This window comes from Centroberyx gerrardi, chromosome 3 (assembly GCF_048128805.1).
Source record: "Centroberyx gerrardi isolate f3 chromosome 3, fCenGer3.hap1.cur.20231027, whole genome shotgun sequence".
Lineage (NCBI taxonomy): Eukaryota > Metazoa > Chordata > Actinopteri > Beryciformes > Berycidae > Centroberyx > Centroberyx gerrardi.
Genome location: NC_135999.1, coordinates 1093543 through 1151638, shown reverse-complemented (window position 1 = coordinate 1151638; position 58096 = coordinate 1093543). Strand labels below are relative to the sequence as shown.

The following is a 58096-nucleotide window of genomic DNA, read 5'->3' as shown; positions in this document are numbered from 1 at the left end:
ATCTTAATATGTCTGTTGGATAGAGCTGCTAGAAAGAGCAAACACACGTACACACACACACACACACACACACACACACACACACACACACACACACACACACAATGACACACACATACATACACATACACAAATACACACACACACAGGCTGATAAACTGTTTACCCAGAAGGCCAGAGAACAAGAGTCTGACACTTTTAGTCTCAGCTATAGTCGTTTTCTTCTTCTTCTTCTTCTTCTTCTTCTTCTTCTTCTTCTTCTTCTTCTTCTTCTTCTTCTTCTTCTTCTTCTGTTGATTTATGTGTTGATGTTTCCAGCTGTAGTGTTTTCATAATGATGTTTTGATGTTTGTGATAAATGTAATAACTGGTCAAAATATAATAAAATCTCTGAATGGATTGGAAATGTCAGAACTCAGAAAACACATTTTCTGCTGCTGCTTTTGAATGTGGAGTTTGTTGTTTATATTTTGTAACCAGACCTTTAACAGACACATGAATTAATTTTAGACTTTTTAAACGTCACTCATCCTGTTCTCGTGTTCCTTCATGATGTTTTTATACTGCTAGTGTGAAATCTGCTATTTCAATACAATCTAGTTTGACAAATTCCTGGACAGTGTAATAAGATTATTACATTATTACATTAGCTGGTGAATATTACTTCAACATATTTTTAACTGATGATATAAGACTGACTCATACTGTAATCAATTGTAACAATTATAAGAACGTAATAACATGAGTTATTATATATTAGTCAATATTATCATCAATATTATCACATCAATTAAAATGTTACATCCCTTATGAAGTAATAATAACTTGTTAATGTAATAATCTAATGTTGTAATCGCCCCATTAAGAAGATATTTTATCACATTACCACATTAACTGAAAATTGAATATAAAAGGTATTTGAGCCTTTATTTCTGGAAATGGTTTAAATACCTGGTTATAATGACAGGTTTGAGGTGATCAGTGACAGAACCTGCAGAGTCTTGCTGGTCCAGCTGTTAGACTGTCCTGTAGGCAGAAGGTCTCAGGTTCAAGTCCTGCAGCTTCGCCTCAGTGTTTTTTTTTTATTGTGCAAACAGTTAACAGTACAAAGAAGTCAAAGACATAAACAAAACTACAAAAGTTTAAAAGGTATGCTGGTATGTTGTGTTTATGTTATGTATGTTTACCTATGTATGTATATGCTAGTGAAAGTGGTAGTGAGTGTCAGGATAGGCATGTGTATGTGTGTGTGTGTATTGTGTAAGTGTGGGGGGGGGATGCAAGGGTGCACCCGTCCGAGGCGACCCCCAGGCCCTTAGGAGGGAGCATGCCCATCATGGGTCTACTACTTTTGTTCCCAGCTCCACCTGCTTACATCTTTTATGTTCTATATGGGGATAGTTTCTCTGATAGTTTCTCATAATTATGAGATGCTAAGTCATATTTTTGAGCTACTATCTCATAATAAATCATAATAAATCTCATATTTCTGACCTACACCAGCCACTTTATTAGGTACACCTGTCTCATAGCAGCTGCTCATGTGTTGCTGCAGCCCATTATCATAAGGGCCACAACTCGTGTGTTCAGATGCTCTTCTGCACTCTACTGTTGTAAAGACTGTTATTGGAGCATGTGTGGCCTTTCTGTTAGCTTGAACCAGTCTGTCCATTCTCCTCTGACCTCTGACCTCTCTCATTAACAAACTGTTTTCAGCCACAGAACTGCGGCTCACTGGATGTTTTTGGTTTATCACCGTTCTCTCTAAACTCTAGAGACTGTAGTGCATGAAAATCCCAAGAGGGCAGCTGTTTCTGAGATGCTGAACTACCAGTCTGGCACCAACAATCGCACCAATCAGTCAAAGTTGCTTAGATCAGCATCTCGCCCATTCTAATGTTTGGTCAAACAAAAAACTAAACCACTTCACCAGGTGGCGGAAACGGGTTTCCATATCCATCCGTTTTAGCCGCGCATTCAAAAGCGTGAAAACAAGAACAAAGCCTCAAAATTCACAAGCAGAAATTGAAACACATCATTGATATGGGTAAATAAGCCTATATGTAGGCTATATCAACAGAAAGGTAATTGAATACTCCACTATAAGGTATTTAAAAAACATGACAGGCTCTTCAATCATCGTGAATTTACTGCATGGTATACCTGGAATGCGCTATTACGCACTAATCTCACATTTCCTATAGCCGACCTTACAGTGTTATAGGCCTATAGTATTAGATATTAGGAAATAACCAGTATGGATAACATTTGTTAAAAGTCAAAGATGTATACATTTATAATGAGCTCTGTCCATTAAATCCGTTTGGGAACGTTTTACGCACGCACGTTCTCTCCTCTCCTCTATTCCTCCGACCCAGACAACACACACACACTCACTGGATTTCTCTGAAGCGGCTCCTTGGCATGGTTTGTCTGAAAAAAGTGTTTCTGATTAGTAGCTGTCGATATTCATGTCTGGATAGTCCATGGAAATACAGGAGCGCAATATTGAATGCTTTCAGTTTATCCACAGACAGGCTGCCCCGAGCAGACAGAGTAGACATGTGCAGGAGCTCTGTTCGCCTCATCAGACTGTTGATCTATGGCAGTAATCATATGATATGTGTGAAATTACTTTACGTGGAGTTTTGATGGCGCGGACTTGATCAATGTTAAAAGGAGGAGAAAGAGAGAAAGAGACTTCCATCTGTCTGTCAGCGCCCTGCAGCCCGGTGTGCTGCTGTAAACTGGAGGTATGCTGCAGGAAGAAAATTGCAAAAAATGTATTTACAATCCTAGTTTTTTATTCTGAAAACACGGGCATTTAAAGCCCAAATATTTTGAAAAAGTCATGGAGGAATGAGACCACAGTATTTCCAGTGTTTCAGAAATGGAAATCTCAACGCCAGTCCATGCCCTGTCTAGTGTTAATAGAAAAAATACACCAAAATACTGGTATTAAAATGGTTAAAAAGCCTATGCAATGGGTTTTACATGGCGCGTTTACGCGCGCTCTCCCCAAAGAATAGACTTGAAGCGTAAAAAGACGCTGCGGGTCACAGTGACGCGCGTGGGTCGGAGCTGGAACGCGCGCCTGTACGCGGCCGGTGGAGACAGCAGATTGATTAAAACCGGAGTTTTTGTTCTGAGAGACGGACGACTAAAAAACGCGGCTGAGTCGCGTCCGGTAAGTTTGACAGAGTGCATCTGATACAACTCCATCTACGTTTGACAAAGTGCAGCTAAACCTGACAAGTTCATCTATCTGACTGACAAAGTAGATCTACGAATGACAAAGGCGGCTGAGGATGTCCTAAAATGGCCACCGTACACTTGGTCAGTAAGGCTTTAAGTTACACTTCCCACCTGGGAACATAGCAGCAATATTGCTCTTGCCGCCACTTGACACTTCTATTTCCTGATGAGACAGGAATAAAATCAAACTAGCGTTTGTGCTCTGCCCTGTTGATTTACATTAACTCCCCCCCTCTCTCTCTCTCTCTCTCTCTCTCTCTCTCTCTCTCTCTCTCTCTCTCTCTCTCTCTCTCTCTCTCTCTCTCTCTCTCACACATCTACTTTCACTTTCACTTATCGGCGTGGCGCAGCAGGTTATTTCCACCATGGAAAGGTATTGTACAAACACTTTTCATTACAGTTTATAGTGTTTTATTCTTCAACCTGTTAATTCTTACTGTTGACTGATTTAACTGTAATAAGACGATCATACAGAAGAAGCCTCTGTTTGTGATCAGGAGGGTGAAACTCTGTTTCGGTTGGAAACATAAAACACTTTGCGACAGTTTGTGAACACATCAGTGTTTGAGTGTTAACGTTAACGTCCTGAACATGTAAATTAGTTGTAATGTTTTGAATCTGTTTTAATCAGAGCAGGAAGGCTCTTTACTTCACTGTAGATGATGAGGTTAAATTTCACCATTTGATAGACGCATCATAAAACTACTTCCTGATTCTCTGCCACAGACTTCAGATGGGACTTTGATTCTGATGTTATTTTATATCAGCTGTTTGTTCAAGTTTATTCAGGTCAGAACCTGTATTTATCAAAATCATATTGATATGTGATCTGATCACTTTATATTTCAGTAAAAGCAGGACCGATGAAATACATGCTGCTTAATGCACTTCATAGACTTTCACTGAATTCTAACATGTTTCTACTGCAACACATACTTTTAAAGGCATATTCCGCTACAGCATCTATACTTTTTGATTCTTTAATGGTATACTCCACTAAAGCACTATTACTAGTACTACCACTACTCATATTTTTAAAGGTGTACTGCACTGAAACACTATTTTGAACTACAAGTAATTCTTTTAAGGTATATTCTGCTAGAACTCTGTTACTGCTACACTGTTTTTAAGATGCAGAAGCATGAGGAGAGAGGAGAAATCCAATGGGAAGAGGTCAACTTTCTTCTTCTTCTTCCTATTATTGTTATTATTATTATTATTACTATTTTGGTGTGCTGATACTTGTTGTGTTCAGACCTAGCTGGTAGTTTCTGGGTATCCACCTGCTGCTGTGGCTGCTTCACTAAAAAGTGAATTTCCTGCCTTAGTGTTCTTCTTCTCTGTCTACCAGGATCCAGCAGGAGAGACCAGACTCTCCTCAACCCAGCTGTGTGTCCATGAAGAGCGACCAGTCAAAGGGTCGCCTTATTAATTTTAAAGATGAACACCATTCTTCTGAAAAGACGTAAGTTGTTATTAGCATTAAAATGTTCCTGTATTCATGTTTTAACTATTACTTATTTAGAGAAGGTTTGCTGAGTATGCATGATCTTTTTCAGCATCACTCTTCTTCACATACAGTAATATATTCACACCTGGGAGCTGCCCAGTATAACCAGTCTGTTACTGTTAGACACTGGGAGCTGCCCAGTATAACCAGTCTGTTACTGTTAGACACTGGGAGCTGCCCAGTATAACCACAGTCTTCTACTGTTGGACACTAAGAACTCCACTGGATCAATTTGTGGCTTCAGTTTCTTGTATAAAGGATCTTTGGAGGAAGTTGTGGAGGGAGGAAAGAGTGTTTCTCATTTTCTGACCGGTCTATGGCTCGTCCTATTACCTTCAAACATGGACACCACTCTATTGATAACAGGTAAAAAACATGTAAGCTGATGCTAAAAACAGATGGGTTTGTTGTTATCAGACTCTCAGTTATGAGATGTAAAATTGAGGCCCGTCTCACGATGCGAGAGTAGTGTGTTTGCGCGCTAACTTTGGGTTTTGGCTTCTCGGTCTCACGAAGGTGGTTCACTTTTGACCGGGGTAGATCACCATGGTAACTGATGCTGCAGGCTAACCTGCTCCGGAGCAGGTTCAGTTCAGGCTATCAGATCAAAACGTATGAAAGGCCTCCTGACCAATCAGCTCTCTGGAAACAGGGAGTCACCATTCCTACAGGATCCCGATATGGACAAATATACTGCATTCAAATGAAAATGACAAGTAATAAAAAATAATTGTTGCTTCTATTGAATTAACCGACAGTTGAAGTGCTTACAGACCAGTAGAATCACTTTACTTTCCATGATAGTTTATTATATCAGAGATATAGCAGGTAGGCTACTTAATTGACCATATTATTAAAGAATGAAAGTTACTGTTGCATATTAATTGTGCTGAATTTTTTTTCATTGGATTCCCGACAGTGTTTGGTTCAATGTAGGCGTTGCATTCATATTCCATTACCGCAGCCCTGAAGAACATGAGGCCGACTTTATGAATAGAAAATCTTTTTACAGCCTCAATGTGTCCACAAAATATCTTTATCAATGGAAAGTTTGCCCACTGTGTCCTAATGACAGGGCAGTTCCTCCAGTAATCCTCAGAAACAATGTTACTTTTCACTATTATGTTTTGTAATGCTGACATTTATTCATTATAAGACTTTGTTCTTCTTGAGAGAAGAACCCACTGTTCTTTACTTCACTGTAGATGATGAGGTTAAATTTCACCATTTGATAGACGCATCATAAAACTACTTCCTGATTCTCTGCCACAGACTTCAGATTGGACTTTGATCCTGATGTTATTTTATATCAGCTGTTTGTTCAAGTTTATTCAGGTCAGAACCTGTATTTATCAAAATCATATTGATATGTGATCTGATCACTTTATATTTCAGTAAAAGCAGGACCGATGAAATACATGCTGCTTAATGCACTTCATAGACTTTCACTGAATTCTAGCATGTTTCTACTACAACACATACTTTTAAAGGCATATTCCGCTAAAGCATCTATACTTTTTGATTCTTTAATGGTATACTCCACTAAAGCACTATTACTAGTACTACCACTACTCATATTTTTAAAGGTGTACTGCACTGAAACACTATTTTGAACTACAAGTAATACTTTTAAGGTATATTCTGCTAGAACTCTGTTACTGCTACACTGTTTTTAAGATACTTTTATTGCTACATATTGATCTATGGAGTTGAATGTAGAAGAGTCAAAAGTGAAATCTGGTGGTCAAATTGTAAACAACTTTAAAAAAGCAACTCAGCTAAAAAATTCAGTTGATGAACCTGTCATGCTGAAGCAAGCACACTTAAAAAAAATATTCATAAAATTTAAACTCCTCTAGTTATTATTATTCTTTCACTCACTTTTTAGGACATACATGCAGTATCGGTGAAGCTAGCAACGCCATTTAAACTCTCAAATGTTCACCATATTACATTTACAATTAGCTCTATTTTAGGTATTTCACTGACACTTTTATCCAGAGCAACTTCCTACACTTATGAGTGTATCAGTAGAATAAGCTTCAGTTACCCAAAATTAAAAAGGTCATTGCCGCGGTGACCTTACAGGTAGAAGGTAGAAATGTAAAACTAGTGATGAAAGCAGATGGGTTTGTTGTCATCAGACTGTCAGTCATGAGATATAAAATTGGTCTGGCCCTTCATGCTGTTAGACAGTAAACACTCCTGTGTGATGATGAGGAGCTTTGATCCTCTGTGTTTTCCAATGTTCCCACAACACCCCGATGTTTTGTATTGTATGTCAATATAACACACAGTGAGTTAGCTGGAGCAGCTTCATATCAGCCTTCTCCAAAACAGCTGGATGGAAACCATTTCTTCAGAGTTCCAAAAAGGTAAAAAAATTACCATAAAATTACTCCAAACAGAAGAATCCAAGTGTTGTGAAGTCGAGCGGTCCAGTATTCGCCTCATTATCTCCCAGATTATCTCTTTTTCTGCATTATATCTTGTTATGCACTGCGCCAGCTGTCACAACAGTAGCAAGCAGATGCTGCCTTCAAATGCTGGCGGGAATATTGTATTTATGTGCTTGAACGACCCAATAAAGTGATAAATACAAATGGAAAAGTTGAATTTTAAATGATACCCAAGATAGGACATTCTAACTCTGTTTAACTTTTAGGTGCCACACATATACAACAACCTTTAGCCAATAAACTTTGCAGCACAAGGTAGCTTTGTACCACTTGGTTTCTAAAATAGTCAATAAAAAGCAACTTTTGTTTCAGAGTCCATTTTGTTATTTCTGTCTAAAAAGTATTTTAATACACGACAAATGGTATTTATGACTGTAAAACTCACAAGTACGAGCTGACGAGGAGCACCTGAAGGCAGCAGGACTCTCTGCAGGGCACCAGAGCTCTGAGACTGAAGATAATCTAGGAGATAATGAGGTGAATATTGGACTTTTGGACCCACAGTGCAGTTTGGATTCAGAACTCTTGGATTCTGCTGTTTGAAGTCATTTTCTGTCATTTTTTACTTTTTTGGACTCTAAAGAAACGCTCTCCATTCACTCCAGTTGTTTTGCAGAAGGCTGATATGAAGCTGTGCCAGCTAACTCACTGTGTGTTATATTGACATACAAACTTCAGCAGTGTTTCAACTGACATGAGGGGAGGAGATGATGACAACAATTTCATTTGTGGGTGAATTATTCCTTTAAGTGTCCATAACTGTAGAACCATGAAACATTTGAATCCTGTGCTGTGAATGAGCGAATTCAAATAAAGTATTTAAAATGTGTGTGTGTGTGATAATATGACCTATTATGACCTATGACCTAATATTTGATGTTTTGTTTTTTCCCAGAGTGCACCAGGAGAGGTCAGAGGTTCCCAGTGGTCAGTCTGCCCAGGAGCATCAAACAGACCTGGACTCCATATTTAAGGTGTGTAAATGAACAACAACACCTTTTACTTCACCAACAAGTGAAATGCAAAACAAACATTTAGTCTCCATGCTGCACTCTTTAGACCAGCGGGCTTTCAGTCTATGATGGATCTGATGTTATGTTCCATGATTTTAGTAAGAAAGTTTAATTTATATATTATTCTGTTCCAGCTGCTGGAGGAGAACATCGTCACCTTTGTGAAGAACGAGCTGAAAAGGATCCAGAGGGCTCTGAGTCCAGATTACCCAGAATGCTTAGAGAGGCAGAGGGAGGATGAGGAGGTGGACGGTGAGGAGGAAGAGCAGAGGAGGAGCAGAAAGGATTTCCTGAAGATCACACTGCAGTTCCTGAGGAGAATGAAGCAGGAGGAGCTGGCTGACTCTCTACAGAGCAGTAAGAGGCTTTTAACAGGTTTAACATGATGGAGAGGGGAGATGGTGGAAAATGGGAGATGGATTTCCAAACTCTGCTGTAAATCTAAACATTTGCCAAACAAGATCTATTCAGTTCAAGATTGAAAGATAAATGAGCAAAATCCCTCTGGATAATCTGGTAAAATGATTAATTTGTTAATGTGAGTGTAATACGCTGAACACAGTGGTGCACACTGGGAAAAACAAACAGCACCACACCAGTTGTCTTTCACACTGAGCTGCACACACAGTCAGGACCTGTTTCTCCACTCACCAGTGATGAGCTGAAGAGATGCCATGGAGTGGAGATATATATACATTTACCAGGAAATGTTCACATTTCTCATGTTTACTGAAACATCTGCTCATTGATGTTATTTGATCTTTGTTCTTTCAGAAACTCTTGCTGCCATCTGCCAACGTGAACTCAAATCCAGTCTGGAGGAGAAGTTTCAGTGTTTGTTTGAGGGGATTGTTAAAGCAGGAAACCCAACACTTCTGAATCAGATCTACACAGAGCTTTACATCACAGAGGGAGGGAGTGGAGAGGTCAATGATGAACATGAGGTCAGACAGATTGAAGCAGCATCCAGGAAATCAGCGAGACCAGAAACAACAATTAAATGTGAAGACATCTTTAAACCCTTACCTGGAAGAGATAAACCAACCAGAACATTGATGACAAAGGGAGTGGCTGGCATTGGGAAAACAGTCTTAACACAGAAGTTCACTCTGGACTGGGCTGAAGACAAAGCCAACCAGGATATACAGTTCACATTTCCATTCACTTTCCGAGAGCTGAATCTGCTGAAAGGGAAAAAGTACAGCTTGGTGGAACTTCTTCATCACTTCTTTACTGAGACCAGAGAAGCAGGAATCTGCAGGTTTGACAAGTTCCAGGTTGTGTTCATCTTTGACGGTCTGGATGAGTGTCGACTTCCTCTAGACTTCCAGAACAACGAGATCCTGACTGATGTTACAGAGTCGACCTCAGTGGACGTGCTGCTGACAAACCTCATCAAGGGGAAACTGCTTCCCTCTGCTCGCCTCTGGATAACCACACGACCTGCAGCGGCCAATCAGATCCCTCCTGAGTGCGTTGACATGGTGACAGAGGTGAGAGGCTTCACTGACCCACAGAAGGAGGAGTACTTCAGGAAGAGATTCAGAGATGAGGAGCAGGCCAGCAGAATCATCTCCCACATCAAGACTTCACGAAGCCTCCACATCATGTGCCACATCCCAGTCTTCTGCTGGATCACTGCTACAGTTCTGGACCATGTGTTGAAAACCAGGAAGAGAGGAGACCTGCCCAAGACCCTGACTGAGATGTACATCAACTTCCTGGTGGTTCAGTCCAAAGTGGGGAACATCAAGTATCATGGGAGAGCTGAGACAGATCCACTCTGGACTACAGAGAGCAGGAAGATGATTCTCTCTCTGGGAAAACTGGCTTTTGAGCAGCTGGAGAAAGGCAACCTGATCTTCTATGAAGCCGACCTGACAGAGTGTGGCATTGATATCAGAGCAGCCTCAGTGTACTCAGGAGTGTTCACACAGATCTTTAAAGAGGAGCGTGGGCTGAACCAGGACCAGGTCTTCTGCTTTGTCCATCTGAGCATTCAGGAGTTTCTGGCTGCTGTTCATGTCATCGTCTCATTCATCGACTCTGGTGTCAATCTGCTGTCAGAACCACAATCAACATCCTGGTGGTCTACACTATTAAGAGACAAATCTCAGGTAAAACACCTCTACCAGAGTGCTGTGGACAAGGCCTTACAGAGTCCAAATGGACACCTGGACTTGTTCCTCCGCTTCCTCCTGGGTCTTTCACTGCAGACCAATCAGACTCTCCTACGAGGCCTGCTGACACAGACAGGAAGTAGCTCACAGACCAATCAGAAAACAGTCCAGTACATCAAGAAGAAGATCAGGGAGAATCCGAGAGAAGCATCAATCTGTTCCACTGTCTGAATGAGCTGAATGACCGTTCTCTAGTGGAGGAGATCCAACAGCACCTGAGATCAGGAAGTCTCTCCACAGACAGACTCTCCCCTGCTCAGTGGTCGGCTCTGGTCTTCATCTTACTGTCATCAGAAGAAGAGCTGGACGTGTTTGACCTGAAGAAATACTCTGCTTCAGAGGAGGCTCTTCTGAGGCTGCTGCCAGTGGTCAAAGCCTCCAATAAATCTGTGTAAGTGCATAGAAAACTGGATAGATTCAATATATGATGTGATATCTTACACAGGAGAGAGAAAATTAATATTTTAAAGTCTTGTTTGTCTTCATCACTAATTCTCCTTCAGGCTGAGCGGCTGTCAGCTGTCAGAGAGAAGCTGTGAAGCTCTGGCCTCAGTTCTCAGCTCCCAGTCCTCTAGTCTGAGAGAGCTGGACCTGAGTAACAACGACCTGCAGGATTCAGGACTGAAGCTGCTCTCTGCTGGACTGGAGAGTCCACACTGTAGACTGGAGACTCTCAGGTCAGGATCACTGTTACTGTTCAACAGACCATTTAAATTCTGCTTTACATGCACATTAATGTCAGAGAAAATACCTGATCTCTCATTTTCCTGCTGATTTTTGAAACCAGCTGAGAAACCAACATTCAGCTCTACTTTCTATCCTCTGTGAGAATATTTCATTATTTCCTCTCCTCACTGCCTCTGTTGTTGAAACAGAAAATAAATTCTGTCACAAATTGAGTCGAGAACTGAAATGAAAACACAAACGTTGGGTCAAATGTTAATATTGGAGACAATTACAGTTTCTGCATTATCATAATTAATTTCAGAGCAGTGTACTAATGAGAAAATCCAACATGTAACTCTTTTTAAACAAGGAGTTTACACTGAGAGCTGGGATCTCTTTCTCAGAAAACCTGTACAAAATCATGAAGAGTAAACAATCAAACTATTAGTGCTGGGTGATATGGATGAAAATGTTATCACGATTAAAATTTTCATATCAGGTGATAGAGTTTTATCACAATATGTAAAATCACTGTTTCTGTCAAGTTTAAAGCGTAATTTTTTCTCCTGAATAAAAGTTGAATAGATGAGAATGTCAACTTTCATTTAAAACACTTCTTTATTGCTAGAATAAAACTAAATAAAACTAAAAATGAAACTAAAAATAAATAAAAATTAATTCATTAATAAAAGATACAACAAGCGAAAGTGAAAATGTCAGACTTATTTTTCAACACTATAAGCCTTATATAATCTTTAAATAATAACAAAACAAAGCTGTGAAAGCCCGTTCTTCCGGTTCTTCCAGTATGACCTGAACGCAGCAGAAACCCAGCAGCCAGCACAGTGATGTAAAAGTGAACTGAGTGGACCGAAGTGCAGAGACAGAAACTCAAGACAAAGAATAAACTGAAAAGAGTCTTTACTTCCAAAATGCTGTTGAACAAAACAGCAAAACAAAAATCCACCTTTTCTTGGTATCTCAGGTCAAACAACTGGAGAACTCCAAGACTGAGCAAAGAGCAACTGAGGGAAGCAACTTAAATATCAAACCAAGACACAGGACAGAGGACAGGTGAACACAGTAAACTAATGAAACACAGGTGGGAACAGTTGAACCATAATTATTGGCAGCAAGCGGTCCGGGTCATGAACAGTTCAGTGGAGCCATCTAGTGGTGAACCGGGGCTGTGACAAGTAAACAGGGAAGAGAGTGAGCAGCGCTAAGAAAGCGTCAAATGGACTATTATAACTGAAATGTCATGATAAGTGTTCAGTCACAACTATCTGAAGACGTTTAACTGCAGTGAGAGTGTTACTGTGTTTTAATCACTTTTTGGGTTCAACTGTTGGAGAGTGTGTTTGCTGTGTGTGTGTGTGTGTGTGTGTGTGTGTGTGTGTGTGTGTGTGTGTGTGTGTTGTACAGCAGCGCTCCTGTTTAACTGAAGCTAGGCTACATAAAACTCTATAGTGAAAGAAGTGATAAAATGTTGAACTCAATCGCCATGACGACAAAAACTAGGAAAACAAGGTCCAGGTTGAAAATAACTGGAATTATACAGAGGAACTCTGCTGTGGTCGTTAGTGAAAGTTATGAAGCTGCTTTTATTTTGAAATCAAGGAAAATTTGATAATTATCAATATTGTTTTATCACCCAACAAACTATGCATCACTGGAAGAAAATGCTATAATATGTATCTGTTTGCTGCTTGTGTGCGTGTGTGTGTGTGTGTGTGTGTGTGTGTGTGTGTGTGTGTGTGTGTGTGTGTGTGCAGGCTGGCAGGCTGTCTGCTCACAGAGGAAGGCTGTGCTTCTCTGGCCTCAGCTCTGAGCTCCAACCCCTCCCATCTGAGAGAGCTGGACCTGAGCTACAATCATCCAGGAGCCTCAGGAGTGAAGCTGCTCTCTGCTGGACTGGAGGATCCACACTGGAGACTGGACTCTCTCAGGTCTGGAGAGGCAACGTCTGCTAGAAGGCTGAGAGTCACACACATTTTCTCTGTCACACTGAGAAGATGAGGAATACTGTTTCATGTTTAATGGAGGATATGAGTGGAAATCCTTCATATTGAAGGTTATTAAATGTCCATGTTTCCATCATCAAAGAGAATCTGCTGGTCTGACTTTGTTTATTCCCCAGTGTGGACCATGGTGGAGAGCAGAGGCTGAAACCAGGTGTGAGGAAGTGTAAGTGTGTATTTAGTTTGATTCATGAAAACAAAGCAACACACATTCAACTACTGCGATAGAAAGTCCATCTACACCACAGTATGTGACGTCCATTCATTCAGATCCTACTGAGAATCAGGATGATGGCTGACATCATGTGTTATAATTAAACTGGTTAGAAATTATCATTAAAGTTGCTAATAATAAATCAACAATAAATAAAGAGAGCAGGTGTATTAGATGAGAAGCTGCTGCTGTATTGAGTCTTGTTCTCTCATCAGATGCCTGTGAACTCACTCTGGACCCAAACACAGCACACAGAAAGCTCTTCCTGTCTGAAGACAACAGAAAGGTGACGAGGGTGAGAGAGGAGCAGCCATATCCTGATCACCCAGAGAGATTTGACATCTATCCTCAGCTGCTGTGTAGAAATGGTCTGACTGGTCGCTGTTACTGGGAGGTCGAGTGGGAAGGAACGGTTGATATAGGAGTGACTTACAGAGGAATCAGAAGGAGAGGAGAGGGTGATGACTGCAGTCTTGGAGGGAATGAAAAGTCCTGGAGTCTGTCCTGCTCTGATGATGGTTACTCTGTCTGTCACAATAACAGAGAAACATTCATACCTTCCCCCTCCTCCTCTGTCTCTAACAGAGTAGCAGTGTATCTGGACTGGTCTGCTGGCTCTCTGTCCTTCTACAGAGTTTCCTCTGACTCACTGATCCACATCCACACCTTCCACTCCACATTCACTGAACCACTCTATCCTGGGTTTGAGTTGTGGTTCAGGTCTGGTTCCTCAGTGTCTCTTGTCAGATAGAGGAGGGAGAGAGAAACACTCACACTGCTGACTAAAGACAGCTGCTGAGATGATAGTTCACTGTACAGGATCACACACACACACACACACACACACACACACACACACACACACACACACAGATACATACACATCTTAAAGTGAGAATATGAACATATGTATTTTCATTTACTGCTCATTTAGTTGTAAACAAACACAAACTGAAGTTGTTGTGTTTTTAAGAAAATTCTTTGGGCATTTTTACCGTTATTTGACAGTTGAAAGTAAAGACTGACAGGAAAGATAAGGAGAGAGAGGAGGATAACATGTGACAGGTCGGAGTCAAACCCAGAACGTCACATTTACATGGTACGCACCTTAGACCACTGAGCCACCAGGACACCCAGAACAGAGTTTTAACTTCACATGGACAAGAACAGACATTTTGTTTGGAAAATGAAATGAAAGAGATATTTAACTAGACAGAATCAAGTTATTGTTTTTCATCTGAGAGTCAGTTATTGATGATTGACAAGTTAAAATAATTTCCCTTTGAATCTTTGTTTTATTTGATCAATCTCTTCTCCAAGCTGAACATCCATCTTGTTTTCTACAGGAATAAAGCTTAAAGCAAGCAGAGTTTGTCAACTTTAATTTGTATAATTTGTGTAAATTAAATTTGTATTTCATTTGTTCACTTACATCTTAATGTGACAATAATAATGCTCATTTAAATGTGATTATTGCCCTGAAATAAACCAATATCTTGTTCTGTTGCTTTATAAGTTGTGAGTCATTTCATCTCAAAATTAAGGAAAATGTCAAATCGTCTCTCAAGAGTGACATCATTTTTTGGCCCAAATAAGGTATTCTGGCCACGCCCCCTTTCAGTCTTAGGTGAGAATGAATAGAGCTGTAAAATGATGATAATGTATTTACATACAGGCATTAATATTTAATTTTTCTGCTTTCCAAGGTTCTTCTATTCTGCATTTCTTTCTTCTTACTATATATTTTATCCATTTTAAGACCAGAACAATTTGTAAATGGGATCCAAAAATCCATTTAATTTTAGTCTTAGGTGAAAAAAAAATGGATCCAGATAAAATCTGAGTGAAACACTTGACAGGAAAAGAGACTGAACCAAGATGTCAGAGACTCAGATTCACATGTTTATGTTTAGAATTCTGAAAAGGAAAAAAAACATTCGATTTTTAATACAGGTGCAAGAAAATTCTTGTCCAACTTTCTTTTATTTAACCTATTTAACCGGTTTATTCACAATGAGATTAAAAATGTATTTCTGTTAAACGAGACGTGATCAAGAAAGCAGCATCATGACAAACATAAAAGTCGCAGACAAACAACATACAAAAATATAAGAAAGCAAAACAGCCTACAACCAAAGTCACATTAATAAGCCGGCTGTAAACACGTTTTCTATCTCAGGAAAGTAGTTCTGTAGCACAGAAAATAGTCCCCGGCGTAATGAAGAATTTGTTCCCATTGAAAGTGCATTAAAATCACATTTAAAAGAAAATATAAAAGATAAAAACAAATAAATATTCCAGTGCAGATGAGTGATGCCCTAAATTTCTTAAAAAGCCCTGGTGAACAGAAAAGTTTTAAGCTGATTTAAAAGATTGTAAAGTGGAGGCAGACCTCAGATGTTCTGGAAGTTTGTTCCAGGCATGAGGAGCATAAAGACTAAAAGCTGCTTCTCCATGCTTTGTTCTGACCCTGGAACAGTAAGCAGACCAGGACCTGAAGACCTGAGGGGTCTGAGGGGTTCATAACATTGAAGGAGATCAGAAATGTATTTTGGTCCTAAACCATGAAGTGCTTTATAAACATGCAACATAATTTTAAACTCAATTCTTTGGCACACAGGAAGCCAATGCAGTGATCTCAGCACTGGACTGATGTGGTCCATGTTCTTAGTCCTGGTCTGAACCCTGACAGCAGCGTTCTGGATGAGCTGCAGTTCTCTAAGAGCTTTTTTAGAGAGACTTGTGAAGACACTGTTACAATAGTCAAGCATCGTCTAGCATCCTGCATTGCGATTCTCTCGAACTCCACTAGGAAGCTTCAATAGGCGTTCTCGGCAGTGAGTTTGGTCAGTAGCTCTCTGGGGCTCCGAGTCGTCTCCTCTCTCTGTGCTGTGTGCTGGCACAAGGACTGGATGGCGGCGTGAAGGTCTGCTTGGCTCTTCAAAAGGGCGGCAATGGCACCTTCCATTTTACTCTGTGTAGCGTCTATCACTTCTCCCACTCAGCTGTTGATCAGAATGCCTGCTTTTTCCACCATATGTGGCACTTGGCTCTGGAGAAGAGATGCTGAGATGCTGGGCTCTCTACCTCTGTCACACCTGGACCCTCTACCTCTGTCACACCTGGGCTCTCTACCTCTGTCACACCTGGACCCTCTACCTCTGTCACACCTGGGCTCTCTACCTCTGTCACACCTGGACCCTCTACCTCTGTCACACCTGGACCCTCTACCTCTGTCACACCTGGGCTCTCTACCTCTGTCACACCTGGACCCTCTACCTCTGTCACACCTGGACCCTCTACCTCTGTCACACCTGGGCTCTCTACCTCTGTCACACCTGGACCCTCTACCTCTGTCACACCTGGGCTCTCTACCTCTGTCACACCTGGACCCTCTACCTCTGTCACACCTGGACCCTCTACCTCTGTCACACCTGGGCTCTCTACCTCTGTCACACCTGGACCCTCTACCTCTGTCACACCTGGACCCTCTACCTCTGTCACACCCGGGCTCTCTACCTCTGTCACACCCGGACCCTCTACCTCAGTCACACCTGGACCCTCTACCTCTGTCACACCCGGGCTCTCTACCTCTGTCACACCCGGACCCTCTACCTCAGTCACACCTGGACCCTCTACCTCAGTCACACCTGGGCCCTCTACCTCTGTCACACCTGGGCCCTCTACCTCTGTCACACCTGGGCCCTCTACCTCTGTCACACCTGGGCTCTCTACCTCTGTCACACCTGGTGGGAAAGTATTGGACCTCCCACACTCTGCCCAGTTGTCTCCTGTGTGGGAATGGTTTCTGTCCCTGATGCTGAAACACAGTGGATCGGTCTCTCTGGCCTGGGGCTCCACAGTTCCTCCACCAGAAACTGGGTTATGTGACAACAGCAGGGACTGGACACACCATTCACCTGTTTGTCATGTGAAAAGTTTAGCTAACGGATCAGTCTAGGCAAGTAAATTAATGTTAAGGTTAGGTTTTGGTGAAGGTTAGGGTTAGGTTTAGGCAACTAAAACAGTTTGGTTAAGGTTAGGTTGAGATGGTTATATAAATGAAAATTTCCCTCCCAGTAAACTTGTTTTGAGTTGGGAATTGAACCCGGGGAATTGAAATCATAAGCTATTATGGTCCTTATGTTTGTTTATTTTTTTATTTCTGTGGGAAAGTCAGAGCAGATGTATCAGTAACTAGCTTTATAACCCTAACCCTATGGTCTAGAAAAATGTAAGGCTCTGATATAAATACATAAATAGGACTATAGCTGAGACCCCTACACTTTTCACTCAGGAAATATGAGCTGTATAGAAAATATGACAGCACAGTTAATTCTGGGAACATCACTTAATATTGATTGCATAAATCTTAACTTTTCATGATTTCAATTGTCTTTTGTAGACTTATTTTATGGATTCCTATGAAGGGAGATTCAGTTATCACCTAGCTATCTGCTAGATAAAGTCTAACATTTAGACACGTCTGCCTCAAATGTAAAGGAGAAAATCAAATTAAATGTAAATGATGAAAGTAGTTTGATAGAAAGTGTTTGGTAGTACTCTGGTTCTTCCTCCTTGGGTTCAACTGAAGTCAAAGAGCAGTAACTTCATGAGTAATGAAACTAAGAGAAATTACATTGCATCTCCTGCCCAACAATGTAAAATTATACCCCTAAATGCAATTCAATGATATATAGTCAATTTTTGTATTTAGGATGATGAGCCAGTCAGATGTTTTTTTATATGGAAAACTAAACCTGGTCATGGGATTTGACTTTTAAAACACACAATAAACCAGTTTGAGTTTGTGAGACAGAAATGTGTCGACAAAGTCTTGATTTAAACCCAAGAATTAAATATTTTTAACGAAGTGACGCTGAGACTGTTGGTTAATGATTAATCTCTCTCTCTCTCTCTCCCTCTCTCTCTCTCACAGTATCAGTTCAGTAGTCTACTTTCTCTTACCAGTGTGGCAGCCAGGGCTCGAGCTTAAGGACCTCCCGTCGTCCCGGGGCCGATACAAATAGGATCGGGGAGGATGTAAATTAATTTTGGGACGAATTTGGGACGAGAGTTGAAAAAAAAAAAACTGCTAACGTTACGTTACGTTACAATGAACGGCGATGAAAATGAAACTGACTGCACGTTTTGTGTAGCACACACAGTTCTTATTAAACCTTCTTGACAACATACACACACACACACACGCACACAAACGTTACTAAGTAGCGTTATCTAGACCCGCGAAATCCTGTCAGACGCCTGTCACCGCCGGTATTGACTGTCAGAGTGATACACAATGGCAATGGCGTCCCGTAGTGGGATACTGCAATTTTTTAACGTTAACGTTACATCAAGAAAGCAAACATCAGGAAAACGCACAGCAGAGCCAGACCCTGAACCGCCAGCCTCTGACCTCACGACAGCCGCAGCTGCAACGGGGAATTCAACCCAAGTCAATGAGGTAGGCAGCGTTAAGCTTGCTAGTATTAATGTAATGTAATGTAACGGACATGACAAAGCTAAACTCACGAAGCTAACTAGCAACTTACGATATGAACAAGCAACTTACGATACGAGAAAAATGGCTGAGGCTGAGGGAGACTTTTTGTTGAATTGGAGGAAATGTTTAATGATGAAACGGAAAATGAAGCGGATAAAGGCAGGATTGGCCCGGTCGGCAAAGGGGCTGAACGGAGGGAGTGGCGGCCGGCGGGAGGTGACAGGCAAGCTGGTAGCCACTGAGGCGGTAAGGAAGAGCTCTGAGGGGAGGAGACTCCTTTTGATTACCGACATCCTAGATCAGGCCCACAGAGAGAGAGTGTGAAGTGCCATGAAGTGATCCATATGATTACTTTTTATCTATGATTACACCAAACGTAAGATTTTAAATTCAGGACGGCCCACAGTCATTTCGGGACGGCTTAGATTGTATTTCGGGACGGTTCCGGGAGGATGGTGAAAAAAGTTAGTTAAGAGCCCTGGTGGCAGCAGTTTATTTCCACCATGGAAAGGTATTGTACAAACTCTTTACATTACAGTTTATAGTGTTTTATTCTTCAACCTGTTAATTCTTACTGTTGACTGATTTAACTGTAATAAGACGATCATACAGAAGAAGCCTCTGTTTGTGATCAGGAGGGTGAAACTCTGTTTCGGTTGGAAACATAAAACACTTTGCGACAGTTTGTGAACACATCAGTGTTTGAGTGTTAACGTTAACGTCCTGAACATGTAAATTAGTTGTAATGTTTTGAATCTGTTTTAATCAGAGCAGGAAGGCTCTTTAGTTCACTGTAGATGATGAGGTTAAATTTCACCATTTGATAGACGCATCATAAAACTACTTCCTGATTCTCTGCCATAGACTTCAGATTGGACTTTGATCCTGATGTTATTTTATATGGCTGTTTGTTCATGTTATTCAGGTCAAGACCTGTATTTATCAAAATGATATTGATACGTAATCTGATCATCTTTCCATCCAGTTAATAAAAGCAGGAGTGATGAAATACATGCTGCTTAATGCACTTCATAGACTTTCACTGTATTCTAACATGTTTCTACTACAACACATACTTTTAAAGGTTTATTCCACTAAAACACTGCTGCTCCTACTACTGCTTTGTAAACATTTAAAGGAACATTCCACTTAAACACCACTTACTTTTAATGGTATACTCCACTAAAGCACTATTACTAGTACTACCACTACTCATATTTTTAAAGGTGTACTGCACTGAAACACTATTTCGACTACAAGTCATACTTTAAGGTATATTCTGCTAGAACTCTGTCACTACTACACTGTTTTTAAGATACTTCTACTGCTACATATTGATCTATGGAGTTGAATGTAGGAGAGTCAGAAGTTAAATCTGGTGGTCAAATTGTAAACAACTTTAAAAGATGAACTTAGTTAATACATTCAGCTGTTTAACTCTCATGCTGAAGCAAGCACATTTAAAAAAATATTGTGTTTAGACCTTGTTGTGTTCAGACCTAGCTGGTAGTTTCTGGGTATGCACCTGCTGCTGTGGCTGCTTCACTAAAAAGTGAATTTCCTGCCTTAGTGTTCTTCTTCTCTGTCTACCAGGATCCAGCAGGAGAGACCAGACTCTCCTCAACCCAGCTGTGTGTCCATGAAGAGCGACCGGTCAAAGGAAGACGTTATTTATTTTAAAGATGAACACCATTCTTCTGAAAAGAAGTAAGTTGTTCCTAGCATTAAAATGTTCCTGTATTCATGTTGTAACTATTACTTATGTAGAGAAGGTTTGCTGAGCATGCATGCTCTTTATCAGCATCACTCTTCTTCACACACAGTAATATATTCACACCTGGGAGCTGCCCAGTATAACCAGTCTGTTGCTGTTAGACACTGGGAGCTGCCCAGTATAACCACAGTCTTCTACTCTTGGACACTAAGAACTCCACTAGATCAATCTGGGTTTTCAGTTTCTTGTATAAAGGATCTTTGGAGGAAGTTGTGGAGGGAGGGAAGAGTGTTTCTCATTTTCTCTCCAGCAACTGTCAGCCTGCTGGTCAAAAGCCGGTCTGTCTGACTGTTTTCTACCATCAGCTCTGCTTTGTCCATCCTGTGTTTCTATCAGGATCCAGCAGGACAGACCAGACTCTCCTGTACCCAGCTGTGTGTCCATGAAGAGTGACGGGTCTATGGGTCGTCCTATTACCTTCAAACATGGACTCCACTCTATTGATAAAAGGTAGAAATGTAAAAGATGGGTTTGCAGATGGGTTTGTTGTCATCAGACTGTCAGTCATGAGATATAAAATTGGTCTGGCCCTTCATGCTGTTAGACAGTAAACACTCCTGTGTGATGGTGAGGAGCTTTGATCCTCTGTGTTTTCCAATGTTCCCACAACACCCCGATGTTTTGTATTGTATGTCAATATAACACACAGTGAGTTAGCTGGAGCAGCTTCATATCAGCCTTCTCCAAAACAACTGGATGGAAACCATTTCTTCAGAGTTCCAAAAAGGAAAAAAAATTACCATAAAATTACTCCAAACAGAAGAATCCAAGTGTTGTGAAGTCGAGCGGTCCAGTATTCACCTCATTATCTCCCAGATTATCTCTTTTTCTGCACCGCGCCAACCGTCACAACAGTAGCAAGCAGATGCTGCCTTCAAATGCTGGCGGGAATATTGTATTTATGTGCTTGAATGACCCAATAAAGTGATAAATACAAATGGAAAAGTTGAATTTTAAATGATACCCAAGATGGGACATTCTAACTCTGTTTAACTTCTAGGTGCCAACAAATTTTAACCAATAAACTTTGCAGCACAAGGTAGCTTTGTGCCACCTGGTTTCTAAAATAGTCACCAAAAAGCAACTTTTGTTTCAGAGTCCATTTTGTTATTTCTGTCTAAAAAGTATTTGAATACACGACAAGTTGTATTTATGACTGTAAAACTCAGAAGTACGAGCTGACGAGGAGCACCTGAAGGCAGCAGGACTCTCTGCAGGGCACCAGAGCTCTGAGACTGAAGATAATCTAGGAGATAATGAGGTGAATATTGGACTTTTGGACCCACAGTGCAGTTTGGATTCAGAACTCTTGGATTCTGCTGTTTGAAGTAATTTTCTGTCTTTTTTTTTTTACCTTTTTGGACTCTAAAGAAACGCTCTCCATTCACTCCAGTTGTTTTGCAGAAGGCTGATATGAAGCTGTGCCAGCTAACTCACTGTGTGTTATATTGACATACAAACTTCACCAGTGTTTCAACTGACATGAGGGGAGGAGATGATGACAACAATTTCATTTGTGGGTGAACTATTCCTTTAAGTGTCCATAACTGTAGAACCATGAAACATTTGAATCCTGTGCTCTTATGTGAATGAGCTAATTCAAATAAAGTATTTAAATTATGACCTATGACCTAATATCTGATGTTTTGTTTTTTCCCAGAGTGCACCAGGAGAGGTCAGAGGTTCCCAGTGATCAGTCTGCCCAGGAGCATCAAACAGACCTGGACTCCATATTTAAGGTGTGTAAATGAACAACAACACCTTTTACTTCACCAACAAGTGAAATGCAAAACAAACATTCAGTCTCCATGCTGCACTCTTTAGACCAGCGGGCTTTCAGTCTATGATGGATCTGATGTTGTGTTCCATGATTTTAGTAAGAAAGTTTAATTCATATATTATTCTGTTCCAGCTGCTGGAGGAGAACATTGTCACCTTTGTGAAGAACGAGCTGAAAAGGTTCCAGAGGGCTCTGAGTCCAGATTACCCAGAATGCTTAGAGAGGCAGAGGGAGGATGAGGAGGTGGTGGACGGTGAGGAGGAAGAGCAGAGGAGGAGCAGAAAGGATTTCCTGAAGATCACACTGCAGTTCCTGAGGAGAATGAAGCAGGAGGAGCTGGCTGACTCTCTGCAGAGCAGTAAGAGGCTTTTAACAGGTTTAACATGATGGAGAGGGGAGATGGTGGAAAATGGGAGATGGATTTCCAAACTCTGCTGTGAATCTAAACATTTGCCAACCAAGATCTATTCAGTTCAAGATTGAAAGGTAAATGAGCAAAATCCCTCTGGATAATCTGGTAAAATGATTAATTTGTTAATGTGAGTGTAATACGCTGAACACAGTGGTGCACACTGGGAAAAACAAACAGCACCACACCAGTTGTCTTTCACACTGAGCTGCACACACAGTCAGGACCTGTTTGTCCACTCACCAGTGATGAGCTGAAGAGAGGAGTGGAGATATATATACATTTACCAGGAAATGTTCACATTTCTCATGTTTACTGAAACATCTGCTCATTGATGTTATTTGTTTCAGAAACTCTTGCTGCCATCTGCCAACGTGAACTCAAATCCAGTCTGGAGGAGAAGTCTCAGTGTGTGTTTGAGGGGATTGTTAAAGCAGGAAACCCAACACTTCTGAATCAGATCTACACAGAGATTTACATCACAGAGGGAGGGAGTGGAGAGGTCAGTGATGAACATGAGGTCAGACAGATTGAAGCAGCATCCAGGAAACCAGCGAGACCAGAAACAGCAATCAGATGTGAAGACATCTTTAAACCCTTACCTGGAAGAGATAAACCAACCAGAACATTGATGACAAAGGGAGTGGCTGGCATTGGGAAAACAGTCTTAACACAGAAGTTCACTCTGGACTGGGCTGAAGACAAAGCCAACCAGGATATACAGTTCACATTTCCATTCACTTTCCGAGAGCTGAATCTGCTGAAAGGGAAAAAGTACAGCTTGGTGGAACTTCTTCATCGCTTCTTTACTGAGACCAAAGAAGCAGGAATCTGCAGGTTTGACAAGTTCCAGGTTGTGTTCATCTTTGACGGTCTGGATGAGTGTCGACTTCCTCTAGACTTCCAGAACAACGAGATCCTGACTGATGTTACAGAGTCGACCTCAGTGGACGTGCTGCTGACAAACCTCATCAAGGGGAAACTGCTTCCCTCTGCTCGCCTCTGGATAACCACACGACCTGCAGCGGCCAATCAGATCCCTCCTGAGTGCGTTGACATGGTGACAGAGGTGAGAGGCTTCACTGACCCACAGAAGGAGGAGTACTTCAGGAAGAGATTCAGAGATGAGGAGCAGGCCAGAAGAATCATCTCCCACATCAAGACTTCACGAAGCCTCCACATCATGTGCCACATCCCAGTCTTCTGCTGGATCACTGCTACAGTTCTGGACCATGTGTTGAAAACCAGTGAGAGAGGAGACCTGCCCAAGACCCTGACTGAGATGTACATCCACTTCCTGGTGGTTCAGTCCAAACTGCAGAACATCAAGTATCATGGGAGAGCTGAGACAGATCCACACTGGACTACAGAGAGCAGGAAGATGATTCTCTCTCTGGGAAAACTGGCTTTTGAGCAGCTGGAGAAAGGCAACCTGATCTTCTATGAAGCCGACCTGACAGAGTGTGGCATTGATATCAGAGCAGCCTCAGTGTACTCAGGAGTGTTCACACAGATCTTTAAAGAGGAGCGTGGGCTGAACCAGGACCAGGTCTTCTGCTTTCTCCATCTGAGCATTCAGGAGTTTCTGGCTGCTGTTCATGTCATCGTCTCATTCATCGACTCTGGTGTCAATCTGCTGTCAGAAACTCAATCAAAATCTTGGTGGTCTGTGAAGGTAAAAGTCAAATCTAAACTAAAACACCTCTACCAGAGTGCTGTGGACGCGGCCTTACAGAGTCCAAATGGACACCTGGACTTGTTCCTCCGCTTCCTCCTGGGCCTTTCACTGCAGACCAATCAGACTCTCCTACGAGGCCTGCTGACACAGACAGGAAGTAGCTCACAGACCAATCAGAAAACAGTCCAGTACATCAAGGAGAAGATCAGGGAGAATCCGTCTCCAGAGAGAAGCATCAATCTGTTCCACTGTCTGAATGAGCTGAATGACCGTTCTCTAGTCGAGGAGATCCAACAGCACCTGAGATCAGGAAGTCTCTACACAGCCAGACTCTCCCCTGCTCAGTGGTCGGCTCTGGTCTTCATCTTACTGTCATCAGAAGAAGAGCTGGATGTGTTTGACCTGAAGAAATACTCTGCTTCAGAGGAGGCTCTTCTGGGGCTGCTGCCAGTGGTCAAAGCCTCCAATAAATCTGTGTAAGTGCATAGAAAACTGGATAGATTCAATATAGTTGTGAGGAGAGAAAGAAATATTTTCAATGTTGTTGTTTTTTCATCACTAATTCTCCTTCAGGCTGAGCGGCTGTCAGCTGTCAGAGAGAAGCTGTGAAGCTCTGGCCTCAGTTCTCAGCTCCCAGTCCTCTAGTCTGAGAGAGCTGGACCTGAGTAACAACGACCTGCAGGATTCAGGACTGAAGCTGCTCTCTGCTGGACTGGGGAGTCCACACTGTAGACTGGAGACTCTCAGGTCAGGATCACTGTTACTGTTCAACAGACCATTTAAATTCTGCTTTACATGCACATTAATGTCAGTGAAAACACCTGAACTCTCATTTTCCTGCTGATGTGGTTTTTGAAACCAGCTCCTCTCCTCACTGCCTCTGTTGTTGAAAGAAAATAAACAGAAAATAAATTCAAATTGAGTCAAGAACTGAAATAAAAACACAAACCCGATGTTTGGGTCAACTGTTAACATTGGAGACAATTACAGTTTCTGCATTATCATAATTAATTTCAGAGCAGTGTACTAATGAGAAAATCCAACATGTAACTCTTTTTAAACAAGGAGTTTATACTGAGAGCTGGGATCTCTTTCTCAGAAAACCTGTACAAAATCATCAAGAGTAAACAATCAAACTATTAGTGCTGGGTGATATGGATGAAAATGTTATCATGATTAAAATTTTCATATCAGGTGATAGAGTTTTATCACAATATGTAAAATCACTGTTTCTGTCAAGTTTAAAGGGTCATTTTTTCTCCTGAATAAAAGTTGAATAGATCAGAATGTCAGCTTTCATTTAAAACACTTCTTTATTACTAGAATAAAACTAAATAAAACGAAAAATGAAACTAAAAATAAATAAAAATAAATAAATAAATAAATAAAAGAGACAACAAGCGGAAGTGAAAATGTCAGACTTATTTTTCAACACTATAGCCTTATATAATCTTTAAAAAGAATAACAAAACAAAGCAGTGAAAGCCCGTTCTTCCAGTTCTTCCAGTATGACCTGAACGCAGCAGAAACCCAGCAGCCAGCACAGTGATGTAAAAGTGAACTGAGTGGACCGAAGTGCAGAGACAGAAACTCAAGACAAAGAATAAACTGAAAAGAGTCTTTACTTCCAAAATGCTGTTGAACAAAACAGCAAAACAAAAATCCACCTTTTCTTGGTATCTCAGGTCAAATAACTGGAGAACTCCAAGACTGAGCAAAGAGCAACTGAGGGAAGCAACTTAAATATCAAACCAAGACACAGGACAGAGGACAGGTGAACACAGTAAACTAATGAAACACAGGTGGGAACAGTTGAACCATAATTATTGGCAGCAAGCGGTCCGGGTCATGAACAGTTCAGTGGAGCCATCTAGTGGTGAACCGGGGCTGTGACAAGTAAACAGGGAAGAGAGTGAGCAGCGCTAAGAAAGCATCAAATGGACTATTATAACTGAAATGTCATGATAAGTGTTCAGTCACAACTATCTGAAGACGTTTAACTGCAGTGAGAGTGTTACTGTGTTTTAATCACTTTTTGGGTTCAACTGTTGGAGAGTGTGTTTGCTGTGTGTGTGTGTGTGTGTGTGTGTGCGTGTGTGTGTGTGTGTGTGTGTGTGTGTATGTATATGTGTGTGTGTGTGTGTGTGTGTGTGTGTGTGTATGTATGTGTGTGTGTGTGTGTGTGTGTGTGTGTATGTATATGTGTGTGTGTGTGTGTGTGTGTGTGTGTGTGTATGTATGTGTGTGTGTGTGTGTGTGTGTGAGTGTGTGTGTGTGTGTGTGTTGGATAGCATAACTCCTGTTTAACTGAAGCTACGTAAAACTCTACAGTGAAAGAAGTGATGAAATGTTGAATGTGTGTGTGTGTGTGTGTGTGTGTGTGTGTGTGTGTATGTGTGTGTGTGTGTGTGTGTATGTATATATGTGTGTGTGTGTGTGTGTGTGTGTGTGTGTGTGTGTGTGTGTGTGTGTGTGTGTGTGTGTGTGCAGGCTGTCAGGCTGTCTGCTCACAGAGGAAGGCTGTGCTTCTCTGGCCTCAGCTCTGAGCTCCAACCCCTCCCATCTGAGAGAGCTGGACCTGAGCTACAATCATCCAGGAGCCTCAGGAGTGAAGCTGCTCTCTGCTGGACTGGAGGATCCACACTGGAGACTGGACTCTCTCAGGTCTGGAGAGGCAACGTCTGCTAGAAGGCTGAGAGTCACACACATTTTCTCTGTCACACTGAGAAGATGAGGAATACTGTTTCATGTTTAATGGAGGATATGAGTGGAAATCCTTCATATTGAAGGTTATTAAATGTCCATGTTTCCATCATCAAAGAGAATCTGCTGGTCTGACTTTGTTTATTCCCCAGTGTGGACCATGGTGGAGAGCAGAGGCTGAAACCAGGTCTGAGGAAGTGTAAGTGTGTATTTAGTTTGATTCATGAAAACAAAGCAACACACATTCAACTACTGAGATAGAAAGTCCATCTACACCACAGTATGTGACGTCCATTCATTCAGATCCTACTGTGAATCAGGATAAATTATTATTAAAGTGCTAAGAAGTTAATTGTCAAACTGTTATTAAATCAACAAATAACTAGAGCAGGTGTATTAGATGAGAAGCTGCTGCTGTATTGAGTCTTGTTCTCTCATCAGATGCCTGTGAACTCACTCTGAACCCAAACACAGCACACAGAAACCTCTTCCTGTCTGAAGACAACAGAAAGGTGACATGGGTGAGAGAGGAGCAGCCATATCCTGATCACCCAGAGAGAGCGTACTTCTGGAATCAGCTGCTGTGTAGAAATGGTCTGACTGGTCGCTGTTACTGGGAGGTCGAGAGGGAAGGAGTGGTTTCTATAGGAGTGGCTTACAGAGGAATCAGTAGGAGTACAGGGACTGATGACTGCTGGATTGGAGGGAATGAAAAGTCCTGGAGTCTGTTCTGCTCTGATGATGGTTACTCTGTCTATCATAACAACATACCAACAGCCATACCTTCCTCCTCCTCCTCTGTCTCTGACAGAGTAGCAGTGTATCTGGACTGGTCTGCTGGCTCTCTGTCCTTCTACAGAGTTTCCTCTGACTCACTGATCCACCTCCACACCTTCCACTCCACATTCACTGAACCACTCTATCCTGGGTTTGAGTTGTGGTTCAGGTCTGGTTCCTCAGTGTCTCTTGTCAGATAGAGGAGGGAGAGAGAAACACTCACACTGCTGACTAAAGACAGCTGCTGAGATGATAGTTCACTCTGGACAGGATCTCACACACACACACACACACACAGACACATACACATCTTAAAGTGAGAATATGAACATATGTATTTTCATTTACTGCTCATTTAGTTGTAAACAAACACAAACTGAAGTTGTTGTGTTTTTAAGAAAATTCTTTGGGCATTTTTACCTTTATTTGACAGTTGAAAGTAAAGACTGACAGGAAAGATAAGGAGAGAGAGGAGGATAACATGTGACAGGTCGGAGTCAAACCCAGAACGTCACATTTACATGGTACGCACCTTAGACCACTGAGCCACCAGGACACCCAGAACAGAGTTTTAACTTCACATGGACAAGAACAGACATTTTGTTTGGAAAATGAAATGAAAGAGATATTTAACTAGACAGAATCAAGTTATTGTTTTTCATCTGAGAGTCAGTTATTGATGATTGACAGGTTAAAATATTTTTCCTTTGAATCTTTGTTTTATTTGATCAATCTCTTCTCCAAGCTGAACATCCATCTTGTTTTCTACAGGAATAAAGCTTAAATGAAGATTGTTTGATCTTCTTTTCAAGCAAGCAGAGTTTGTCAACTTTAATTTGTATAATTTGTGTAAATTAAATTTGTATTTCATTTGTTCACTTACATCTTAATGTGACAATAATAATGCTCATTTAAATGTGATTATTGCCCTGAAATAAACCAATATCTTGTTCTGTTGCTTTATAAGTTGTGAGTCATTTCATCTCAAAAAGGAAAATGTCAAATCGTCTCTCAAGAGTGACATCATTTTTGGCCCAAATAAGGTATTCTGGCCACGCCCCCTTTCAGTCTTAGGTGAGAATGAATAGAGCTGTAAAATGATGATAATGTCTTTACATACAGGCATTAATATTTCATTTTTCTGCTTTCCAAGGTTCTTCTATTCTGCATTTCTTTCTTCTTACTATATATTTTATCCATTTTAAGACCAGAACGATTTGTAAATGGGATCCAAAAATCCATTTAATTTTAGTCTTAGGTGAAAAAAGAATGGATCCAGATAAAATCTGAGTGAAACACTTGACAGGAAAAGAGGCTGAACCAAGATGTCAGAGACTCAGATTCACATGTTTATGTTTAGAATTCTGAAAAGGAAAAACAACATTCTATTTTTAATACAGGTGCAAGAAAATTCTTGTCCAACTTTCTTTTATTTAACCTATTTAACCGGTTTATTCACAATGAGATTAAAAATGTCTTTCTGTTAAACGAGACGTGATCAAGAAAGCAGCATCATGACAAACATAAAAGTCGCAGATGAACAACATACAAAAATATAAGAAAGCAAAACAGCCTACAACCAAAGTCACATTAATAAGCCGGCTGTAAACACGTTTTCCATCTCAGGAAAGTAGTTCCGTAGCACAGAAAATAGTCCCCGGCGTAATGAAGAGTTTGTTCCCATTGAAAGTGCATTAAAATCACATTTAAAAGAAAATATAAAAGATAAAAACAAATAAATATTCCAGTGCAGATGAGTGATGCCCTAAATTTCTTAAAAAGCCCTGGTGAACAGAAAAGTTTTAAGCTGATTTAAAAGATTGTAAAGTGGAGGCCGACCTCAGATGTTCTGGAAGTTTGTTCCAGGCATGAGGAGCATAAAGACTAAAAGCTGCTTCTCCATGCTTTGTTCTGACCCTGGAACAGTAAGCAGACCAGCACCTGAAGACCTGAGGGGTCTGGTGGGTTCATAACATTGAAGGAGATCAGAACTGTATTTTGGTCCTAAATCATTAAGTGCTTTATAAACATGCAACAGAATTTTAAACTAAATTCTTTGGCACACAGGAAGCCAATGCAGTGATCTCAGCACTGGACTGATGTGGTCCATGTTCTTAGTCCTGGTCTGAACCCAGGAAGCAGCATTCTGGATGAGCTGCAGTTCTCTAAGGGCCCTCTACATCTGTCACACCTGGGCTCTCTACCTCTGTCACACCTGGGCTCTCTACCTCTGTCACACCTGGACCCTCTACCTCAGTCACACCTGGACCCTCTACCTCTGTCACACCTGGGCCCTCTACCTCTGTCACACCTGGACCCTCTACCTCAGTCACACCTGGACCCTCTACCTCTGTCACACCTGGGCCCTCTACCTCTGTCACACCTGGACCCTCTACCTCTGTCACACCTGGGCCCTCTACCTCTGTCACACCTGGGCCCTCTACCTCTGTCACACCTGGACCCTCTACCTCTGTCACACCTGGGCCCTCTACCTCTGTCACACCTGGGCTCTCTACCTCTGTTACACCTGGGCCCTCTACCTCTGTCACACCTGGGCTCTCTACCTCTGTCACACCTGGGCCCTCTACCTCTGTCACACCTGGGCTCTCTACCTCTGTTACACCTGGGCCCTCTACCTCTGTCACACCTGGGCTTTCTACCTCTGTCACACCTGGGCCCTCTACCTCGGTCACACCTGGGCCCTCTACCTCGGTCACACCTGGGCCATCTACCTCTGTCACACCTGGACCCTCTACCTCTGTCACACCTGGGCTCTCTACCTCTGTCACACCTGGTGGGAAAGTATTGGACCTCCCACACTCTGCCCAGTTGTCTCCTGTGTGGGAATGGTTTCTGTCCCTGATGCTGAAACACAGTGGATCGGTCTCTCTGGCCTGGGGCTCCACAGTTCCTCCACCAGAAACTGGGTTATGTGACAACAGCAGGGACTGGACACACCATTCACCTGTTTGTCATGTGAAAAGTTTAGCTAACGGATCAGTCTAGGCAAGTAAATTAATGTTAAGGTTAGGTTTTGGTGAAGGTTAGGGTTAGGTTTAGGCAACTAAAACAGTTTGGTTAAGGTTAGGTTGAGATGGTTATATAAATGAAAATTTCCCTCCCAGTAAACTTGTTTTGAGTTTGGAATTGAAACCGGGGAATTTAAATCATAAGCTATTATGGTCCTTATGTTGTTGTTTTGTTTTTTTATTTCTGTGGGAAAGTCAGAGCAGATGTATCAGTAACTAGCTTTATAACCCTAACCCTATGGTCTAGAAAAATGTAAGGCTCTGATATAAATACATAAATAGGACTATAGCTGAGACCCCTACACTTTTCACTCATAGGAAATATGAGCTGTATAGAAAATATGACAGCACAGTTAATTCTGGGAACATCACTTAATATTGATTGCATAAATCTTAACTTTTCATGATTTCAATTGTCTTTTGTAGACTTATTTTATGGATTCCTATGAAGGGAGATTCAGTTATCACCTAGCTATCTGCTAGATAAAGTCTAACATTTAGACACGTCTACCTCAAATGTAAAGGAGAAAATCAAATTAAATGTAAATGATGAAAGTAGTTTGATAGAAAGTGTTTGGTAGTACTCTGGTTCTTCCTCCTTGGGTTCAACTGAAGTCAAAGAGCAGCAACTTCATGAGTAATGAAACTAAGAGAAATTACATTGCATCTCCTGCCCAACAATGTAGATACAAAAATGGACTATATATCATTGAATTGCATTTAGGGGTATCATGTTTTTTTATATATGGAAAACTAAACCTGGTCATGGGATTTGACTTTTAAAACACACAATAAACCAGTTTGAGTTTGTGAGACAGAAATGTGTTGACAAAGTCTAGATTTAAACCCACGTCTAGAATTAAATATTTATAACAAAGTGACACTGAGACTGTTGGTTAATGATTAATCTCTCTCTCTCTCTCTCTCTCTCTCTCTCTCTCTCTCTCCCTTACTAACAGTATCAGTTCAGTAGTCTACTTTCTCTTACCAGTGTGGCAGCAGTTTATTTCCACCATGAAAAGGTATTGTACAAACACTTTACATTACAGTTTATAGTGTTTTATTCTTCAACCTGTTAATTCTTACTGTTGACTGATTTAACTGTAATAAGACGATCATACAGAAGAAGCCTCTGTTTGTGATCAGGAGGGTGAAACTCTGTTTCGGTTGGAAACATAAAACACTTTGCGACAGTTTGTGAACACATCAGTGTTTGAGTGTTAACGTTAACGTCCTGAACATGTAAATTAGTTGTAATGTTTTGAATCTGTTTTAATCAGAGCAGGAAGGCTCTTTAGTTCACTGTAGATGATGAGGTTAAATTTCACCATTTGATAGACGCATCATAAAACTACTTCCTGATTCTCTGCCACAGACTTCAGATTGGACTTTGATCCTGATGTTATTTTATATGGCTGTTTGTTCATGTTATTCAGGTCAAGGCCTGTATTTATCAAAATTATATTGATATGTCATCTGATCATCTTTCCATCCAGTTACTTTATATTTCAATAAAAGCAGGAAGATGAAATACATGCTGCTTAATGCACTTCATAGACTTTCACTGTATTCTAACATGTTTCTACTACAACAAATACTTTTAAAGGTTTATTCCACTAAAACACTGCTTTACTATTTCAACTACAAGTAATACTTTTAAGGTATATTCTGCTAGAACTCTGTCACTACTACACTGTTTTTAAGATACTTTTATTGCTACATATTGATCTATGGAGTTGAATGTAGGAGAGTCAAAAGTGAAATCTGGTGGTCAAATTGTAAACAACTTTAAAAAATGAACTTAAGCTGTTTAACCTGTCATGCTAAAGCAAGCACACTTAAAAAATATTCAGAAAATGTAAACTCTTCTAGTTATTACTATTCTTTCATGAATTTTTTAGGACATAAATGCAGCTTGTATCGGTGAAGCTAGCAATGCTATTCAACCTTTCAGATGTTCTCTGTATTACATTTACAGTTTGCTCTATTTTAGGTATTTCACTGACACTCTTATCCAGAGCGACTTCCTACACTTATGAGTGTATCAGTAGAATAAGCTTCAATCACCCAAAATTACAAGTGAACAACATAAAGGAGGGCAAAGGTCAGGGCCGCTGTGACCTTACAATATTCCTGTTAGCCTGGAACAATCATGTAAGAGAGAGTAGGATAAGAGTTAAGGAGAGAGAGAGGGGGATTTTATTTAGAGAGCAAATAGCATGAGGAGAGGAGAAATCACTCAGTGAGAAGAGGGCAACTTTATTATCATTATTATTATTATTATTATTATTTTGGTGTGCTGATTTCTTTTGTGTTTAGACCTACCTGGTAGTTTCTGGGTATCCACCTGCTGCTGTGGCTGCTTCACTAAAAAGTGAATTTCCTGCCTTAGTGTTCTTCTTCTCTGTCTACCAGGATCCAGCAGGAGAGACCAGACTCTCCTCAACCCAGCTGTAAGTCCATGAAGAGAGATCGGTCGAAGGAAGGCCTTAATGACTTTAAAGATGAACACCATTCTTCTGAAAAGACGTAAGCTGTTCCTAGCATTAAAATGTTCCTGTATTCATGTTTTAACTATTACTTATGTAGAGAAGGTTTGCTGAGCATGCATGCTCTTTATCAGCATCACTCTTCTTCACATACAGTAATATATATATATCATATATATAACCAGTCTGTTACTGTTAGACACTGGGAACTGCCCAGTATAACCACAGTCTTCTACTGTTGGACACTAAGAACTCCACCGGATCAATTTGGGTTTTCAGTTTCTTGTATAAAGGATCTTTGGAGGAAGTTGTGGAGGGAGGGAAGAGTGTTTCTCATTTTCTCTCCAGCAACTGTCAACCTGCTGGTCAAAAGCTGGTCTGTCTAACCTTTTGTCTTAAGCTGTGTGTCCATGGAGAGTGACCAGTCTATGGATCATCTTATTATGTTCAAACATGGACACCACTCTATTGATAACGGTTAAACAATGTTTAAGCTGATACTAAAAACAGATGGGTTTGTTATCAGACTCTCAGTCATGAGATGTAAAACTGGTCTGATCTTCAGTGTTTTCCAGTGTGCCCACAACACACCTGATGTAAACAGCTGCATCTTTGACCTATATGGATCAGGCCTTTTCTGAAAAATTGTTCAAGTATCAGCCGTTAGCCTCATGTATATGGACTTGGGTTCTCATGTAGACTCATGTTTTTTTTTTTGGCATTTCTGCTTCATGGGACAGTCACAGTTAGAAAGACAGGGCAGAGAGAGGGGATGACATGCAGCAAAGGGTACAGGCTGGATTCAAACCAGAGCCGCTGCAGTTAGGACTTAGCCTTAATGGGACACTCTCTACCAGTTGAGCCACTGGGACGCTCTGTGGTTTTGACTTTTGGCAGCCTTGGTCATTTCCATGAGCTGTCTGTCAGAGGCTTGAGGACTTCAGGTCTGCCAGGAGGAGGACAGCAGCTGGCAAGATACTGCTCTATCTAGGCTGTTACTGGTAGCCTGGTTGTTGCCAGATACTGCTCTATTTAGGCTGTTACTAGTAGCCTGGCTGTTGCCAGATACTGCTCTATGTAGGCTGTTACTGGTAGCCTGGTTGTTGCCAGATACTGCTCTATGTAGGCTGTTACTGGTAGCCTGGCTGTTGCCAGATACTGCTCTATGTAGGCTGTTACTGGTAGCCTGGCTGCCACCTGTATCCTTAAAGGAATAGTTCACCCGAAAATGAACATTTGGCCATTATCTACTCACCCTCATGTCAATTGAAACACTAGTGAAGATTCAATTCAATTCCAAAAACTTTATTTATCCCCCAGGTATTGTACAAACACTTTACATTACAGTTTATAGTGTTTTATTCTTCAACCGGTAAATTCTTACTGTTGACTGATTTAACTGTAATAAGACGATCATACAGAAGAAGCCTCTGTTTGTGATCAGGAGGGTGAAACTGTTTCGGTTGGAAACATAAAACACTTTGCGACAGTTTGTGAACACATCAGTGTTTGAGTGTTAATGTTAACGTCCTGAACATGTAAATTAGTTGTAATGTTTTGAATCTGTTTTAATCAGAGCAGGAAGGCTCTTTAGTTCACTGTAGATGATGAGGTTAAATTTCACCATTTGATAGACGCATCATAAAACTACTTCCTGATTCTCTGCCACAGACTTCAGATTGGACTTTGATCCTGATGTTATTTTATATCAGCTGTTTGTTCATGTTATTCAGGTGAAGACCTGTATTTATCAAAATTATATTGATATGTGATCTGATCATCTTTCCATCCAGTTACTTTATATTTCAGTAAAAGCAGGAAGATGAAATACATGCTGCTTAATGCACTTCATAGACTTTCACTGTATTCTAACATGTTTCTACTACAACAAATACTTTTAAAGGTTTATTCCACTAAAACACTGCTTTACTATTTCAACTACAAGTAATACTTTTAAGGTATATTCTGCTAGAACTCTGTTACTACTACACTGTTTTTAAGATACTTTTATTGCTACATATTGATCTATGGAGTTGAATGTAGGAGAGTCAAAAGTGAAATCTGGTGGTCAAATTGTAAACAACTTTAAAAAATGAACTTAAGCTGTTTAACCTGTCATGCTAAAGCAAGCACACTTAAAAAATATTCAGAAAATGTAAACTCTTCTAGTTATTACTATTCTTTCATGCATTTTTTAGGACATAAATGCAGCTTGTATCGGTGAAGCTAGCAATGCTATTCAACCTTTCAGATGTTCTCTGTATTACATTTACAGTTTGCTCTATTTTAGGTATTTCACTGACACTCTTATCCAGAGTGACTTCCTTCACTTATGAGTGTATCAGTAGAATAAGCTTCAATCACCCAAAATTACAAGTGAACAACATAAAGGAGGGCAAAGGTCAGGGCCGCTGTGACCTTACAATATTCCTGTTAGCCTGGAACAATCATGTAAGAGAGAGTAGAATAAGAGTTAAGGAGAGAGAGAGGAGGATTTTATTTAGAGAGCAAATAGCATGAGGAGAGGAGAAATCACTCAGTGAGAAGTGGGAAACTTAATTATTATTATTATTATTATTATTATTACTATTTTGGTGTGCTGATACTTGTTGTGTTTAGACCTACCTGGTAGTTTCTGGGTATCCACCTGCTGCTGTGGCTGCTTCACTAAAAAGTGAATTTCCTGCCTTAGTGTTCTTCTTCTCTGTCTACCAGGATCCAGCAGGAGAGACCAGACTCTCCTCAACCCAGCTGTGTGTCCATGAAGAGCGACCGGTCAAAGGAAGGCTTTATTTATTTTAAAGATGAACACCATTCTTCTGAAAAGACGTAAGTTGTTCCTAGCATTAAAATGTTCCTGTATTCATGTTTTAACTATTACTTATGTAGAGAAGGTTTGCTGAGCATGCATGATCTTTATCAGCATCACTCTTCTTCACATACAGTAATATATATATATCATATATATAACCAGTCTGTTACTGTTAGACACTGGGAGCTGCCCAGTATAACCACAGTCTTCTACTGTTGGACACTAAGAACTCCACCGGATCAATTTGGGTTTTCAGTTTCTTGTATAAAGGATCTTTGGAGGAAGTTGTGGAGGGAGGGAAGAGTGTTTCTCATTTTCTCTCCAGCAACTGTCAACCTGCTGGTCAAAAGCTGGTCTGTCTAACCTTTTGTCTTAAGCTGTGTGTCCATGGAGAGTGACCAGTCTATGGATCATCTTATTATGTTCAAACATGGACACCACTCTATTGATAACGGTTAAACAATGTTTAAGCTGATACTAAAAACAGATGGGTTTGTTATCAGACTCTCAATCATGAGATGTAAAACTGGTCTGATCTTCAGTGTTTTCCAGTGTGCCCACAACACACCTGATGTAAACAGCTGCATCTTTGACCTATATGGATCAGGCCTTTTCCGAAAAATTGTTCACGTATCAGCCATTAGCCTCATGTATATGGACTTGGGTTCTCATGTAGACTCATGTTTTATTTAAAGACAACTTTTTTGGCATTTCTGCTTCATTGGACAGTCACAGTTAGAAAGACAGGGCAGAGAGAGGGGATGACATGCAGCAAAGGGTACAGGCTGGATTCAAACCAGAGCCGCTGCAGTTAGGACTTAGCCTTAATGGGACACTCTCTACCAGTTGAGCCACTGGGACGCTCTGTGGTTTTAATTTTTGGCAGCCTTGGTCATGTCCATGAGCTGTCTGTCAGAGGCTTGAGGACTTCAGGTCTGCCAGGAGGAGGACAGCAGCTGGCAAGATACTGATCTATCTAGGCTGTTACTGGTAGCCTGGCTGTTGCCAGATACTGCTCTATCTAGGCTGTTACTGGTCGCCTGGCTGTTGCCAGATACTGCTCTATCTAGGCTGTTACTGGTAGCCTGGTTGTTGCCAGATACTGCTCTATCTAGGCTGTTACTGGTAGCCTGGCTGTTGCCAGATACTGCTCTATCTAGGCTGTTACTGGTAGCCTGGCTGTTGCCAGATACTGCTCTATCTAGGCTGTTACTGGTAGCCTGGCTGTTGCCAGATACTGCTCTATCTAGGCTGTTACTGGTAGCCTGGCTGCCACCTGTATCCTTAAAGGAATAGTTCACCTGAAAATGAAAATTTGGCCATTATCTACTCACCCTCATGTCAGTTGAAACACTAGTGAAGATTCAATTCAACTTTTGTATTTAAACCTCTGTTTGAGATATATATATTTTGTTTCTTTTCTTGTTATATTGATATATTTGAGAGATTTATTTTTATTTTTTTGTACATCTTGATATTTCTTTTGTTCTTATTTTATACACAGCAAACAGAGAGGACTGTAAAGTAAGAATTTCATTGTGCAGTGCAGTTCAGTCTCTGTGCAAATGATGATAAAGCCTTTGAATCCTTGAATCCTTGAATCCAATTCAATTCAGAAAACTTTATTTATCCCCCAGGTATTGTACAAACACTTTACATTACAGTTTATAGTGTTTTATTCTTCAACCTGTTAATTCTTACTGTTGACTGATTTAACTGTAATAAGACGATCATACAGAAGAAGCCTCTGTTTGTGATCAGGAGGGTGAAACTCTGTTTCGGTTGGAAACATAAAACACTTTGCGACAGTTTGTGAACACATCAGTGTTTGAGTGTTAACGTTAACGTCCTGAACATGTAATTAGTTGTAATGTTTTGAATCTGTTTTAATCAGAGCAGGAAGGCTCTTTAGTTCACTGTAGATGATGAGGTTAAATTTCACCATTTGATAGACGCATCATAAAACTACTTCCTGATTCTCTGCCACAGACTTCAGATTGGACTTTGATCCTGATGTTATTTTATATCAGCTGTTTGTTCATGTTATTCAGGTCAAGACCTGTATTTATCAAAATTATATTGATATGTGATCTGATCATCTTTCTATCCAGTTAATAAAAGCAGGAGTGATGAAATACATGCTGCTTAATGCACTTCATAGACTTTCACTGTATTCTAACATGTTTCTACTACAACACATACTTTTAAAGGTTTATTCCACTAAAACACTGCTGCTCCTACTACTGCTCTGTAAACATTTAAAGGAACATTCCACTTAAACACTCCTTCTGCTACTGCTTGTACTTTTAAAGGTATTTTCTGTGAAAGCACCATTACTACTACTACTACTCTACGTTTAAAGGCATATTCCACTAAAACACTACTTCATCATATTTATACTTTTAATGGTATACTCCACTAAAGCACTATTACTGCCATGACTTAGCGTGGTGCAGAACAAGTGATTACCTAGGAGAAAATCACTTGTAAGTGTCCATCGCTGTAGAACAATGATACATTTGAATCCTGTGCTCTTATGTGAATGAGCTAATTCAAATAGTATTTAAAATATGACCTAATATCTGATGTTTTGTTTTTTCCCAGAGTGCACCAGGAGAGGTCAGAGGTTCCCAGCGGTCAGTCTGCCCAGGAGCATCAAACAGACCTGGACTCCATATTTAAGGTGTGTAAATGAACAACAACACCTTTTACTTCACCAACAAGTGAAATGCAAAACAAACATTCAGTCTCCATGCTGCACTCTTTAGACCAGCGGGCTTTCAGTCTATGATGGATCTGATGTTGTGTTCCATGATTTTAGTAAGAAAGTTTAATTCATGTATTATTTTGTTCCAGCTGCTGGAGGAGAACATCGTCACCTTTGTGAAGAACGAGCTGAAAAGGTTCCAGAGGGCTCTGAGTCCAGATTACCCAGAATGCTTAGAGAGGCAGAGGGAGGATGAGGAGGTGGTGGACGGTGAGGAGGAAGAGCAGAGGAGGAGCAGAAAGGCTTTTCTGAAGATCACACTGCAGTTCCTGAGGAGAATGAAGCAGGAGGAGCTGGCTGACTCTCTGCAGAGCAGTAAGAGGCTTTTAACAGGTTTAACATGATGGAAAGGGGAGATGGTGGAAAATGGGAGATGGATTTCCAAACTTTGCCTAACAAGATCTATTCAATTCAAGATTGAAAGGTAAATGAGAACAATCCCTCTGGATAATTTAATTTGAGTGTAATATGCTGAATACAGTTGTAGTGGTGATAGGTATTAATGGTGTCTGATATCAATATAATTTAGAGTTAGCTTCAATGAGAATTAAAAACGGGGCACCAGATAACAGACAGCATCAACAGGTCTCATCTGAAAGAGTGAATTCTCAGCATGTTTGAATTTAAACCCACACAATGAGCACAGGAGGTGACTTTATGCAAAATAATATATTTATTACTAAACTAACGCACACCCAATAATCAGGTAAATACAAGTGAATATGGTACAGTATATACAAGAGGTATACCTATGAATTGTGATGAATCAATGGCAATGGGAATAGATGATCATGTGAATATGCAATACTGATAATTCAACTCAACTCAACTCAACTTTATTTATATAGCACTTTACACACAACACAGTTGATCCAAAGTGCTTTACAACACACACAGAGGAAAACAAAAACAAAAGAAGGAAACAAACACAATAGAAGAGGAGAAAAATCAGAGTGATGATAAATAATAATAATAATAATAATATTAGTAAAGGCACATGGTCACACAGAGCCCAAAGTGACGACACAGACCTACAGAGACTTCAGGAAAAATACCTGAGCTAGTTAAGTTAGGCACAGTTAAAAACTAATGAGTAGAAGTGTGTTTTAAGATGACTCTTGAAGATCTCAATAGTGGGGGAGAATCGGATGGTGGGAGGAAGAGAATTCCATAGTTTTGGGGCAGCGATAGATAGTAATTAAACCAATATTTCAGCAGACACAATCATGGAAGATGAGCAATGGAAGACATCAACGATAGCAATAAAGGGGCGACAATATAACTATCTTGAAAGCTGACTTAAATGAATCTTTGAGTAACTGAACAGTTACTATATAACTACAGGGAGCCGTAATAAGGTGTGTGATATGTGTGTGGAGTGTGAATGTAGTTGAATAGCTATGTGTGATGTATGATATGATGCCCAGCGGACAATGATCAGTACATACGACTCCAGCAGAGGTCCGGAGGGAGATGAAGCACGCGAGGCCGGGAGTCTGTGAGGAGTCTCGGCTCGACGAGGTGCTGGAGGTTGAAGATCCGACGTCTGTTCAGTTGATCTCAGCGGGCCGCAACAGAGTGAAGCACGCAGGCTGCTGGACAGGGCTGTGGGACAGGGCTGTGGGTCTCAAGGCTAACGCCGACCCACTCTGGAGGTTCCGATGATTCTTCAGAGTTAAACTCAGCAGGATAGCTGATAACGGCTGTAGCAGGCAGGATACACAGACACACGTGCTGGTGTGTGTGTATGTGTGTGTGTATTTGTCAGGCAGACAGGCAAGGCAACAAGGCTCTCTTCACTGTTTCGGATGAAACAGGCTTTACTTGGCTTGTGATGATGAGCAGTTGAGTCTGTCTTTGGAGACAAACTTTGGAACAAAGTTGTTGTCAGACTCCGTTAGCACACGTGTCACGACCACGTAAAGTGCATCAAATCCGCATTGGAAATGTGTGTGTTTGATTTTGTTGTGATCAGTTGAGGGGTGTGTGCGTGGGCTGGCATGTCTAGTGTTACAGCTCATTACATATGCATGAAACCCTAATTTCGGTTCCCAGATCTATCCAATATAATTGACCGTCGTAGCATTAACATTATTAAACTCAGCACAAATTCCTGAACACTTTAATATCAAACGTGGCCATCTAAGCCCCATGTGAAGATAAAGAAATTGAATAATGCAAATAACTATTATATAAAACATCACAGTTACACATAAAATTAGACATATACATTCGAGTCCACCACAATGTGATACCGAAGGTTTCATGAGTCTGTATCAAAGATTTCTCCTGATTTTGGACACATTCCACTGTGTCTCATCTCAGACTCTCTGGGGCAAATTCACAAAAGGATTGCGCGGCTTTTGCTGACGCTAAACCTGTGCAAATAAGACAAAAAGAAACCGTCTAATTCACAAAGCACTCGCAAAGGGTGAAATGCCCCGCTAACTGCGCCGCCACACAAATAGCGTCTCAGTGCTCCTGTGCTACTTGCACGTATTTAAATTAGGTAATATGCATACATTTGGCGCAAAATTGGCCCCTTTCTATGCAAATGAGCCTCATTGCAAAAACAGTCCAATTCACAAAGGTCGGCGCTAATTGCCACACGCAGTTAGAGTGAAATTATTAGCGTCTTCAGAGAGTTGGTGGTAACTGAAGCGCATTTATAAGGGGTGTCACGCCCAGACTTTATCACTTGTTGATTTAACTGAGAATTGAATTGAATTGACCTTGCAAATGTCTCTGCAACAATTCCACCTGACCTAAAAAATAAAATTGTCTGTAAATACAGTCTGTAAATAATATTTTGACATTATTATTATTATTACTATAGAACTTTAACACAGATTGCTTCACAAACAAAAGCAAATAAATCAGTACAACCAAACAATCAATACAACTCAATTTCTCACTCTGAAAATATTTTCACTTATCTCACTAGTCAGCACAGTGGGCTTTATTTTGGCCTAAAGATTCAGCACCATGGACAGCCCCGCTCAAACTCATTTACAGTATTACCTCCGCCAAGGAGGTTATGTTTTTGGTGCGTTTGTTTGCATTACGGAAAAACTACTGGCCCGATTTTCATGAAACTTGGTGGAAGGGTGTAGCATGGGCCAAGGAAGAACCCATTAAATTTTGGAGCGGATCCGTGTATTGGTTGCACTTGCACATTTGCATATCATAGAAGACTGGATTTGCCTTGGTGGAGGTCTGCGCTCTCCGAGTGCCCTTCTAGTTTATTTTGGGATGCAGTGAGATGTAATGACAAACAAAGGATGCAGTGACAGGATGCAATTGTGTCATGAAAAATAAATTAATAAAGCTCCCCTACATTCTCCTTTGTTCTCCGCTTCAAATCATGCCATCTTCTTTTGCAGTCTGAAGGTGTGCGTTTGGAAACACCAACAACACTGACAGACTGGGATATTAAATCCCAAATATGGTTTCTCGCAGTCCCGGTTAAATTTCTTGCCTGAAGTTTTGAGGAATGCCTCTGCACCTCGTCCGTCAGGACTTGCAACTCGCGGTCTAAAAAATTCATTTTTCTCTAAGGCAACATTTATACTTTGCCAAATTGCAAATTGCACTCAGTTGCAACAGGTTATGGGCGTGTTTGCGCTGGCATATCATTAGCGCAATATCTTTTGTGAATCGGTCCTTGAAACGGAGCAAATAGCGGTTGCAAATGACACGCAATTCATGGTGCTATTAGCGGCCGCAATCCATTCTTTGTGACTTCGCCCCTCTGTCTCTTTGGGGATTAACAAAGACAGGGCTGAGTGTTGGAGTTTTATGGTTATTTACCAGGTCTGTTCCTTGATACCAGCTCTTAGGGGTGGAAATGAGGTAATTTGCATTGACGTCAGTGCCCTTTCCTTTCGATCTCACAGTCTTCCCCCACCATACTGATCTGTTATCAGGGAGGAGACTCACACAAAATGCACAGGGCCTTTCCAGATGTGAGATGAAAATAATGATGTGGGTGCAGTTACTACACAGTGGTGCACATTGGGAAAACAAGCACAGATCCTGTACAGACCCATGGCACATGTGTTCAGTTCAATTCAGTTCAATTCAATACAATGCACTGAAGCACTGCGACACAGTTATCGGTTAAATAATTCCACTAATGTTAGTTAATTAGCACAAGGTGGGCTATACCTTAGTGTTAATGTTTGGAGGGCAGCAGAAAACGTTGGAAATGATTACTGTTTACAAATCCCATTAGTAAAATAGGCGAGTTCAGCAAATGGTGGAATGTTAAGTTTCACTTTTGTTTTCACACCAGGAGACTCTGTGGATTGAGCTCAATGCTGCTGGTCTGCTGTCTGTGCATCTCCAAATTAAGACATGACATGATGTGACATCAGGCACATTAGAGATCGATTTAGATAAATTTGTCTACATTGACTAACTTTTGATTTTGTGTTTCTGTATGCGAAACACTGCATCCCTTAGTCAAAGACGCCCTCTAGAGGCCATCTCACGAAGCGCATCATCTCACTAAGCGTTACCTGATTGACTGACTGCCTGAAGTTAATTTGCCTCGTGACGCCCTCGGCTGCGCCATGGAAAAAACAGCACCACGCCAGTTGTCTTTCACACTGAGCTGCACACACAGTCAGGACCTGTTTGTCCACTCACCAGTGATGAGCTGAATAGATGCCATGGAGTGGAGATACATATACATTTACCAGGAAATGTTCACATTTCCCATGTTCATAGAAACATCCACTCATTGACGTTATTTGTTCTTTCAGAAACTCTTGCTGCCATCTGCCAACGTGAACTCAAATCCAGTCTGGAGGAGAAGTTTCAGTGTTTGTTTGAGGGGATTGCTAAAGCAGGAAACCCAACACTTCTGAATCAGATCTACACAGAGATTTACATCACAGAGGGAGGGAGTGGAGAGGTCAATGATGAACATGAGGTCAGACAGATTGAAACAGCATCCAGGAAACCAGCGAGACCAGAAACAACAATCAAATGTGAAGACATCTTTAAACCCTTACCTGGAAGAGATAAACCAACCAGAACATTGATGACAAAGGGAGTGGCTGGCATTGGGAAAACAGTCTTAACACAGAAGTTCACTCTGGACTGGGCTGAAGACAAAGCCAACCAGGATATACAGTTCACATTTCCATTCACTTTCCGAGAGCTGAATCTGCTGAAAGGGAAAAAGTACAGCTTGGTGGAACTTCTTCATCACTTCTTTACTGAGACCAAAGAAGCAGGAATCTGCAGGTTTGACAAGTTCCAGGTTGTGTTCATCTTTGACGGTCTGGATGAGTGTCGACTTCCTCTAGACTTCCAGAACAACGAGATCCTGACTGATGTTACAGAGTCGACCTCAGTGGATGTGCTGCTGACAAACCTCATCAAGGGGAAACTGCTTCCCTCCGCTCGCCTCTGGATAACCACACGACCTGCAGCGGCCAATCAGATCCCTCCTGAGTGCGTTGACATGGTGACAGAGGTGAGAGGCTTCACTGACCCACAGAAGGAGGAGTACTTCAGGAAGAGATTCAGAGATGAGCAGCAGGCCAGCAGAATCATCTCCCACATCAAGACTTCACGAAGCCTCCACATCATGTGCCACATCCCAGTCTTCTGCTGGATCACTGCTACAGTTCTGGACCATGTGTTGAGAACCAGTGAGAGAGGAGACCTGCCCAAGACCCTGACTGAGATGTACATCAACTTCCTGGTGGTTCAGTCCAAACTGAAGAACGTCAAGTATCATGGGAGAGCTGAGACAGATCCACTCTGGAATAAAAAGAGCAGGAAGATGATTAAATCTCTGGGAAAACTGGCTTTTGAGCAGCTGGAGAAAGGCAACCTGATCTTCTATGAAGCCGACCTGACAGAGTGTGGCATTGATATCAGAGCAGCCTCAGTGTACTCAGGAGTGTTCACACAGATCTTTAAAGAGGAGCGTGGGCTGAACCAGGACAAGGTGTTCTGCTTTGTCCATCTGAGCATTCAGGAGTTTCTGGCTGCTGTTCATGTCATCGTCTCATTCATCCACTCTGGTGTCAATCTGCTGTCAGATCCAAAATCAACCTCCACACCATCTAAACGGAGACACAAATCTAAACTAACACACCTCTACCAGAGTGCTGTGGACAAGGCCTTACAGAGTCCAAATGGACACCTGGACTTGTTCCTCCGCTTCCTCGTGGGTCTTTCACTGCAGACCAATCAGACTCTCCTACGAGGCCTGCTGACACAGACAGGAAGTAGCTCACAGACCAATCAGGAAACAGTCCAGTACATCCAGGAGAAGATCAGGGAGAATCCGTCTCCAGAGAGAAGCATCAATCTGTTCCACTGTCTGAATGAGCTGAATGACCGTTCTCTAGTGGAGGAGATCCAACAGTACCTGAGATCAGGAAGTCTCTACACAGTCAAACTCTCCCCTGCTCAGTGGTCGGCTCTGGTCTTCATCTTACTGTCATCAGAAGAAGAGCTGGACGTGTTTGACCTGAAGAAATACTCTGCTTCAGAGGAGGCTCTTCTGAGGCTGCTGCCAGTGGTCAAAGCCTCCAAAAAATCTGTGTAAGTGCATAGAAAACTGAATAGATTCAATATATGATGTGATCTTTTATACAGGAGAGAAAAAATAAATATTTTCAAAGTTGTTGGGGTTTTTTTCCCATCACTGTCACATTCTTCTTCAGGCTGAGCGGCTGTAAGCTGTCAGAGAGAAGCTGTGAAGCTCTGGCCTCAGTTCTCAGCTCCCAGTCCTCTAGTCTGAGAGAGCTGGACCTGAGTAACAACGACCTGCAGGATTCAGGACTGAAGCTGCTTTCTGCTGGACTGGGGAGTCCACACTGTAGACTGGAGACTCTCAGGTCAGGATCACTGTTACTGTTCAACAGACAGCCACTGCCACACCCCCTTTGGCCAAACAGTGTGAAAAGTTAATCAGTTCTTGCTTGCCCCATGACCAAACTTTCCACAAATGTTCATGCAAATCCATTGATACATTTTTGAGAAATCCTGCTAACAGACACACCAACAGACAATCAGACAAACAGACGGAATGGGGTGAAAACCAAACCCTCATCCAAATCCGTTGGTGGAGGTAATCAATCGCCACAATGGCAAAAACTAGGAAAACTAGAAAATGTGCTCAGTAGAGCACAGACCTCCTCCATGTCTGACAACACCCTGCAAGGCTTCATCCAGAGACATTACAAAAGCCATAAGAAGGCCCAGTGGTTCTTCCCTGCACAACCTTTTGTCAAAGTTATAGTATTATGTGAATCTGTTCTGAAATGCAGAAAAATGCACCTTTTTGTGGAAGACCACACCCACCACCATGCCCCTTTTGTCCAATCTGTGTTAAAAGCTAATCAGTTGTTCCTTGCCCTGTGACAAGGCTGTAAATTATTATAATTTTTTTTATTATTAAACCTTTATTTAGACAGGTAATCTCATTGAGACACGGGGTCTCATTCACAAGAGAGACCTGGTCCACACAATGCACAGTACTAAATATAATTTAGTACTTGAATTTGTTCAGAAGTTATGCACCTTTTGGTGATATGCCACGCCCACCACCACGGCCCCTTTTGGCCAATCGACATGAAAAGTTAATCAGTTCTTCCTTGTCCCATAACCAACCTCATACCAAGTTTTGTGCAAATCCGTGCCCTACTTTTTGAGATATCCTGCTAACAGACGGACAGACGGACAAACATACAGATGCAGGTGAAAACATTACCTCCTTGGCAGAGAGGTAATAAGGCCCAGGTTGGAAATAACCAGAATTATGCTTTAAACCTGCAATAAGTGATTTCAGACCCTATAACCAATCCTGTAACTAATGTGTGTTATGTGGAGATTTTTTTGAAACATAATGATATAAACCAATATCCAGCTGTGTTGCTGTTTTCACCTCTTTTCTAAAGCTTTTAGTTTTTTTAAAACTAGCTTGTCTCCTCCCTCGCTGTTTAAAAGCAGCGCTCTCTGCCTCCCATTCCTGAAAAAACATTCTCGGAATGGCAGAATCGATGAAGCGAGCGAGTAAACTTGTTAGACTAGTAAACTTGCAGCCTGCCTATTCACTTGTCATTGTGGGACATGTGACCTTCAGTGGGAAAAAAATCTGGCAAAGCGAGACTGGTAACCGGCGACACTTCTCAGTAGGTATGTTTAGCTTAGCTATTAGCCTTTATGCACGGTCCTTCACTAGTTTTGCCCTTACGGGGTTCAGTAGTCCAGCAGCTTTGCTGTGCTTTATTTACATAATGTGTTGTCGTTTCTCGCACCCTCTACTGGTCGGAAAATCATTGCAGCTTTAAGCCTCTCTTTAAGCTGCAGTGGTCGTTATTGAAAGTTATGGAGCTGGTTTTATTTCAAAATCAAGGAAAATTTAACCCGGATAATTATTGATATTGTTTCATCATTTTATCATTGGAAGAAAATGCAACAACATGTAGCTGCTGCTTGTGTGTGTGTGTGTGTGTGTGTGTGTGTGTGTGTGTGTGTGTGTGTGTGTGTGTAGGCTGTCAGGCTGTCTGCTCACAGAGGAAGGCTGTGCTTCTCTGGCCTCAGCTCTGAGCTCCAACCCCTCCCATCTGAGAGAGCTGGACCTGAGCTACAATCATCCAGGAGCCTCAGGAGTGAAGCTGCTCTCTGCTGGACTGGAGGATCCACACTGGAGACCGGACTCTCTCAGGTATGGAGAGGCAACATCTGCTAGAAGGCTGAGAGTCACACACATTTTCTCTGTCACACTGAGAAGATGAGGAATACTGTTTAATGTTTAATGGAGGATATGAGTGGAAATCCTTCATATTGAAGGTTATTAAATGTCCATGTTTCCATCATCAAAGAGAATCTGCTGGTCTGACTTTGTTTATTCCCCAGTGTGGACCATGGTGGAGTGCAGTGGTTGAAACCAGGTCTGAGGAAGTGTAAGTGTGTATTTAGTAACAAAGCAACACACATTCAACTATTTAGCTAGAAAGCCCATCTACAGCACAGTATGTGACATCCATTCATTCAAATGGGGCTTCTCTCAGATTTTCCATTCCAAATTTAGATGTCATGGTACAGCCATTCTCATACATAGTACATTTTGTGGAATCAAAGACCAGTTCGGATAAGGATGGACATTTTATTATTGTCCAAGGGAAGCTGTTCAACTTACCAGTTGTACTTGCATGCATTTATGCCCCTAACTGGTATGAATGAAAATTTTTCAGTCTATTTTTCTCAAAGCTGGCATAGTAGCCTTCTCCAAAACAACCAAAGCTGGGATCTCTTGGCTTCTGGAGACTTGGATTATGCTGGATGAACTGTATGGAGTCATTTTATGGTTATTTTCTGAAGTCAGGTCCCCGGCGACTTCGGTTGTTTTGGAGAAGGCTGCTACGCCGTTTTGCTGTGAAGCTCCAGGACTGTTTTATGGACTAACAAACTTCACCCGATGTTCTATCGGCATGGGGATGAGTAGATAATGACTGAATTTTCATTTTTGGGTGAACTATTCCTTTAATTGCGTTTTACACCCCACTCTAGACCGCTCCAGAGGCACATCTGGAACATTAAGCAAATCAGCAAAGACTATCAGTGCCTTTCTCAGGCCTACGGGGTAACTGATCCCTGGAGGTATAGAAACCCTATATCTAGACTGTATTCTTTCTTTTCTCCGGTTCACCAATCTTATTCTAGGCTAGACTATTTTCTACTGGACAAGTAACTGCTCCCCCTGCTGAAGTCTAGTGAATACAAGGGATTCATTGTCTCTGATCATATTCCAGTGACAATGACACTCTGCTTTTCAGATAATGAGCCTCCACAACGCACCTGGAGACTTAATCCAAGGCTTTTATCTGACAAGGATTTCGTTTCATTTTTATCTACCCAGATTGACTTTTTTCTGGAAACTAACCAGTTGCCAGAGACAAGTGGTTACAACCTATGGGAACAATGAAAGTTTAAGATTATATCCTATAATGCCAAGAGGCAGTCAGCACGCCTAACTGAACTTATTTCTCTGATAAATGATGTTGATGCCATCTGCTGACCTATATAGGGAGAGAATAGCTTTACAGACATAATTTGATGCTCTTTCAACCGGGGTAGCAGAGGAGCTTCATTTGAAATCTCGTCAACAGTTTTATGAACATGGAGAAAGAGCCAGTAAACTACTATGCCACCAGTTAAGACAGTCTGAAGAGGCAGGACTCATAGCACAGATTGAAACTCCAGTAGGAATAACTAATCAAAGAGGCATTAACAATCAATTTAAGACATTTTATGAAGATCTCTATGTGTCAGAGAATTGTGACACACAGACTGTTCAGTTTTTTGACTGAACTGTCTGGAGATGCCGACAATAGACCCACAGGATGTGTTACAATCCCAGTATGGTAGGAGGATGAAGGGTGAAGGGAGACAACATAAACATGATTATTGTGATGGTAAAATGGGATGGATGAACCAGCAGGACGACAGAAACACACTGATACATAAGAGTATAGTGAAATATTGTTTAGTGTTTGTTTTTACAGGTAGTTACAATATTCATTATTTGCAAGGGAGGTGTTGAAACACCAGAGGGATGCCAAATCAAAACCAAACTAACTCAGAAGGAGAGGTTTAACTCACTATCTAGAGAAAAGAAAGTTGAAACCAAAACCTACTACTGACTGTCTGCTCTATCTAACCAAACAAAACTTACAAAGGGTGGCATCCACTCGTAACCTTGTGGTCTAACAACATGACTTCCCTACGTGTGGCAAATGTACGGCCCCTTACCTGCTCCAGTTTTCCTATCATATAAACAAACATAAGGTTGGCCTTAATAACAGAATTTAAACAAAAGAAAGACAATGGCCATGAGCTCACAACAGGCCAACAGCGAGCAGAGAGGGCATTCCAAGAAGTGCCAGGGCTTTATATAACATCGAGGAGGCCACCGATTGGTTGCTGTTAATTGACACCTCCTTCCTTTGCACTGGTCACTAAACCGGGAACCTGAGAGAACAAGTAAAGGAGAGAGAGAGATAACGAGAGAAGGAAAAAGGCAAAACTCCAACAGAACACATAGAAAATACAAGGAATTTAACAGGATGTGATGATTCTTGACAGAGCTGTTTCAGCAGCTGAAATTGATCAGGCAATTAAAAGGATGGCGAGCGGTAAAGCTCTGGGGCCTGATGGCTTTCCAAGTTCTACAAAAAAATTTCAGCCAAATGAATACCTCTTTTACAGGATGTACTGTATATGCTGAGGCACTTGAGCGAGAATTACTCCCCCTACAATGAATCAGACTACAATTTCAGTCTTTCAGTCCTTAAAAAAGGCAAAGACCCCCTGAACTGTGAGTCATTTCGACCTGTAAGCCTCCTCTGTGGTGATTATAAAATCTTAACCAAAGTTCTGGCTAATAGACTGGAGTCGGTCATGCATAAAGTAATACACCCGGATCAGACCGGCTGGACAGCAACCTTTTTGGTAATTTACGCAGGTTATTTAATGTTCTTTACTCTTAGTCCCACCTACAGCAGAGGTTCTAGTTTCCCTAATGCCCACAAAGCATTTGATTGAATTTTCACAACTCTGGAGAAGTTTGGTTTTAGGCCCACTTTTCATTCATGGATAAAGGTTTTATATGCTACACCCCAGGCCTCAGTTCATACTAATAAAACAATATCTCAATATTTCCCTCTATGCAGAGGGACTAGACAGGGCTGTCCACTGAGCCCCCTTCTGTTTGATCTTGCCATCGAGCCACTCACAGTTGCCCTTAGGGTTGCTGGGGACCTGGCAGGTATAAATAAGGGTGGGAAAACCCACAAGACCCCAGCACCTCAATTGCCAGGGCATTAGAAATGATATCTAACTTTGGAAAGATCTCAGGTTATAAAATCAACCTTACGAAGAGTATACTCTTTCCAGTTAATGACCAAGCTCGTCAGATGTCATTCGAGGCATATCCATTCAAAGTAACTCATGATACGGTCACTCGTAGATACAGAGATCTATTCAGTCATAACTTGAAGCCAGCCCTGGAAAAGGCCAAGCAGGACTTTACCCGTTGAATTAACTCTGTCAAGATGACAATCATGCCCAGGTTTTTATTTTTCTTTCAAACAGTACCGTTTTCATCCCAAAGTCTTTTTTTTAAGGAGTTAGATAAGTGTATTTCTACCTTTATCTGGAATAAGACTTTCCCTCAGATAAGGAAAGCATATCTGGAGAGACAGAAAGAGGAGGGAGGTTTAGGGCTACCAAATTTCCTACAATACTGCTGGCCAGCTAACATTCATAAGTTATTATACTGGATCTCTGCATCCTATGAGGGGGTGGAACAGTGTGGGCCGAGATGGAGCAACATTCCTGTTACCCTGTGTCCTTACCTTCTGTATTGTGTGCCCCACTACCACTTAATAAATGATGCCTCACACGTAACCACTTTGTGAACGGCTCACTTAGAATATGGTCCCAGATCAGACCCAACCCAGATCGACCCATTTTGAACATGGACAGGCCTTGCCCTCTCTGCCAGTTACAGCAAATGCACTTTTTCCACCCTCACTCATAGACGCTGCATTTAAGCTATGGTACCGGAATGGACTTAAGCGGGTAAAGGATCTTTTTAAGGACAATGTGTTCATGTCCTTTGACCAATTAGTGAGAGGATACAATATCCCACGCTCACATTTTTTCTGATATCTACAGGTCCATGCCTTTGTTAGAAAACATTTCCCTTCATCTCCATCGCTTCCACCTAGTGGCTGGATAGGGGAGTGTATTGGAATCCTGAGCAAAGGGGAGTTGTGAGCAGGTTGTATGGGGTTATTCAAATGATCACCTCCCCATCCCTTAACCACCTCAAAGTGTTGTGGGAGGAATACTTTGGTTGTGAGCTCTCAGATGTAGCCTGGCAATTTGCGATTGAGAGAATACATTCAATCTCGATTTGCATCAGACATGCTTTACTTCAATTCAAGGTATTCCATAGACTGCATCTCTCTAAGAGCAGGCTTGCCAGAATATATCCAGATGTAGATCCAATGTGCTCCCGGTGTCATCAGGCCCCAGCCAGCCTATACCATATGTTCTGGTCATGTCCAGCATTGGCTCCATTTTGGGCTGCCATCTTTGAAACATTCTCTTATATTTGTAATAATGACATCAGCCCAAATCCTATGATTGGCATATTCAGTGTGGTTCCTGATAGGGTGACGGTCTATGTTGCACAATCAGATGCCATAGCTTTTTCCTTTCTTTTGGCACAACGCCTTATTCTACTTAATTGGAAAGCAGTTGCCCCTCCATCACACAAGCGCTGGGTTGGGGATGTGATGGCACACCTAAAACTCAAAAAACTCAAATACTCTACTAGGGGATCTACTAGGAAGTTTCACAAGGTCTGGCAACCATTTTTGATTTACTTTGACCTAGAATTTCCCTCTAGAGATATACAACCATAACCAAATCCATGTAATAACCTTTTGTTTTTTTCTTTCTTTCTCTCTTTCTTTCTTTCTTTCTTTTTATTTATTTTTTGATGTTGTATGTCTATTGTCTATGTATGTTTTCTTTTCTAAAAACAAACAAACAATAAAAACATTTGAATAATAATAATAATAATTCAAACCCTACTGTGAATCAGGATGATGGCTGACATCATTTGTTATAATGAAACTGCTAAATAATTGTCAAACTGTCAATAAATCAACAAATAACCAGATCAGGTCTATTACATAAGAATCTGCTGCTGTATTGAGTCTTGTTCTCTCATCAGATGCCTGTGAACTCACACTGGACCCAAACACAGCACACAGAAAGCTCTTCCTGTCTGAAGACAACAGAAAGGTGACAGAGAGAGAGGAGCAGCGATATCCTGATCACCCAGAGAGATTTGACTACTGGAAACAGCTGCTGTGTAGAAATGGTCTGACTGGTCGCTGTTACTGGGAGGTCGAGAGGGAAGGAGAGGTTTCTATAGGAGTGACTTACAGAGGAATCAGTAGGAGAGGAGACAGTTCTGACTGCAGGCTTGGAGGGAATGAAAAGTCCTGGAGTCTGTTCTGCTCTGATGATAGTTACTCTGCCTGGCACGGTAATATATCAACAGTCATATCTTCCCTCTCCTCCTCTGTCTCTAACAGAGTAGCAGTGTATCTGGACTGGTCTGCTGGCTCTCTGTCCTTCTACAGAGTTTCCTCTGACTCACTGATCCACCTCCACACCTTCCACTCCACATTCACTGAACCACTCTACCCTGCATGTGGGTTTGGGTCTGGTTCCTCAGTGTCTCTTGTCAGATAGAGGAGGGAGAGAGAAACACTCACACTGCTGACCAAAGACATCTGCTGAGATGATAGTTCACTCTGTACAGGATCACACACACACACACATACACATGTACATACATACACATCTTAAAGTGAGAATATGAACATATGTATTTTTTATTTACTGCTCATTTAGTTGTTGCGTTTTTAAGAATTTTTGGGGGGCATTTTTGTCTTTATTTGACAGTTTAAAGTAAAGACTGACAGGAAAGATAAGGAGAGAGAGGAGGATAACGTGACAAAGGTCCTGGGTCAGAGTCAAACCCACATCACATTTTACATGGTACGCACGTTAGACCACTGAGCCACCAGGACATCCCAGAACAGAGTTTTAACGTAATTACGTTAATGTAAAATGATGATAATGTATTTACTATTGAGTTTTTCTGCTTTCCAAGGTTCTTCTATTCTGCATTTCTTTATTACTTGAGGTGAATCTGATACTGATTATTTCACCCATTTTAAGAACAGAACGATTTGTAAATGGGATCCAAAAATCCATTTAATTTTAGTCTTAGGTGAAAAAAAAATGGATCCAGATAAAATCTGAGTGAAACACTTGACAGGAAAAGAGACTGAACCAAGATGTCAGAGACTCAGATTCACATGTTTATGTTTAAATAAATCTATTCTCAGCCAACTCAGGTGATGCATTAGGACTTTTTTTTATTTAACCTATTTAACCAGTTTATTCACAATGAGATTAAAAATGTCTTTCTGTTAAACGATACATGATCAATAATACAACAGCAAGAACACTATTGTTATTCCTCTTACTTATAATTATATCGGCAAAATGAGTTTCGGGGATATTATGGATTCACCCCACCTGCTGCCGCATCCGCCGCAGATCCTTCATGTGAACGCGATAACTTGAACAGTTTTTATAAGAATCTTTTCAAATTTGGCATGGACATTGACGACCCCTAGACGAAGAACTGTATTGATTTTGATATGTTTATGATTATAATAACTATTATTAATTAACTGATTAAATTAATCTCCATGCTATTTGGACCCATATTTCACCAATGGTGCATTATATTGTGTTGAAATTTGTCAAGAGAATTGTTCAGGCAATTATGGAGATTTGTATGAAGTTTGCACTTTCTGTGATTATTATTAATAAATTAATCAATACATTTCTGTACTGTTACTTTTTTTAAAATTATTATTGTTTTTCTCTTTGGGTTCAATTTCCCGTGACATGGTACATGCTACAGCCATGAAACTTTGCACCCCAATTAGACCCACAAGAAACATGACCCCCATCGGCCTGATGGTGGCGCTATAATTAAAGGTCAAAAATAAAAGGTTTAAAGGGCTGTATCTCCCACACCGTTTGTCCCATTTACATGAAACTTGGTATTTTGCCATAAGGACCTTCAGGGTTTGCCTGGAATTTTTTTTAGATATTTTGAATTATTTGAAAAACACATTTTAACGTGTCCTCCTACACCGTTTGACCAATTGCCACCAAAATCGGTCAGTAGCATCCATGGTCCTACGCTCTTTAAATTCTGTTAGATTGTTGATATCTACTGTAGTTTTGAAGATATTAACTCTTAAAGTTGTGAAGGAGGCGTGGCCTAAAAGATAAATTGTTATAACTTTGTGATAGATGGTCCAATCATCATGAACCTTGGACAACATCTTCACATATAATGAATGAACATGTGTGCAAAGCCATTAAAATATTGACCAATAGGGGGCGCCACAAAGGCCAGAAAACTGTATCTCCTAATCCAATACGTGAAATTGCACGAAATTCGGTACACATGCTCTAGGACCATGTCCGAGTCAAAATCTGAAGTTTGGTTGTCATTAGTGAAAGTGGGCGTGGCCTATGACATTTTGGCTTATAACTCAAACAGAATTTCATCAATCGCTATGAAACTTGGCAATCATGTTCCAACCTTTATGTGGAACATGCACACCAGTTTCCATATAGATCAACAGCAGCATTTTGAGTGTACAGCTAGACACAGTAAAGCCAATACGAAGTTGGATATTGAATCTTTTAACTTGCTATTAGATTCTTCAGTATCAGAACTTGATGCTTTGGGCCTGACGGCTCAACAGCCTGATATGACAAAACTGACAGTAATCTTAATGCAAACTTCCACGTTTCAGCTCTGGCTGCTGTACTGGCATGAACCCAGCCATCGCCGCTAGCGGCTATATTTAATTAGTAGTTAAATTTATTATTGAGCGTTAAAAAAATAATTAAGGTACATTGGGAATGAATTGAATGGCTTTTTATTACATTTGACTTAATGGGGCCTTCGAGGATTGGGGAATTTCGGGGATAAACCCTTGCTGTCGGCCCTGACAGCATCCTAGTTATTTTTCTTCTTCGCGTTTTTTTAAGCATTAATGCGGCTTGAACCGTTTGAGCTATCGGCGCCATTCCAACTCTCAAATGTTCAGCATGTTCGGGAATCGTGAGCTATTACTTTTCTAAGCGTTCTGATTTATAGTTTTTTCGCAATTTATGTTTAAACATAATATTTTTGCCCCATAGAAATGAATGGAGGAATGTTCAGCCTGCTAGAGTGGATGATGTCATCACACACTCTAGCCACTCTAGAGGTTGTGATTTTTACTAAATATTCAAAGTTTTTAAACTGTGATTGTTCCCACAATTTTCACACTGCATACACATATTACACATCAAACTGTTCAGCTTCTTCTTCTGCCACTCACAATGTAAATATCCAAGTCATAGCATTTATAGTTTTTGAGTTAGGAACATTTGTTCAACACTAGTGCAAAACTGAGTTGGACAATAGCTTTGCCTCAGCTTTGTCTCTTTACACATTTTTAAACTGTGATCACTTTTAACACTCCATATATATATATATATATATATATATATATATATATATATATATATATATATCTTACACATCAAAATGTTCAGCTACTCTTCTGCCACCCACAATGTAAATATCTAAGTCATAGCATTTATAGTGTTTGAGTTAGGAACGTTTGTTCAACACTAGTGCTTTAGAGTAATTTTGCCTCTTCTCAACAGCTTTTTCTTTTTGCACATACAGTATTTAAACTGTAATAGTTCCCACAATTTTCACACTACATAACGCATATATATCTAATATCTAAGTCATGGGATATGTAGTTTTTGAGTTATGAATGTTTGTTCAACACTAGTACTATACTGTGTGTGCCTATTTTGTCACAGTCTGGCATCTGTGTCCCTCAGATGCCATTCTCCACCTGTCCACCAGATGCCCTCGGACTTTCCTCCCTTCTGTGCTCCTTCCCTCCACACCTGCCCTGCATCACCCTCGTTAGCCCTGTCCTGCGCTCTGTGTTTTCCCCAGCCAATCAACTCTCCCTGTTTCCCACCAGTCACCAGCTGTCCCTTGTTTAGTTGGATTTAGTTCTGTATTTAAGTCTCAGCCACCCGCCTTTGTTTGCTGGTTTGTCTGTCTTTGTTAGCCTAGCCTTTGTTTCTCTAGAGTAGTCTTGACCTATGTTCGGTGTTCTGTATTCCTCGCCTGCTGTGACTACCAAGTAAAACCTTTGTTTCTTTCTCAAGCCTTGTCTCCTGCCTCATTCTGCGTTTGGGTCCACCCTGATCCCTGACATATTTTCACAGATTTTTTCTTTTAAACTGTAATCATTTCCATAATTTTAATACTATATACACATATTACACATTAAAATGTTCCCCTACGTCTTCTGTGTCTGATAGCATTTAGGTATTGTAACCCTACCTGGCCAATACCTGATAAACAGCCTTGGGTCCCGTCGGGCTCGGGTTGGGTAGCAGACCCCTGACAGGTATACAAACATACACCACACACACACACCCACACACTACTACAATTGCTATTATTTCAACTACTTCAAAATTGAAACTATACTGTAGTTTCAGTCAGAGATGAGAAGCAGATCCACAGTTCAGCAGCTGCAGAGAGGAGGAGAGTGAAGGATCCTGGTTCAGTGAGTCTCTGGAGACACTGACATGTCTCCTAACGGCCACTAGGGGGCAGATAGACTAACTGAGAGAGAGTGAATGTCTCCTAACGGCCACTAGGGGGCAGATAGACTAACTGAGAGAGGGAATGTCTCCTAACGGCCACTAGGGGGCAGATAGACTAACTGAGAGAGGGAATGTCTCCTAACGGCCACTAGGGGGCAGATAGACTAACTGAGAGAGGGAATGTCTCCTAACGGCCACTAGGGGGCAGATAGACCAACTGAGAGAGAGTGAATGAATACTAACGGCCACTAGGGGGCAGATAGACTAACTGAGAGAGGGAATGTCTCCTAACGGCCACTAGGGGGCAGATAGACTAACTGAGAGAGGGAATGTCTCCTAACGGCCACTAGGGGGCAAATAGACTAACTGAGAGAGGGAATGTCTCCTAACGGCCACTAGGGGGCAGATAGACTAACTGAGAGAGAGTGAATGAATACTAACGGCCACTAGGGGGCAGATAGACTAACTGAGAGAGAGGGAATGTCTCCTAACGGCCACTAGGGGGCAGATAGACCAACTGAGAGAGAGTGGATGAATACTAACGGCCACTAGGGGGCAGATACATAAAGAGTGAGGGAATGAATGAATCAATGAATGAAAAGGCCAATGTGAGTGAGTTACTTCCTTAGTAATACTACTAACTGGAGCTTAGTGCCATTCACAATGATTGAAAAAGAACCAATGATACACAGTGAGAAATAAGAAAGTGTAGTAT

At 41.2% G+C, this 58096-nt stretch overlaps 2 protein-coding genes and 1 pseudogene across 2 annotated transcripts; all 3 read left to right on the top strand.

The window, feature by feature from the left end:
- The first annotated feature begins 3607 nt into the window (after positions 1-3607).
- On the top strand, positions 3608-53432 carry LOC139923178 (NACHT, LRR and PYD domains-containing protein 3-like). The gene is made up of 12 exons (XM_078290948.1): positions 3608-3628; positions 4607-4720; positions 20418-20531; positions 33390-33503; positions 36179-36292; positions 38880-38958; positions 39132-39357; positions 43809-45609; positions 45732-45905; positions 47564-47737; positions 47929-47975; positions 52820-53432. The coding sequence occupies exons 1-12, from the start codon at positions 3621-3623 to the stop codon at positions 53344-53346; spliced, it is 3492 nt and encodes a 1163-aa protein (XP_078147074.1). The 5' UTR covers positions 3608-3620; the 3' UTR covers positions 53347-53432.
- LOC139911278 (stonustoxin subunit beta-like) lies at positions 8327-15021 on the top strand. The gene is made up of 5 exons (XM_078282080.1): positions 8327-8428; positions 12069-12157; positions 12859-13032; positions 13224-13270; positions 13534-15021. The coding sequence occupies exons 1-5, from the start codon at positions 8327-8329 to the stop codon at positions 14067-14069; spliced, it is 948 nt and encodes a 315-aa protein (XP_078138206.1). The 3' UTR covers positions 14070-15021.
- LOC144538107 (stonustoxin subunit beta pseudogene) lies at positions 27569-28276 on the top strand (annotated as a pseudogene).
- Positions 53433-58096: the final 4664 nt, after the last annotated feature.

Excerpts from the sequence above, each read along its gene's own strand:
- LOC139923178 (XM_078290948.1), top strand. Across the intron at positions 45,610-45,731 it reads AAAGCCTCCAAAAAATCTGT|GCTGAGCGGCTGTAAGCTGT; the intron begins GTAAGTGCATAG and ends ATTCTTCTTCAG. Across the intron at positions 45,906-47,563 it reads TGTAGACTGGAGACTCTCAG|GCTGTCAGGCTGTCTGCTCA; the intron begins GTCAGGATCACT and ends GTGTGTGTGTAG.
- LOC139911278 (XM_078282080.1), top strand. The coding sequence starts at position 8,327 with ATGATTTTAGTAAGAAAGTTTAATTTATATATTATTCTGTTCCAGCTG. Across the intron at positions 8,429-12,068 it reads AGCTGAAAAGGATCCAGAGG|GTCAAACAACTGGAGAACTC; the intron begins GCTCTGAGTCCA and ends TTGGTATCTCAG. Across the intron at positions 13,033-13,223 it reads TGGAGACTGGACTCTCTCAG|TGTGGACCATGGTGGAGAGC; the intron begins GTCTGGAGAGGC and ends TTTATTCCCCAG.